Source organism: Protopterus annectens, chromosome 2.part0 (assembly GCF_019279795.1).
Source record: "Protopterus annectens isolate FY-2018-M chromosome 2.part0, PAN1.0, whole genome shotgun sequence".
Lineage (NCBI taxonomy): Eukaryota > Metazoa > Chordata > Ceratodontiformes > Protopteridae > Protopterus > Protopterus annectens.
Window position 1 is genome coordinate 282,320,802 of NC_056728.1, and position 72,089 is coordinate 282,392,890.

Here is a 72,089-nt window from a genome sequence, read left to right on the forward strand (position 1 = left end):
GCTTTCTACCTTTGGAAAAAAAAAGTTGAAATCTAATTGAGGTTTAAAAATAGCTATGCAAACACTTCCATTCCAAAGCAATACACCTTTTAGATGTTGTTGCATACTTGAGAATCATACAAATATCTTCCAATTGTTTCCTTGTATATTGCCTTTCCCTCTCCCAGTGTTTCTAACTTCTGATTTATTCTTATAGTTATCATGCATTATTTTAAGTGCCCTGGTAATTATCCCTTGTTTTACAGCAGCTTCTGTTCTATATTCAAACAAAAACATCATCTAGAGTTAGTCTTTCATTAAAATCTCCCCTACTCCTTTCTCAGAGCCTATACACTGTTATCAATCCCTGGTAGGGAAGGCAGTCTCCAAACCACTGTCTAAACTTCTGTTTGGCCTCATCTCATTCTACGACTTTGTCCTCCCGAGTTATTTGCTCTCAGTGCCTTGATTTATTTGCTAATTATTTTCAATAAATTCCATTTCCCTCTTCCCCATTTTCTGTGCCCCTATTTGTAGTCACCTCTATTGGTAAAACCGCCTTTCTTCATTCCCATATTGGCTTAGTTTTCAAAATATCTCTGCTGCTTTGTAAATATAATATTCTCTATAGCTACTAATATTGTCTTCTGTGCCATTATCCAAAACCCTACTCTGTCTATATTTTATGGTATAAGTGACTCTATCATCAGGCACACTGATGTCCCACTCACTAGGATAAACAAGGAGAAAGTTACTGTCAGCTGCTTATCAGGTGCCAGGATCCATCATATAACGCATGCACTCAGGTCACTCCACAAGTACAAATATGACTCTGTCATTGTCCATGTTGGTGTGAATGACCTGAGATGTACCTCCCTGGACTACATGAAAAGAGACATGGAGGAGCTCTCGGACCTTGTAGACAAGGCAGGTATGACCCTAGCCCTAAGTAACATCCTGCCATTGCCCAGAATGATACCACAGTACAAGGATAAAATGATTGACTTCAACAATTGGCTAAGCTTCTGGTGTCATTCTAAGGGAATCCAGTATCTGTCTGCCTTGGATGACATGGTTGACAGACCACGATGTGTTGCCAGAGATGGCCTGCACCTGTTGCCCCTGGGATTCCAGATACTGGCTAAGGCTCTTGCCATCTCTAGAGTGCTTTTTTACACAAGGTTCAAATGCTAAATTCACCACCATAACAGGTACAAGCAAGCAAACCCTGAGGGTAATGCTACTCAATGCTAGAAGTCTAAATCTCAAAATGCACTCACTCGAGGCACTCCTTAAAATGGAGAACATCAACATCTGTGCAGTGACAGAGACCTGGTTCAAGGCTCCAGAGAGCACCCCTGCATTACCGGGCTATAATTCATACCACACCTTTCAGCCACCTAACCTGGACCAAAACACTAAAGGTGGAGGCGTGTCCATATTCATTAAGGATATCCACACCTCCAGGCTAGTTGCTCAACATAATGCATCCGAAATTATCCAAGTGCAACTAACACTGGGTAAGACTGCAATCCAGGTTGTAGCTTGTTACAGATCCCCCACCATGCCCCAGGATTCCCACTCTTCATTTCTTAAGATACTGGAAAATATTAAGGTACAACCCAATACCTTAATTATGGGTGATTTCAACTACCCCACCATCAAATGGGAAAGCTACTCATGTACCAACTCTTGTGCTCAATGTTTTTTGGAATTCATAAATTCCAATGCATTGGATCAGCTTGTCCACACCCCCACCAGGGCAGCAATATCCTGGACCTGGTCATTACCAATATGGGTAATTGGTGTTCCATGTCAGAGTTCAACTCCTCGCTGGTCAGATCTGACCACAAGTTAATCCATATCCCACCCCACCCCCTATTAAGGAAACCATCATCAAAAACTACTCCAAAGCCAACTTCATGCTTCTTAAGACAGAAGAAGCAAACTTCATGACACCCATGCAGACAGAAAATAGAGGTACGACTGCTGAATCTTACACAAATGCACTGTATAAGCACATACACAAGTGCATGGATCGTGCCATCCTCAACAGAACCAAGACACTATCCTCCAAAAAAAGGAAGCCAATCTGGTGGTCCCCTGCCATAAACAAACTCTACAACAAAAGGAAGAAACTGTTGCAAAAAAAGAGTAAAATCCCAAGATGGGAAGAACTCCCTGGTCAGCCTCAGCAAGAAGCTGAGACCCCTCATAAAATCCTCCAAAGCCAGTTATGAAATTAAAATCACCACTGATTCCAAAGCCAACCACAAAGCATTCTACAGCTATGTCAAGAATCTCAATGGCAACACTCAGATCTGGTCTGAGATTCAGCACAATGGTACTAAATATACAGAACCAACTGATATTGCCAACATCCTGGCAGATAGGTTCAGTGCTAACTTTACCGCCCTCTCACCCTCCAAAGGGCCCATCTTAATACAGGAAGAATGCAAAGCCCCTGTAATCACAGATGAACAAGTAAAGACCCCACTCTCCAAAGCCAAGAACACAGCATCCATGGGACCAGACAACATCCCAGGCTGCGTACTGCATGAACTACAGAATGAACTGGCACCCCACCTAAGTACCATGTTGAATCATAGCCTCATCTCAGGCTATGTGCCTACTGAATGGTGCACAGCAACGGTTATTCCACTCCACAAAGCGGGTGCCACCACGGACCCCAGAAACTACCTCCCCATTAGCCTGTCAAACCTGGTCTGCAAGGCCATGGAACATTATCATCTTGGAGCTTATAAACAAAGACATAGGTAACCTCCAAACCCTGGACCCCAGTCAGTTTGGGTTTGTAAAAGGTAGATCATGTCTACTAAACCTGACTGACTTCTTTGAAGCAGTCACTAGAGCTGTAGACGAGGGCAAAGTAGTGCACACAGCCTATCTTGACCTCGCCAAGGCTATCGATACCATCCCCCACTCTGGAATTATAGATAAACTCAATAAACTGGGCATAAATCCCTCTGTCACAAGATGGGTGGCCAACTGCCTCACTGACAGAACCAACACTGTAAAAGTAGCTGACTCCAAGTCCGCCTTCAGACCAGTGATGAGTGGAGTACCACAGGGTTCAGTCCTGGGTCCTCTACTGATCTACATCTACTACTCTCAAGTGCAGGCCAACACAGAAGGTCTTTGGCTAACAAAGTTCGCAGATGACTGCAAACTGGGAGCCATAATAGAATCACCTAATGATGTAGACATTCTACAAAAGGGCCTCACAGAGACAGATGCTTGGTGTCAAAGTCATGGCCTCAAGCTCAATGCCAGGAAGTGCATTGTCATCCCCTTTGGCAAAAACTCGGTACCCATGAACTACCACATAGGTGGTAGCTCACTAAACACTGAAAGTGTGATAAGAGACCTCTGGACACAGGTGGACAGTAGTCACTCCTTTGATAACCACATCGCCACAGTAGTCAGGAAATCCTTCTATGTGGCACAGCTCATCACACAAGGGTTCTCCTCTAGAAAAAAGGAGGTCATTTTTCCTCTCTACTCATCCCTCATCAGATCCATTATAGAGTACAATGCCCCATTTGGCATGTATCTCACAAGACACCTACAACAATTGGAATGGCCACAGAAATACCTCACTAGGAGGATTACCGGCCTCAAACAGATGCCATACACAGACCGTCTCAAAAAACTCCAGCTCTACTCTGTCGCATATCGCCTACTCTGAGGTGATCTCTGCCTAACATACAAAGCTATGTTAAACCCAAAGCTGTTGGACATGCTCCACTTAAGGAAATCCCAATCTCTCTGAACTACATGTTCCAGGGACCAAAACCTTGTCACCACAATAAACAGAACATGCTAGAGGGATAGAGTCCTGTCCCAGAGACTTCCCATACTCTGGAACAAGCTACCCATTCATGTCAAGCAAAGCTCCTCATTGGCCCTTTTTAAGAAAAATCTTGACGACTGGATAGGAAATAGAAAATTCACCCCGGGGATCACGTTTGTGGCACTGCTTGACAGGGGCACAGGAAAATAATTTTCTTGGGTGGCAAAAGCCAGGAAACCTTTCTGGCTAGGCTTATATAGGCCTCAGGGCCGATAGCCTAGTACCTACCTATGAACCTATGAACCCCCCACCTCATTTCAACATTATTTTTCCACTTTGACTTGTAGTCTACTGATTGTGTTATGTATATAAGCCTGTACTCTGTAGTTCTAAAGTATCTCTTCAAATCTGGTAACCCTAAACTGTCTTGTTCTGTTAAAAAAATATTCCACTTAATCCATACTCTCTTTTCTTACCAAATAAATTCCTTCAATTCTTTATTAATTATGGTCCAGAGCTTCTCCTTGGGCTGGTAAAAATATGAATGATCCATATGCAATATTAAAGGGACTAGAAATATTTCACTGTTTATACCTCAGTACCCATATCCATAGCCAAGAGCATCCAAATCATGAGTGTTTGCATTATCTTCTGTTCAGTCTCTTCCCACATATCCTTAGCATAATCAATTCAAGCATTCAAATACTTCTTCTTATGATGTCCCCATAAATATGGATATTGCTGAACCAATTTACAGTATGTGTGGGAACATAGTTTACTGCTGTGTCCTTTGTTTTATCTTATTTATTTTATATCCTGAAAAACATTAAAACTGTCTCAGAATGTTCCACAACACTGAACTATCCTTTTCTGGATTTATCAAATACAAAATAATATCATCTGCAAATAAGGCTATTTTTTCTTGTGTATAATATCAGTCATGCCCTTGAATTTGTGAGTCCCTTGTCTTCTTTCCCAATGGTTCTAACTATAATGCAAATAACAATGAAGAAAGAGGACACACCTGCCTGGTTCCTCTGTTGAAATACTTTTTGTCAGAAGGGAACCATCCTCCCTTGAATTTTGCCAGAGACCCTTCATATATCTTCCTAATTAACTCCATTATTCTATAAGGAATTACAAATGCTGCAATAGCCCTGTTCATCAAATCTCAGTTAACTTTATTGAATGCCATCTCTACATCTAGACTCACCAACAATAATGGAGTCTTCTTGCATTCTGCTTCCTTTGAATGATTGTTCTCTAAATGTTGTTGAATGTTTGCCTCCTCTTCACAAAACAACATTGATCCTTATTTAGCAGTTTTGGCAAAACCCTGCTCTTGGCTAATATAAACATAAATGCTATATAATCATGGTTCAGATTGAAAATGGTCCTTATATAGTTAGATTTAAAAAGTCTTTGCCCTCTTTAAGTAGTATAGCAATCATAGCTTAATTCAAAGATACTGTTACTGTCTGTCTTTTTAAACAAACAAAACCCTCCAAATATGTATTACCCTCCACACCCCCAAATTCCAAACTTCACAGGATTAAAATCTGCTCCTGTAAACGTCCCTGTTGATTTATTAAATATCACTATTTTATCTCATCTCCTCTCATCTTAACTATTAATTATTGAGCCTCATCTTCCTGTAAACTTGGCATATTTAAGTATTCCATAAATATTTCCATTTGTGTCTTTTCTTGGTCCCCCATTTCTCTGCTCTATATAGATCTTTACAGAGTTTCTTAAATATTTCTAAAAATACTGTAAGGTATCTGGTTATTTTTTTCTAGTCATAGGCTCTCTAAGTCTGGTAACCCCCTTTCTATTTTCTGTTGCATAAATCATTGTGCTAGTAGTTTCGTAGTTTGTAGTTATCAAAAAATACTTGCTTAACAGCAACTTTTCTAAACTCATGTATGTTATCCAAATGTTCCCTTAGTTTCTCTTTAGCACTCAGCAGTTGCTCTTCCTCTTATTTTTAAGATCCCCCTCCATCTGCAATACTTCAACCTTTGATAATCCTCCAAATATTTCATAGCACTTCTTTCCCATATCACTTTTTCTTTTTCATTTCTACCATATATTTTTTTAATTCAAGTGTCATTTTATTTCACTCATCAGCTTTCCCTTCTGAAGAAAGTAGTATCTTCCCTAACAAATCTTGTTCTAGACGATTGTGACTGTTGATATGGGAAAAAGGGGTTGTGGATGGATGGATTTACTAATATTTGAAGAACTACTTCATGTAACTGTTTCTTTGTGTTTACTGTTGGATTGATGAATATGGCCAATACATCTTTAGCATTAGGAGCGATGACATCGTGTTGCATTGTTCATATTCTTGTCTTACCAGAATGACCACAAAATTATATACAACCTTTTCTGTTGAAGGTATTTCTTTTCACTGAGGCCACACCCATTCAAATATTTGGCATAACACTTATGTAAACAGACAGCGTGCATACAGAAACACACACACACACGCACGCACACGCACGCACACACACAAACACACACACACACACACACACACACACACACACACACACACACACACACACACACACACACACACACACACACACACGCACACACCACACAAACAGGGCACTGATTCACTTCCAAAGGAAAAAGATTTAAATGCTCTCTTTTCAGAAGTTATGCATTCATACCTCATAGACTACCAAAAATCTTTAGATATTTTCTAGGCATTTATTTATTGTATGCATTTAATCATATTTACAGAATTATAGGAATATTTCACCCAGTTCGTTCAACATATTCTATGCCTCATATTTTTTCCGCAGAGATTGCAAATGCACCCTCATGTAAAGCATGAACAATTATCTGTAAACCTGTTGTTCTTGTTGTTGTATTGCAGCAACACAAGTCTAAAACCACTCCTTGGTGACCTAGCACCAAAGGAAACAACAACGTGTCATCCTTCTAATCCAGTAAGAGGTGCAGACTAAAGACAGATGAACTCATAAAGGATTAAACAACAAAGAATGGGATACAATGCAGGCATTCACTGACTGGCCAAATTCAAGGAGAGCGAGAGAGAGACCATCTCCTATATTTACAGTTGTATCTGTGGGGCTTGCAAACTTAGGAAAAGAATTAAAGCCACCACCATGTGAAGAAGTACGTTAAGTATGCCAGTGTGCAGATAATATGAGGGACTGCAGAATTTAATGTCTGAGCCAGTAACATTTTTTTTAATACCGCAGTACAAGGTGTTATATGCTGATGTACATATTTTGCAGTTTTTGTCTGGTACATAGACATTGAAAAAATAGTTTTCTGTGATCTGCATACTTTGCTATTACTTAGACAAGAGTAACACTTTCTGATTTCATCTGTAGCATATGTTTCTGCATCTTCTTTTATAGAAGTCAGTTTTTAAAGACAAAATGAATTGTTACTCACGTGTTCATACACATTTGCCATGTGTGTATGCATGAGTCCATGTGCATGTGTTTTATTTTTCCAAACGAGGGTATTGATAATAACACTAAAATTTTATGTAAATAGGATTTTGAAGCAAAGACTAAGTTGTGGTATATAACATTCTTAGATAAGTGCTAGGATAGGTATCCTATGGGCTATTTTCAACCTAGCCAATTTTCTCAAAGGGAAGAATCAAACAATGCACCTTGTGTCTGGTAAGGTAAGCACCTTAACCATTATGCCAGCCCCTACTTAGGAGTACACAAAATAATTAAAAATTCTGCTTGCAATGTAGTAACCTAGCAGTAAGCTTAGGACATGTTTATCACTGTACATTTATTCATAGGCTTCAAGCTGAACATAAAAAAGGGGCAAATACATCTAAGCAATTGATTTGATTTTACCAGTGCTCATAATTCTGTTTTTAATTGTTTTGATAATGTTGATCTTAATAATGGCATACATGATTTGAAGCAACAAAGTATAGATGATCAATATTCTAGTATAGATCAGAAAAGAGGTAAAAAAGGCATTTCTTTCAACAAAGTTAAGGAAAAGTGGTGGACCTTGTAATCTTTGTGGTTGTGTACTTAAAACTTGTGCAAGAGGATTAAGTTCCGTATTTCATTATATCTTTAATAGATCATTACAGACATAGCAAGTACCTAAAGTGTGGAAAGATGCTGTAGTAATTCCAATTCCGAAATTGAAATGTCCCAAAAATCTTAATGATTTTAGATCTGTAGCTTTTACATCAGTAGTAATGAAAATTTTTGAAAGGTTGATGAAGTCAGAAATTTTAAAGAAAACAGAGCATGTGCTCAATCCTGTGCAATTTGCCTATAGGCCACATAGAAATGTAGAGGATGCAACAATTACCTTGCTTAACTTACTTGTTAAACATCTGGAAAATAACAGGTCACATGTCAGACTCTTATTTGTTGATTTTTCTTCTGTCTTTAATACGATTCAACCACATGTTTTGATTGGCAGATTGAAAAAACGATTTGAGCAATAACCTTGTGGGCTGAATTTTGGATTTTTTGACAAACAGAACAGAAAGATTTAGAGTAAATAAATCTTTGTTTGATCAAGTGTATTTTTCAACTGGAGCTGCACAAGGATGTGTACTTTCAGTCCTTTTGTTTATTCTTTATACAAATATGTGTAGGAGTATGCATGAAAATAGGACCATTTTCAAATATGCAGATGATGCTGTTGTCATTAGTCAGCGATTCAGGCTTGTGTTCTGGGCCTAGTTGTTGGTTAGTAGACGCTGTGTGTCTGAGCACATGTTCCAGGCCATCATAGCTTAGCCAGAGTCAGTATAGCATTTCAGTGAGAGTGAATTGTTTGTGTTCATTGGCTAACTGAGGTTGCCTGGACTACGGCTTGGAGTAAGCACCTCATTGGTTCTTTCAAGCTTTTTTTAAAGTTGTTTCAGGTTTCAACTTTGTTACTTAAGATGTAAACTTGTGAGTGTTTCTGCCATTTCACACTGAGCTAATTGGAGGAATCGGAGGAAGGGCTCTGAGCCAACTAATCTGTGACATATAACATTAAGTATCCTGTTTTTTGCTTATTTCTGAGTTATTTATAGCACTGGTTGGACGTCGAGCTGGCACTTCTTCATTCGTAAAAATCTACTGCCAATCATTAGTGGACCGGAGTTCCACTGTGGTGAATCCTAACCGGGAAAAGCCGAAAGACAAACAAACATTGTCTGCATATACTTTGATAGCTAGTTTCACTGTGTGTGAGGTATTATCTAGAAATTTTCTACAATTGTTAAGCATCTGGTTGGGTTTGTTTGTTCTGATTTTTGTTGGTGGCTTTGCAGTTGCCCGCCCCTACTGTAAATTTGATCTGGGACACTCCTCCCAGTCTAGTGTCATTACCTCATTCTACCTAATCCAGGGAGAACATTTGAGAAGGCCAACCCAGTTAGTTTCTGCTCCTCCTTTCCCCTTTCCACTTTACAAAAAAAAAATCTAAGCTTGTTTCCTGCTTTTCCTGTAAGTCGTTTATTCCAGATACAGATTTGCTGTATCCAGGACTGTTTGTCAGCTTCTGGGCTCCCAAGCCTTTCTGTGTTGGAGGGAAGCCTTCTAGCTTAATTTCGTTTCTTAGAACTAGCCAGATTTCTAGTTTCAGCACTCAACTCTGTTTCTTTGAGCTCAGCACTTCTTCAGAGCTCATTGTAAGCACTAAATAAGCTACAAATTACTACAGCACTCAACTTTCCTCACTTGTCTAGAGGAAAACAGTTTTTAGTACTTAATAAATAAGCACCTATCCAGGCATGTCTAAGAGTCAGCTCCTGGTGATTTTTCCTGTCTACCTGATGAATCTGGGCATCTTGGGGCAATGCAGCAATTGCCTTATGTACAAAGACAACCCTCTCCTCCTACCACCCAACACTACAACCTGTGAGAGATGCACTTATATAGCCAAACTGGAAACAAAGCTCTCTTCACCCAAGACTGGACTAGACAGTCAAGAGGAGAAGGTAAACACTTGCACCACACCACACTCATCACATAATCCCTCAAAACCTACACCACCAAAACACACACATAGAAACACAAAATACACACCTACATTCGTGGAGGGTCTCAAAAAAATCTACCCAGGCAACAGGGACCTCCAAAGCAGAAACACAAGCAACCTCCATCCCCCAACACAACCATAATGACACATAGCCCACAAACTCAGTGTGCCACTCAACCACAGCCCATAAGGCATAACAATATACCCGACACTCTAGTCATAGGTGACTCTATAGTCAGGCATACTGATGTTCAACTCACCAGGCTAAACAAGGAGAAAGTTACTGTCAGCTGCATGTCAGGTGCCAGGATCTGCCACATAACGCATGCACTCAGGTCACTCCACAACAAGTACAAATATGACTCTGTCATATTCCATGTTGGTGTGAATGACCTGAGACATACCTCCCTGGACTACATGAAAAGAGACATGGAGGAGCTGTCCAATCTTGTAGCCCAGGCAGGTATGACCCTAGCCCTGAGTAGCATCCTGCCATCACCCAGAATGATACCACAGTACAAGGACAAAATGATTAACTTGAACAATTGGCTAAGCATCTGGTGTCATTCTAAGGGGATCCAGTATCTGTCTGCCTGGGATGACATGATCGACAAATACAATTCTTTGCCAGAGATAGCCTGCACCTGTCGCCCTTGGGATTCTGGATACTGGCTAAGGCTCTTGCCACCCCTATAGTGCCTTTTTTAGACAAGATTCAAATGACAAATTCACCACAGTAACAGGTACAAGCAAGCAAAATCTGAGGGTAATGCTACCTAATGCTAGAAGTCTAAACCTCAAAATGTACTCATTCGAGGCACTCGTTAAAATGGAGAACATCGACATCTGTGCAGTGACAGAGAACTGGTTCAAGGCTCCAGAGAGCACCCCTGCATTACCAGGCTATAATTCATACCACACCTTTTGGCCACCTAACCTGGACCAAAGCACTAAAGGCAGAGGCATGTCCATATTCATTAAGGATATCCACATCTCCAGGCTAGTTGCTCAGCATAATGCGTCTGAAATTATCCAAGTGCAACTAACTCTGGGCAAGACTGCAATCCAAACTGTAGCTTGCTACAGATCCTCCACCATGCCCCAGGATTCCCATTCCTCATTTCTTGATACACTGGAAAATATTAAGGTAGAACCTAACACCCTAATAATGGGTGATTTCAACTACCCCACCATTAACTGGGAAATCTACTCATGTATCAACTCTTGTGCTCAACGTTTTCTGGAATTCATAAATTCCAATGCCTTGGATCAACTTATCCACACCCCCACCAGGGGCAGCAATATCCTAGACCTAGTCATTACCAACATGGGCAACCAGTGTTCAACCAGAGGTCAATTCCTTGTTGGTCAGATCCGACCACAAGCAAATCACCCTAGACATCCATCTCCCACCCCCACCCCCCATTAGGGAAACCACCGTAAAAAATTTCTCCAAAGCCAACTTCACACTTCTTAAGACAGAAGTGGCAAACTTCACAACACCCATGCTGATGGACAATAGAGGTATGACTGCAGAATCCTATACAATTGCACTTTATAAGCACTTACACGAGTGCATGGATCGTGCAATCCCTAACAGAACCAAGATGCTATCCCCCCAAAAAAAGAAGCCAATCTGGTGGTCCCCTGCCATAAACAAACTCTACAACAGAAGAAAGAAACAGTTGCAAAAAAGAGTAAAATCCCATGATTGGAGGAACTCCATGGTCATCCTCAGTAAGAAGCTGAGATCCCTCATAAAATCCTCCAAAGCTAGTTACAAAAACAAAATCGCCACTGATTCTAAAGACAACCACAAAGCATTCTATAGCTATGAAATCACTCCACTGGTCACCCACAAGTAAAAAATAAAGTCCGTTTTATTAAGCGCTTTTCGTCTCTCCTTATAGGGAGACTTCTTCAGATAACAGACATGTACAAATGCAAAGTTTAAATAAAAAAGTCATCAATCATGTGACACTTAATGCACACCTCCATTTAAAGAGACCCTTCCCTATGAGATCCACATATTATTAACTGTAACATTTATTTCAATATTTTACAAGTAATGCCTTAAATATACTCTTACTAAAATATTTAGCCTAAAATTCAAAATCAACATTATTTATTTCATGTATATTTTTATTGTCTTCATTATGATGAAAATTAAAATATTAAAATATTAAAATAATTTATTAAAATATTAAAATAATTTATCCTGACCTATTCTGTCCACATGACAGCACCTTACAACCAGAGGGTATAGACTCACTTACACCTTTCATGAGCCTACCTATCTAGATTTTTCAATTTAAGAATACACAGGATAGAATACACTTCATTCAATCCTGGAAAATGGCAGGTGTCTGTACAAAGCTGCCACCTCAATTCAAGTTTCTCCAATATTAATGAATCGGGACCACCTCATCCATTTGAATTCACACAGTCAATAGCCCTAAATTTGAATATATGATCTGGAAAATACTTCAACATGTCTAGCTAGTGCACTTTCTTTTTTCATTTTGGAAATATAATATAAACGCTCATATACTCTTTCCCTTAATTTGCCATCCGTTTTTCCAATATAGAAAGCCGGACAGTGTTGGCACTGAGCCATGTAAACTACTGCTCTACTCTTGACAGTTGAACTTATGTTTGGTCACATATTTCTGTCCCCTCAATGTAAAGCATTGGCCAACCTGCATGTGTTTGCAAAAGTTACACATATTACTTTACCAATACCTGTTAATGTGCTTACACCTTTTGCCTTGTATTGTAATATATTTTTCAGGTTTTGCCCTCATTGGAACACTATTCTTGGTGCTTCACAGAATTTATGCCTGAGAACATTGTCATTCATAATTAATGACCAATTTTTGTTAATAAAGGAGTATAAAGCTGGAGCATTGACACTATATCTAGTAATCATGGCTGTTGTACTGTATTCTCTTGTCCTTGGTACCATACTCATGTCCCCCACATTGTTACTTCCTATTGTACCCTTAATGCTCAAAATTGGTTTGTAAAAACCACTGGCCCTCTTATCCTGGACTTGTCTAATCAATTCATTGATTAGTTGTTCTGGATAACATCTTACCCCTAACTGACCAGTAGAGTGATTTCCTAGCTTTTTTATCCAGTTTGTGTTTTTTTTGGCTTTTCTTGTGTTTTACATTCTATAGCTATGTCATGAATCTCAATGGCAACACTCAGATCTGCTCTGAGTTACAGCACAATGGCACTAAATATACAGAACCAACTGATTTTGCCAGCATCTTGGCAGATAGGTTCAGTGCTAACTTTACCCCTGTCTTATCCCTTAAAGGGCCCATCTCTATACCGGAAGAATACAAAGTTCCTGTAATCATGGCTTAACAGGTAAAAAACACACTCTTCAAAGCCAAGAACACAGCATCCAAGGGACCTGACAACATCTCAGGCTGCGTTCTACATGAAGTACAGAACAAACTGGCATCCCACCTAAGTACCATGTTCAATCATAGCCTCACCTCTGGCTTTGTGCCCACTGAATGGTGAACAGCAACGGTTATCTCACTCCACAAAGGGGAAGCCACCATGGACCCCGGGAACTACTGCCCCATTAGCCTGACAGGCTTGGTCTGCAAGACTATGGAACGTATCATCATGGAACTTATAAACAATGACATTGGTAATATCCAAACTCTGGACCCTACTCAGTTCGGGTTTGTAAAAGGCAGATCATGTCTCCTAAACCTGATAGACTTCTTAGAAGTGGTCACCAAAGTCATAGATAAGGGTAAGGTGGTTCACACAGTCTATCTAGATCTCGCCAAGGCTTTCAACACCATCCCCCACTCTGGAATTATAGATAAACTCACTAAACTAGGTATAAATCCCTAAGTCACAGGATGGGTTTCCAACTGGCTCACTGACAGAACCCACACTGTGAAAGTAGCAGACTCTAAATCCAACCTCAGACCAGTGACAAGTGGAGTACCACAGGGTTCAGTCCTAGGTCCTCTCCTGTTTGGTATCTACTTCTCTGAAGTACAGGCTAACACAAAAGGTCTTTGGCTAACAAAGTTCACAGATAACTGCAAACTAGGAGCCATAATCAAAACTCCTAATGATGTGGACATCCTACAAAAGGGCCTCACTGAGACAGATGTCTGGTGTCAAAGCCATGACATCAAGCTCAATGCCAAAAGGTGCATTGTCATCCCTTTTGGTAAAAACTCTGCACCCAGGAACTACCACATAGGCGGTAGTCTACTTAACACCAAAAGTGTGATAAGAGACCTTGAGACACAGGTGGACAGTAGTCTCTCCTTCGATAATCACATCGCCACAGTAGTCAGAAAATCCTTCTATGTGGCACACCTCATCACAAAAGGCTTCTCGTCCAGGAAAAAAGAGGTCCTTGTTCCCTGCTACTCATCACTCATTAGACCCATTATAGAGTACAATGCCCCTTTTGGTATGTACCTCACAAGACATCTACAACAACTGGAAAGGCCACAGAAATACCTCACAAAGAGGATTACCAGCCTCAAACAGATGCCCTACACAGACCGTCTCAAAAAACTCTAGCTTTACCCTGTCACATATCACCTACTCAGAGGCGATCTCTGCCTAACATACAAAGCTATGTCAAACCCAGAGCTGTAGGACATGCTCCACTTAAAGAAATCCCAATCCCTCCAAGCTACACGCTCTAGGGACCTAAACCTTTTCACCACAATAAACAGAACATGCTGGAGGGATAGATTCCTATCCAAGAGACTTCCCATACTCTGGAACAAACTGCCTATTTATATCAAACAAAGCTCCTCATTAGCACTATTCAAGAAAAATCTTGATGATTGAATGGGAGATAGGAAATGCACCCCGGGGAACACTTCTGTGGCTCTGCTTGACAGGGGCACAGGAAAATAATTTTCTTGGGTGGCGAAAGCCAGGGTACTGTTTGGCTAGGCTTATATAGGCCCTAGGGCCAATAGCCTAGTACCTACCTATGAACCTCTGAATAGTAATGGTCAAGTCATTACTGATTTTGTTAAATGGTGTTCTGAGTCTTATCTTTAGTTGGCATAATGGTTAAAATTTTTGCCTCTCATGCACAAGTTACAAGATTCAACCTAGACCTCTGGCCAATGCCTGTTTGTAGTTTGCATGTACTTTCTGTGTCTCTGTGGGGTTCTTCACACCTCTGAAAAATATGCTGAGTTTTTCCATCTCAAAAAACTCACCAATGAATGGAGATGTGGGCAGCAGCACAGACTCAACACGGTGCCCTATAGGGGGAAAAGTTGTACAGACCAGCCTCTATGGGCATCTACTGTGGTGAGCAGTATCCTCAAGATAGGAGAAGATGGATCACAGACTGTGCAGCATGGGAGGGCAAGCCACTAGCTGGTGTAAAAATTTGGCTCTAGGTGATTCTGTCATATTGACTAATATCACCAAAATGGGCATGGGTAGTTACCCGTGATAAGAGGGTTGAGGACCCAGTCTACTCTGACCTATGCCAGGGAACCATGCTAATAGTGTTAGGGTGTATGTGCCCCTACTGACCTGTGTGTGCCTGCTGTAAAGCCTAGCAGTCCTGGATCAATAAACTACTGGCCAGCCAGTGTTTTGATGCCCATCATGAGTTACCTGGATAACTCTGTTGAGTAAAATCTGGACGTAAAACCGATCAACCTGCCAAATATAAACTGAGAATTGCTACACTTAATGTAAGTTCAGTGACAGGACACAGTTTGGAAGTGGATGACATTATGATACAGAGAGGCTGGACATTCTATGTATCCAAGAGACAAGATGGAAGGGCAGTGCAGCAAAGCCACTTGGCTTGGGATTCAGACTACTACTCAGGAGGGGGACAGGTTAGAAATGGTGTGGGAATTGTGGTGAGACAGAGGCTTCAGAAGTCAGTGAGGGATATCATCAGAATTAATGACAGACTCATGGCAATCAGACTCCAGTTTAATGATATGGCAGTATTCATAATCTCAGCCTATGCCTCACAGCAGGGTTGTGATAGTGAAGAAAAATGTGCATTCAGACATCAGTTGCAGGTCCTACTAGATGAAGCAGGACAAAATGAATTGGTATTGGTAATGAGTGACTTAAATGCACATATCGGGACCTATAGAACAGGATATGAGGACTGCCTGGGTCCACATGAGTAGGACAACAGGAATAGAGAAGGAGAAGCCACTCTAGACTTCTGTCTGGCAAATGGCTTGGTAGTAGCCAACACATGGTTCAGAAAGAGGGACAGTCACAAGATCACATACAAGAGTAGCGAACATGCAACTCAGGTAGACTTCCTCCTAGTAAGGAAAAGGCACTGGGGTAGAATTCATGATTGTAAAGTCATCCCCAGTGAAACAGTCAGCCTACAGCATAAACCACTGGTTGCCACAATCAGCTGCAAGCAGTGGTCAGAGAAGGTTCAACAGAGACCAGGCTGAAGACCTGGAAGTTGACTGGTGAGAAAATACAACAGTTCAAGGAATTACTCATGGCTCTAGCACCCCAAGAACAGGAGGAAATAGGTGAAGTTGAACAAGAATGGCAGTCCCTCAAAACAGCATGTGTTAGGACTAGACAACAGGTATGTGGCCAAGCCAGGTATGGAAATAAGGTACATAAGGAAAGCTGGTGGTGGGATGCAGAAATCCAGGAAGTCACAAAAAAGGAGTGCAGGAAGAAGTTGGAGATAGAAAAGAATGACCAGGCTAGGAAGGATGAAGAAAGAAGTTGCAAAAGTTGCAATAGGGCATCAGAGGAACTCTACCAACTTCTGGAACGTGACCCAGTAAGTGGCATAAAGAAGCTATGTCAGGTTGCAAGGCAAAGACAGAAAGATAAAGAAGATAGTCAGATTCTCTTCATAAGGGATGCCAGCAACAACCCGCTCACCATTCCACAGGACATCAAAGGCGGATGGAAGGGGTATATCCAGCAGTTTTTGAATGAAGAAAACCCCACTGAAGCTGTACTGCCCAGAAACAGCCTATGATGAGAGAAGAAGAGGATCCCACCCTAGAAAAAGTAAGAGTAGCACTAAGGAAAATTAAGTCAGTGAAAGCAGCAGAATCAGGTGAGGTCACAGCAGATGTGATAAAAGATGCTGGGTGAGATAGAGGAGAAATGGCTCCTGGGGGTACTCATAGCAGTGTGGAGAGAAAGGTGCATCCCAGATGACTGGAGAATAAGCACACATGTGCCAGTGTACAAGAAAAAAGGGGACATCCACAACTGTGGGCAGTACAGAGGCATCAAACTCCTATCGCAGTGCATGAAAGTTCTGGAGAGGGCAGTTGATAAATGGATATGCAGAACAGTAGAATGTAAGATGGGAGATGAGTAGTTTGGACTCAGATCAGGATGCAGCACAACTGACCTGATGTTTGCAGTGAAACAGATACTTGAGAATAAGCTAGAGATGAGGAAAGATTCCAACTGGGCATTCCTAGACTTGGAGAAAGCATATGACAAGGTCCCAAGAAAGCTGATCTGGGCAGTAATGCGGCAGTCCAAAGTCTCAGAAACATTAGTAGAATTAGTGCAGGCTATGTACAAAGACCCAATGACTCAAGTACAAACAGTGTTCAACCTCACAGAGGAGTTCCCAGTGGAGTGGGTGTACACCAGGGTTCGGCTCTGAGCCCACTGCTTTTCACACTAGTGATGAACTACATTAGCAAAGCAAACAGGTTGGAGGGGACAGATCAACAAAGTTACTGTATACAGATGATGTGGCATTACAGGCAGACTCTGAGCAAGAACTTCAGCAAAGGATAGGGGAATGCAGTGCAAAACTGAAGGCACATGGTATGAAACTAAGCACAGATAAGATAGTGGTAATGTCAGTAAATTGGGGAAATAAGAAGAAGCTGAGAATTGAGATAGAAGGGAAGATAGTGGGACAGGTAATTATCTTCAAGGGAAGATAGTGGGACAGGTAATTAACTTCAAGGGAAGATAGTGGAACAGGTACTGTAAATAGCTTCAAGTATCTGGTTGGGGTGGCTGAGGAGAAGGGAAGTCTGAATGAAGAGGTCAAAGCTAGAATCAGAGGGGTTGCAGCCAGCTGGCAATGCATCTCAGGTATTGTCTATGACAGAAGAATGCCAAAGAAGCTGAAAAGTAAGGTGTACATGACAATGGTGCAGCCAGTACTACTGTATGGTACAGAAACCTGGGCAGTAAAGACAGAGCAAATTAAGAAGCTAGAGGTGATGTAAATGAAGTGCCCGAGAAGGATGGCAGAATGCACACTCTGGGACAGATAAAGAAATGAGGACATAAGAGCAGAAGTCAAAGTAGCTCCAATTGCAGAAAAGATCAAAGAGAACAGATTACAGTGGTTCACCAAATGTGCAGAAAAGCAGCAAACAATCTGGTGAAGAAGATTTGGGACAGACAGGAAGAAGGTAAGAGGAAGCAAGGATGTCCAACAAAGAGGTGGATGGATTGTGTGAAAGAAGTTCTGCGACAGTCAGGCATGAGTGTTGAAGAAGGCAGCAGTGTGGCACTGAATTGAGATGGCAACAGTTAACACGATACCCCGACCCCATGTAGAAAATGGGAAAAGGGGGCTGATCATGATGATGATGATGAGTCTTATCTTCAGTTAAATGTATCTTAAACTAAAGATATGATAACTGATTTTAGAAAACATGCACATAGGTTCATAGGTTCATAGGTTCATAGGTTCATACTAGGCTATCTGCCCGAGGGCATTTATAAGCCTAGCCCATCGTTTTGTGGCTTACGCCACCCCTTTAGTATGGGGAACTATACCCATTATTTTGCTGTGCCTCTGTCGAGCAGTGACACTGAGGTAATTCCTGGGGTATATCTGTGATCTCCCATCCATTGGTCAAGATTTCTCTTGAACAAGGCCAGCGAGGTGCTCTGCCTCACATGTACCGGGATTTTGTTCCACAGCATAGGGAGTCTTTGGGTGATGAATCTATCCCTCCAGCACATCCTATTAATAGCCGTGTCGAGGTTTAAGTCTCCGCCTTGTGGCTCTGATGGATCTAGATTTTTGAGGTGAAGCATATTCATCAAATCTGGGTTTGACATGGCCTTGTATGTTAGGCAAAGGTCACCTCTGGGTAAGCGACTGAATAGAGCTGGAGTTCTTTCAGTCGGGCAGCATAGGACAGATTTTTGAGACCCTTTATCCTTTTGGTGAGGAACTTTTGTGGCCTCTCCAGCTGCTGCAAGTGTCGGGTCAGATACATTCCGAATGGGGCATTGTACTCAATCATTGGTCTGATGAGTGATGAGTAAAGGGAGACTATGACCTCCCTTGATCTAGATGAGAATCCCTTCATGATAAGGTGGGCAATGTAGAAGGACTTCCTAACTACTTTAGCTACATGGGTGTCGAATGACAGACTACTATCAACCTGGGTCCCCAGGTCCCTGATAACTTCTTCTGTGCTCAGTGGATTGCCACCTATTTGGTAGCTAGGGGTAACCTTGTTTTTCCCGAAGGGTATGACTATGCATTTTTTGGCATTTAACTTTAGGCCATGGCTCTGGCACCAGTTATCCATTTCTGTGAGACCCTTCTGAAGGATATCTGTGTCAGATGTGTTTTCTACTATGGCTTCCAGTTTGCAGTCATCTGCAAACTTTGTCAGCCATAACCCTCCTGTGTTTGCTTGTACTGGAAAAGTAGATGCCAAACAAGAGTGGGCCCAGGACTGAGCCCTGTGGGACACCACTTGTGACAGGCTTTGAGTCTGACATGGCGCCAGCAACTCTGACCCTGTGGGTTCTGTCACTCAGCCAGTTTGCAACCCATCTTGTGATGTATGGGTTAACATTTAAGCTGATGAGTTTTTCAATGATACCCGAGTGGGGTATTGTATCGAAGGCCTTAGCCAGATCGAGGTAGGCTGTATGGACTGCCTTTCCCTCATCAATGGCTTTGGTGACTGTTTCAAAAGTCAACCAAGTTTAAAAGGCATGATCTGCCTTTGACAAAGCCAAACTGGGTTGGATCCAAAGTCTGCAAATTCCCTATGTCTTTATTTATGAGGTCCATTATGATCCTCTCCATGGCTTTGCAGATAAGGCTTGTCAAGCTAATGGGCGGTAATTTCCAGGGTCTGTGGAGGCACCGCCTTTGTGAAGTGGGACCACAGTTGCAGTGCGCCACTCCTGGGTAATGTATCCAGAGGTAAGACTTTGATTAAACAGCTGTCGAGCTGTGGGTTTAATTCCTCATTGAGTTCGTGGAGCACACAGCCGGGACACCATCGGGTCCCATGGATGCTGTGTTTTTGCTTTGGAGAGAGCAGTTCTCACTTGGGCGTTGGAGATGTTTGGGGGCTGCACTCATTTGGTATAGATATCTCTCCTTTGGGGAGGGGAGAAGTTTGCACTGAACCTGTCAGCCAGTATGTTGGCAATGTCTGTAGGATCAGTAATCTTCACATCATTTTGAACTAGTTCTGAGCATATCTGGGAGTTTCCTCCTAGGTTTCTAACATAGCTAAAGAAGGCCTTATTATTGTCTTTTGAGTCTTTAGCTATTTTTCTCTCGAAATTTGCTTTGGATGATTTTATGAGAGCTCTTAGTTTACTTATAGTGATCAAGGGTGTCTTACCTTTTAAGGATTTTGCTCTATCTTGTAGTAGCTTCCTCCTTTGTTGTAGAGTTTGTTTATGGCTGGGGTCCACCAGACTGGACGCTTGCCTTTGGTACAAAGAGTCTTTGTTTTGCTTGGGATTGCCTTATCCATGCAGTCCTGCAGGTGCTGGTAGAAGGCGTTTGTAAGTGATTCAGCGGCTTGAGTATTGTTTTCCGCCGCTCGGGGCCTGAAAGGAGACCACACTAGTCTTTAGAAGTGGGAAGTCGGCTTTTGGGAAGTTCTTTACTGTGGTCTTTTTATTTTCAGTTGGGGTGGGATGAGGACCTCCAGCGAGATTAGTTTGTGATCTGATCTCACCAGTGAGGGGTATACTTCCGGTGTTGAACATTGTGCTCCCATGTTCGTGATGATGAGATCAAGTATGTTATCTCCTCTTGTGGGGATGGTGACTAGTTGTTCCATGGCATTTGAGTTTATGAATTCCAGGAACTTTTGGGCTAGGGTGTTTGGGCTTGAGTAGTGTTCCCAGTCTATATTAGGGTAATTGAAGTCACCTAGTATGATGGTGTTTGGTGATACATTTATCCCTCTAGTGTTTTCAGGAAGGCCATGTGAGTTTCCTGAGTTTGTGAGGGTGGCCTGTAACATGCTACAATTTGCAGAGCAGTCTTGCCTATGGTTAATTGCACCTGGATGGTCTCCGATGCATCGTGCGTTGCCACCAGTCTTGAGGTGTGGGTGTCCTTGATGAATATGGATACCCTCCTTTCTTGGTATTGTCCGGATTTTGGGGCCGGAACGCATGATATGAGGTAAAACCTGATAGCGCTGGGGTGCTCTCAGGAGCCTTGAACCAGGTTTCTGTCACAGCACAGACATCGATGTTCTCCATACTGAGAAGGGCCTCGAGTGCGTGCATTTTGAGATTTAGACTTCTGGCATTGAGCAGCATTACCCTTAGTTTTTTTTTTTTGTGTTCTAGGGTGGTAGGTTTAGAATTTGAGCCTTGCCTAAAAAGGCACTATGGGGTGGCAAGAGCCTTTGCCAATATCCTGAATCCCAGGGTGACAGGTGCAAGCCATCCTTGCGAAGCAGCGTGGCTTGTCCAGCATGTCATCCCAGGAAGACAGATACTGGATCCCCTTTGAATGACACCAGTGTTTAAGCCAGTTGTTAAAGCTGATCATCTTATCTCTGTATTGTGGCATCATTCTTGGTGAAGGTAGGATACTGCTCAAGGTCAGGGTCATACCTGCCTGGGCTACATAATCAGAGAGCTCCTCAATGTCTCTTTTCATGTAGTCCAAGGAGGTACATCTCAGGTCGTTTACACCAGCGTGGACAATGACTGAGTCATATTTGTACCTGCTGTTGAGAGACCTGAGTGCTTGTGTTATGTGGCGGATTCTAGCGCCCGACAGGCAGCTTACTGTGACCTTCTCCTTACTCAGTCTGGTGAGCGGGACATCAGTGTGTCTGACTATGGAGTCACCAATGACTAGTGTGTCTGGCATTGTGTTTGGCCTTAAGGGCTGTGACTGTTTGACACTCTGACTGTGAGGTCTATGTGTTGCGGGTGTTGTGTTCTGAGGTGGTGGTTGTTTGGGTGTCTGCTTTGGTGGCCTCTGCTGTTTTGGTAGATTTTGATCAGAGCCTCCGAGTATGTCTTTGTGTGTTTATGTGTATGATTTGAGGTTGTAATGGTACTATGTGAGACTGGGTCTATAGTGTGTGTGGTAACCTTCTCCTCCTGACTGGTCTTGCCAGTCCTATGTTGAGAGAGCTCAGCCTCCAGTTTGGCCGTATAGTTGCATCTCTCGCATGTATTTGTGTTTTGTGGGAGGAGGAGAGGGTTGTCTGTGTACATGAGGCAATTGAAACATTGCCTCAATATTCCCAGGTTCACCAGCTGAGCAGGAGAGGACACTAGCAACTGATCCCTCGACATGCTAGAAGGGTAGACGAAAAACTTTAAAAAAAGATTCCAGGGGACGTGGGTGACCGAGAAATGGGGGGTTGCCTTTTTGGGGTACTAACTATGACAAGAGTGCCGTATCAAGGTAATAAGTACTGTAGGAGCAAGTGCTAGGTTTAATAGATAGAGAATAGTCTACTTGGAGTCAAGTAGAGATGATCTTTTTAGTTATAGGATATGCTGATTTGATCAGTAGTATAGTTCGAGGAAGGTAGTTTTAAGGGAAAATTTGAAGAGTGGACTTTAGGTAGCCCGAATAGTTTAAACCTGCTTAACCGGCACTGCCCTAGTGTGCAACAGTGGCAGCTCCGCGCTAAATCGCTCTAAATTGCGCTAACGCGCGTTTTATACCAGGGGGCTGGAAAAAGCTAGAAACTGGCCCAAAACGACCAATAAACTACTAGTTACTGGCTGAAACCTCACAAAACTGGACAAAAGGCAGCTCAATGCTTCCCACTCCCACTGGTAAGCAAGGTAGCTTCCCTTCCCCCAAATAAGGCAAGGAAACAGTACACAGGAACTACAACCAAAGCCCAGGAATCAGCAACTCTGAAACTGGACTAAACTAGTAAAGCAGGAAAAACAAGAGATATTTTTTTCTTTTTTTTTTTCACAAAACAGGCAGAAACAGGTACAGCAAACACTTATAAATGCTATGAATCAGCTACTACAGCTTACACAGAAGAATTTGCTACAAATACAGTCAAATAGTAACAAACAAGGATTCCAAGTGCAATATTAAGTTAAATGCAGTAAAACAGCTTCAATGTAACAGAAAGGCAGGCAAATACAGTTGCTAGGTATTCAGATGTGGAAAGCAACAAAAATATACTTAGTATCAAGAAAAGTCGCTTATTCAGCTCTCTGCAGCCTGGATTACTCTGCTGGCCCACGTGGAGTCTGTGCTGAGTAGGTACAAGCTGAAAGTTTTATACCAGGGGCTGGAAAAAGCTAGAAACTGGCCCAAAACGACCAATAAACTACTAGTTACTGGCTGAAACCTCACAAAACTGGACAAAGGCAGCTCAATGCTTCCCACTCCCACTGGTAAGCAAGGTAGCTTCCCTTCCCCAAATAAGGCAAGGAAACAGTACACAGGAACTACAACCAAAGCCCAGGAATCAGCAACTCTGAAACTGGACTAAACTAGTAAAGCAGGAAAAACAAGAGATATTTTTTCTTTTTTTCTTTTTTTCACAAAACAGGCAGAAACAGGTACAGCAAACACTTATAAATGCTATGAATCAGCTACTACAGCTTACACAGAAGAATTTGCTACAAATACAGTCAAATAGTAACAAACAAGGATTCCAAGTGCAATATTAAGTTAAATGCAGTAAAAACAGCTTCAATGTAACAGAAAGGCAGGCAAAATACAGTTGCTAGGTATTCAGATGTGGAAAGCAACAAAAATATACTTAGTATCAAGAAAAGTCGCTTATTCAGCTCTCTGCAGCCTGGATTACTCTGCTGGCCCACGTGGAGTCTGTGCTGAGTAGGTACAAGCTGAAAGTTTTATACCAGGGGCTGGAAAAGCTAGAAACTGGCCCAAAACGACCAATAAACTACTAGTTACTGGCTGAAACCTCACAAAACTGGACAAAAGGCAGCTCAATGCTTCCCACTCCCACTGGTAAGCAAGGTAGCTTCCCTTCCCCTAAATAAGGCAAGGAAACAGTACACAGGAACTACAACCAAAGCCCAGGAATCAGCAACTCTGAAACTGGACTAAACTAGTAAAGCAGGAAAAACAAGAGATATTTTTTTTCTTTTTTTTTTTTTCACAAAACAGGCAGAAACAGGTACAGCAAACACTTATAAATGCTATGAATCAGCTACTACAGCTTACACAGAAGAATTTGCTACAAATACAGTCAAATAGTAACAAACAAGGATTCCAAGTGCAATATTAAGTTAAATGCATTAAAACAGCTTCAATGTAACAGAAAGGCAGGCAAAATACAGTTGCTAGGTATTCAGATGTGGAAAGCAACAAAAATATACTTAGTATCAAGAAAAGTCGCTTATTCAGCTCTCTGCAGCCTGGATTACTCTGCTGGCCCACGTGGAGTCTGTGCTGAGTAGGTACAAGCTGAAAGTTTTATACCAGGGGCTGGAAAAGCTAGAAACTGGCCCAAAACGACCAATAAACTACTAGTTACTGGCTGAAACCTCACAAAACTGGACAAAAGGCAGCTCAATGCTTCCCACTCCCACTGGTAAGCAAGGTAGCTTCCCTTCCCCAAATAAGGCAAGGAAACAGTACACAGGAACTACAACCAAAGCCCAGGAATCAGCAACTCTGAAACTGGACTAAACTAGTAAAGCAGGAAAAACAAGAGATATTTTTTCTTTTTTTTTTTTTTCACAAAACAGGCAGAAACAGGTACAGCAAACACTTATAAATGCTATGAATCAGCTACTACAGCTTACACAGAAGAATTTGCTACAAATACAGTCAAATAGTAACAAACAAGGATTCCAAGTGCAATATTAAGTTAAATGCAGTAAAAACAGCTTCAATGTAACAGAAAGGCAGGCAAAATACAGTTGCTAGGTATTCAGATGTGGAAAGCAACAAAAAATATACTTAGTATCAAGAAAAGTCGCTTATTCAGCTCTCTGCAGCCTGGATTACTCTGCTGGCCCACGTGGAGTCTGTGCTGAGTAGGTACAAGCTGAAAGTTTTATACCAGGGGGCTGGAAAAGCTAGAAACTGGCCCAAAACGACCAATAAACTACTAGTTACTGGCTGAAACCTCACAAAACTGGACAAAGGCAGCTCAATGCTTCCCACTCCCACTGGTAAGCAAGGTAGCTTCCTTCCCCAAATAAGGCAAGGAAACAGTACACAGGAACTACAACCAAAGCCCAGGAATCAGCAACTCTGAAACTGGACTAAACTAGTAAAGCAGGAAAAACAAGAGATATTTTTTTCTTTTTTCTTTTTTCACAAAACAGGCAGAAACAGGTACAGCAAACACTTATAAATGCTATGAATCAGCTACTACAGCTTACACAGAAGAATTTGCTACAAATACAGTCAAATAGTAACAAACAAGGATTCCAAGTGCAATATTAAGTTAAATGCAGTAAAAACAGCTTCAATGTAACAAAAAGGCAGGCAAAATACAGTTGCTAGGTATTCAGATGTGGAAAGCAACAAAAATATACTTAGTATCAAGAAAAGTCGCTTATTCAGCTCTCTGCAGCCTGGATTACTCTGCTGGCCCACGTGGAGTCTGTGCTGAGTAGGTACAAGCTGAAAGTTTTATACCAGGGGCTGGAAAAGCTAGAAACTGGCCCAAAACGACCAATAAACTACTAGTTACTGGCTGAAACCTCACAAAACTGGACAAAGGCAGCTCAATGCTTCCCACTCCCACTGGTAAGCAAGGTAGCTTCCTTCCCCAAATAAGGCAAGGAAACAGTACACAGGAACTACAACCAAAGCCCAGGAATCAGCAACTCTGAAACTGGACTAAACTAGTAAAGCAGGAAAAACAAGAGATATTTTTTCTTTTTTTTTTTTTTTCACAAAACAGGCAGAAACAGGTACAGCAAACACTTATAAATGCTATGAATCAGCTACTACAGCTTACACAGAAGAATTTGCTACAAATACAGTCAAATAGTAACAAACAAGGATTCCAAGTGCAATATTAAGTTAAATGCAGTATAAACAGCTTCAATGTAACAGAAAGGCAGGCAAAATACAGTTGCTAGGTATTCAGATGTGGAAAGCAACAAAAATGATACTTAGTATCAAGAAAAGTCGCTTATTCAGCTCTCTGCAGCCTGGATTACTCTGCTGGCCCACGTGGAGTCTGTGCTGAGTAGGTACAAGCTGAAAGTTTTATACCAGGGGCTGGAAAAAGCTAGAAACTGGCCCAAAACGACCAATAAACTACTAGTTACTGGCTGAAACCTCACAAAACTGGACAAAGGCAGCTCAATGCTTCCCACTCCCACTGGTAAGCAAGGTAGCTTCCCTTCCCCAAATAAGGCAAGGAAACAGTACACAGGAACTACAACCAAAGCCCAGGAATCAGCAACTCTGAAACTGGACTAAACTAGTAAAGCAGGAAAAACAAGAGATATTTTTTTTTTTTTTTTTTTTCACAAAACAGGCAGAAACAGGTACAGCAAACACTTATAAATGCTATGAATCAGCTACTACAGCTTACACAGAAGAATTTGCTACAAATACAGTCAAATAGTAACAAACAAGGATTCCAAGTGCAATATTAAGTTAAATGCAGTAAAACAGCTTCAATGTAACAGAAAGGCAGGCGAAATACAGTTGCTAGGTATTCAGATGTGGAAAGCAACAAAAATATACTTAGTATCAAGAAAAGTCGCTTATTCAGCTCTCTGCAGCCTGGATTACTCTGCTGGCCCACGTGGAGTCTGTGCTGAGTAGGTACAAGCTGAAAGTTTTATACCAGGGGCTGGAAAAGCTAGAAACTGGCCCAAAACGACCAATAAACTACTAGTTACTGGCTGAAACCTCACAAAACTGGACAAAGGCAGCTCAATGCTTCCCACTCCCACTGGTAAGCAAGGTAGCTTCCTTCCCCAAATAAGGCAAGGAAACAGTACACAGGAACTACAACCAAAGCCCAGGAATCAGCAACTCTGAAACTGGACTAAACTAGTAAAGCAGGAAAAACAAGAGATATTTTTTTCTTTTTTTCTTTTTTTCACAAAACAGGCAGAAACAGGTACAGCAAACACTTATAAATGCTATGAATCAGCTACTACAGCTTACACAGAAGAATTTGCTACAAATACAGTCAAATAGTAACAAACAAGGATTCCAAGTGCAATATTAAGTTAAATGCAGTAAAACAGCTTCAATGTAACAGAAAGGCAGGCGAAATACAGTTGCTAGGTATTCAGATGTGGAAAGCAACAAAAATATACTTAGTATCAAGAAAAGTCGCTTATTCAGCTCTCTGCAGCCTGGATTACTCTGCTGGCCCACGTGGAGTCTGTGCTGAGTAGGTACAAGCTGAAAGTTTTATACCAGGGGCTGGAAAAGCTAGAAACTGGCCCAAAACGACCAATAAACTACTAGTTACTGGCTGAAACCTCACAAAACTGGACAAAAGGCAGCTCAATGCTTCCCACTCCCACTGGTAAGCAAGGTAGCTTCCCTTCCCCCAAATAAGGCAAGGAAACAGTACACAGGACCTACAACCAAAGCCCAGGAATCAGCAACTCTGAAACTGGACTAAACTAGTAAAGCAGGAAAAACAAGAGATATTTTTTCTTTTTTTTTTTTTCACAAAACAGGCAGAAACAGGTACAGCAAACACTTATAAATGCTATGAATCAGCTACTACAGCTTACACAGAAGAATTTGCTACAAATACAGTCAAATAGTAACAAACAAGGATTCCAAGTGCAATATTAAGTTAAATGCAGTAAAAACAGCTTCAATGTAACAGAAAGGCAGGCAAAATACAGTTGCTAGGTATTCAGATGTGGAAAGCAACAAAAAATATACTTAGTATCAAGAAAAGTCGCTTATTCAGCTCTCTGCAGCCTGGATTACTCTGCTGGCCCACGTGGAGTCTGTGCTGAGTAGGTACAAGCTGAAAGTTTTATACCAGGGGGCTGGAAAAAGCTAGAAACTGGCCCAAAACGACCAATAAACTACTAGTTACTGGCTGAAACCTCACAAAACTGGACAAAAGGCAGCTCAATGCTTCCCACTCCCACTGGTAAGCAAGGTAGCTTCCCTTCCCCCAAATAAGGCAAGGAAACAGTACACAGGAACTACAACCAAAGCCCAGGAATCAGCAACTCTGAAACTGGACTAAACTAGTAAAGCAGGAAAAACAAGAGATATTTTTTTCTTTTTTTTCTTTTTTTTCACAAAACAGGCAGAAACAGGTACAGCAAACACTTATAAATGCTATGATAACAGTTATAAAGGATGAGTTGGTTGAATCTGTACAATCTTATAAACATCTTGGGACAATTATAGATTCAAAGTTGAATTTTGAGGAAAACTGTGAAGCTATGTGTAGAAAGGACTTCAAACAGTGTTTTGTTTTTGAAAATTGTTCCAATTACATATAGATAAAATAAAATGATGATCTTATTTTACTGTGCTTTCACTGAATCGATTATATCATTTTCTTTGGTAGCATGGTATGGATATTTGTTATAAAAATAAGAATTAATTGAATCAGATTTTGAAATGGCCTAGTAAGCTGGTTGGAGAACAGTAACTGAATCTTACATCTCTATATTCTAGGAGATTGGAAAAAATTATCTGTTCAATTTTGAAGGATGTTTTACATCCATTATACATTAAATTTCAGCTTCTTTCATTTGGAATAAGGTATTTATTCCCAGTGTATACAACAAAATGATATAATAACAGTTTTATTCCAGTAACTACTGCTCAAATCAATAACAAATGTGTTCAATTTACAGAATAATCTGCATTTGTAGCATGTTCGAATCCCAGCTTTTTGCCTGATTGAAAACATTTTTTTGAAATGCAAAATAGATAGGTATAATGATGGCACTTTGAATTAGTAAAGTTGTGCAACATAGGATGTGGAGCTGTCCAATATAGGATGTAAACTCCTTCCCCAGGATTTACTAATCTTCTGTGTAAGACTAGATTAGTCTTACACGGAAACGTCAGTCTAAGAGTATGATGGCAGTGAGCCATGCATATTAATGAGGGCGCACTGCCTCAACTCTAAAGTTTACACGGAGCATGGATGAGTGTAGGGGGCGTGTCGGACTGCCGAGCAGTCCAAAAATCCATGCCCCTACACTGACAAAACCCAAGAAATGTCGAGTTACATGAGCGAGTCCACTCATATGTGTACATTGTAACACTACACTCCCCCATATGTTAAACCTTGTACAAATTTAAAAATTAAAAGAAATTTTTTTTTGTTTTATTTCCGATATAGCTGCCCATATTTGCGTGTTTTTGCGCGGGATTGCCCATTGCATAGCTACAGTTAGCAGCTTAGACACCGAAGAGGATAATAAGAAAAAAATATGCATATTAAGCAAAATAGCAATAGCATAGTGGTTAGAGCCTTTGCACAAAAAGGCAACATTCCCGGTTCGAGTCCCACTACTGCACGTTCCATTTTGTGTTGGAAATCTGTATACAAAAATATTTCCTGACATTTATCATGTATAAGTTTTGTAAAAAGCATTCAAATGTTATATGTAGTAGTGAACTAATTATATATATATGAAGGTGAAATTGTTATGCATTCTGAGGCATGAGTAACTTATTTTAAGCAATATAAAGCACTGCTAAGCACATTTTAGCAGTATTTAGCATTTTTAAAACCAATTGCTCATAGCTGAGCACCACATTAACAAGCGCAATGTATTTGTGCATAGCCGTGCACCACGCTAATTAGCACAACATCAGGCAACATCGGGCAACATTGAGCAACGTTGGGCAACGTTGGGCAAAGTCGGGCAAAGTTGAGCAAAGGCGGCTAAACACGGCCACACCTCCTTTACTGTACCTTAACCATTCAGGTCAGGCCAGTAGGAAAATAAAAAGCAGTGACAGGGCTCGAACTCAGGATACTGTGAACTTTAGTCACAGTACATAACCACTAAGCCATGACAGCATTTCATAACCATGCACTTTCAACAGCCACATATCTGTCAAAGGAATATTAAACATTGCCAACATCAGCTAAGCAGGTGTGCCTACAGCTGAGTATTTTCAAAACTGGCCAGTCACAAATAGGTGTGGGAAATGAGGCAAATTTAAGCTCCACAGGCGGGAATACTTGCCATAACTGGTTGGAGCTCCCTTCTGCAGTCATCATGGCCGGTGTTGGAGAAGGCACTCGATTTCGAGCGCAATGCTGGGGCATTGAGGAGACCAAAGTAATGGTTTGGCTCCTTGTCAACAATCATGAGGAAAGACTCCTGTGGGGTCAGTACCAGGGCACCCAATATAAAATGGAGGCCTGGAACAGTCTAGCTCATGATCTCACCAGTGCCACTGGCATTCCTTGGACTGGTGAGCAGGTCAGGCACCATTATTCTGACCTGAAGCAATGTAAGGAGGATCAACTGGACCAGTGGATCCAGAAGTCCCATGCGATGCCTAATGCCCCAGTACTGAGTAAGTAGCCATTGTATTAAGTAGTTAAGAATTGCTATGCTTGTCTATACTATGGATAGGTATGCTCAGTATGACTGCATTTACTTCACAGCTGCAGGGGTCTGGGCTATGAATCAGCAAGCCCATGAAGATAGGTAGCAAAGGCTGCGTCATCAGGCAGGTTAGTAATTATTCTGCATGTACTGTTATATAAAATAAATGAGAGAGCCTTCAAAAAGTGTTTTAACCCAATAAATAAAGGTGTAATAATCCTTTAATAAATGTATAATTCCTGGAGTGCATCTGTGTCATTTTCTTTGATATGTTGTTGTACTGTTGCATTTTACAAATAGTATGTTGTATTAAGCAGTGTTAACCCACACTTGGGTAGGCCCATATAATGTGGATGAAGGGAGTGCCAGTAGCTTTTATGCATATTTACAGCCCTCAACAGTTGGTGCATGTCCAGCATGTACAGGTTAATCTGGCACATGAGTAGCTTGGTATTTTGTTCCCCAGAAATGTCAGTGTGCTGCCAGAAATGTAGGGAGCTGTTAACATATAACTGATACTTTCACCTGAACATATCTAGATAATTATATGAAAGTAGAGATGTCAGTGTACCATCTTAGCAGTAGTGTGTGTGAGCAGCTCTCAAAATATGCATCTTGGACAGTTTGTATGTAAGATACAGCTCATGTATATAATGATCTAGCAAAATCCAATTGCACAATATAAGGACATTGGGTAGTGTAATAATATATGTAAGGGACATATAACTGCAGTTAATAGGAATGTAGTGAAAACTAGAAGGATATATAAGTTGTTAATTGAGCTATCCTTTTCCACCCTACTCTATATGCATAAAAAATGCAATTCCACACCTCAATCTGTATGTCTAATCTCAAAACATTTGTTGGGACATATGTCCTATTGATTTATAAATATTTGCATTTATTTCTATGCAAGTGCCCTGTCAAAATACCACAATATTGGTGGCCTGTTGCCATCAATTCAACCTGCATGCTGTTGTAATGTCCACTATTGTTCTATATATGCATGTGTTATGCTTGCTTTTCAATTGTTGAAAATCTGGTGTGTTGGGTTAATGGGAATACTTCTGCATGCTGTTATAACTAATTGGGAATGCTGTTGACTGTTACTAACCCATATCTTTATTAAGCCCTCCAAAACATAGTTCATATGGGAAGGCCGGTCCCAGCGGACCCACCTGTCCCACCTCACCTGGCCATAGCACCTGGCACCAGCAGGTCCGGTGCCCAGCCTGGGTCCTCCTCCTCCACTGGCCCTGTGCCACCTTCGGGTGGAAGCACTGCAGGGGATTGGGCTCGGCCCCCCCATGCAAACATGGGCGAGGAGGGCAACCTATCACCCTTCGAATGGTCCGGGCTGTGGTGTGTAGAGAGACTGAACGTTCTGTTGCAGAACCTCTATGCCAGCTTGAGGCACGAGTGGTGCAACACCTGGGTCATCCTGCCCCTCCTACACAGACCCCAGCACAGCCACCCTCTGGGCTGTGAAGGTGCAGTAGTGACTGCCCATGGGTGGGGACCTCAGTCCCACTGTTTCCATCTGTGGGCTCATGGGATAGCGATTTCCAAACATCCTTCCCCGTCAAAGGTGTTCACCCACCACGTGTCATATACCGCCCCTGTATGTGTCTTGTTTGTCTTGTCCCCCCAAATATACCTACTTCCCCTACCCCACATTCCACTCTCACCTGAAAAAAAAGGGGCAATCTGCTCCCAAAAAAAAATTACACCCCATACATAGCTGCACATTTTGCACACATGTCCACTGGACACATAAAATGTAATTTAATTGACATTATAATGTACTTGATTGTCCTCACCCCTCTCTCAGGGGTTGAAGGTTTCATATCTATATCCAAATTTATTCCATATGCACAGATGTTGCTGTTAAAGAAATGGGCAGCTATGGACCTTCCCTACACCCATCCTGCACATCCCAAGCTACTTTCCATACTGTCTTTCCCTCTTTTTGCCCCTTTTTCACCACTTTCTTATCTCCCCATTTTTCTTTTCTTTCAAAGAAATGAGCGCGGGGGTTAGTGGGAGTAAGCATTATTAAGCAGTAGTTAGCGGGTTTGAGCAAGTGTGCGCTTGTCTGCGCTTAGCTAAACATTGCTAAGCATCGCACAAACCCGCACAAATCTGCTTACAACTGCTTAAAAGTGCCTTAGTCACTCTGTATGTGAGGGCCCTTATTCTGCTCCGGAGCAAAATAAAACACCTCTGTCAGTCTCAAACCCCAGATTTTGTACACACTACACAACATGAAGTACCACTAAGCCACAGTAGATATACAACAAGTTGGTGCTGAAATAAATATATCTTGCATCAGAATGAGTGAATGTAAAGGAAAAATAGGAATGCCATACCACACAACTTGTTCTGTGGATCTTTACCAACATTTGTTGTGGGATTATATTACATGACTGTGATAAGAGAAGCAGCCATTCTAGCAGGAAATAATGTTACACCATCACTTTACAACCCCACACAGTATCACAGCAGGACAAACACTGGCATATCTGTTTAGGGCAGAGGCCATACCTCCCAACTGTCCCTAATTTTCAGGGATGTCCCTGATTTTGACACAAATTTTAGCTCTGTCCCTCTGAATCCCTCCTAAAACTACTGATTTTGGCCAGAAAGGTGGTGAATTACACTTAATGAATAATGACAATAATTAAGAGTTAGACACTTCTTTTACTTCAGAAAAGGTGTATAAATTCATATGCTCTGATTCTCTCAATGTTTCAACTTAATGGCACTAACGTTTTAAAGGTGTCCCTGACTTTTTATTTACTTTTCCCTGAGTCTGTTCAAATATGTACCTCAGTGTTTGAGAGGTCTGGCAGAGGCAGAAACACAGAGGCATATCAGCCTTTCTGCTGTTGCACACTGTGCAAATAGCTTTGGAAGGAGTTTTGGAAGCATACCCTTATGTAGGAATACAACACTGAAATACAAATGGATGTAGCCATGTACTGGTAGCAGCCAATGGTAACAATGCCATTGCTCTATTGCTGAAAAGACCTGTGTGGTGCACAGACAAAAAATAGGCTATTCTCTGGCTACCATGTGGATAGGTCCACAGTTGTGAGTTACGCAGACTACTTGCCTTGATAAACTAACATGTACACAGCAACCCTATAAGTCCAGCAAGATAAAATCCACACAATAATACTTATGCTCTCTGTACTTTTGCACCCCTACCCAAATGTAGAATATACCTGTGTGTGCAGGGTCTACCAAGGATGTAGGTAAGCATACTCACAGTACTGAAATGTGTCCAGTTTTTCTGAGCAGCTTGTGCTAATGTCAACACTAAAAAAGCACAAACTGTTTAGAACTGAGTAAATGAATATTCACAGTATAGCAGTTCACAAAACAATTCTTGTGCCAAAGGAATACATCTCAATAACTAGCTTTGTATGGCAGTTAATTGTAAAAGTTAAAAAGAAAGTACATCTTTCCATGTATCTTGGGTTAGCATTTTGAGGGGTGAGTACATTTCTACACTGACAAATGTGGCTAAACTGTAGTGACCATTGGATAGGCACAGCTGATACTCAACATGCACATAACATACACATCTATGTCATACACAGACCATTTTAACATGCTACACATAAAGGATTCCCAAACCCTCTGTAAAGACACACTCTGGTATCCAAAATCTCTTCCACACATTACACATAATATACCTGAGGGGTAGAAGCCTATCATGGGGCATTTAAACACTCTGCAACACACTACACATTCATGTCAGGGAATGCTCCTTATTGGCTTCCTTACAAACTCATGTAACAACTGGCTGTGAAATGGTGAATGTAACCAAGGTAGTACAGTTCTGGTACAGCATGATTTGTGCTGGTTTGGGAAACATTTGTAGCCTTGAGTGACCACATGATACTTCATGATGATGGCCTATGGTACTATACCCCATCCAGTTATTGTAACCACAGTACTACACATAGCTTTCATTGCTATACACCTTGCTATACACCTTAATGTTGTGTGTGTGCACACATATGCACCTCTAAACAATATGCATACCAATCACTAGTTGCACAACTGACACATATATGTCTTGTGATGCTATTGAGTGGCTAGGTCATATGACAGACATTGGGTATGTGTAGTGTTTAAATATGCAGTTGTGTTTTAGCATGCCATGTCATGGATGACACTAGCATGTCCACAATATGATCTACACTCACCATAAGTATCATACATTGGGTATGTGGCAGAATGGTATTCCATCAATTATCCATGCACCACTGATGACGTTGTGTGAATACTCATCATGCATGTGCTAAAAATGCATCTACAATTATTTGCTAAAGACACAGAGGCTGTAATCAGCATTGGATACCTATCTGACACACAGATACGCACAGATACACATCCAGCCATGGTATGTACACCTGTTTGTTATGGTGCACAGTACATTACAGAGTTTTGAATACTTGCATAGCAATGTTGTGTCCATGTATGCATTGTGTTCCAGGGGGAGGCCCATCACCTAATAACAAAACACATGCATCAAAGCCATGTATACTGTTAGTAACAAGGACTGTCTACACTTGCACTGCATGCTGTTGAGCAACACATGTCCTGCATGCTGACATGTGTGATATGACTGTTTTGCTTGTGATACTGTACCCCACCATGACCTGCTATTGTGTATGTTCTGAGATTGCTGGTGTTGTGTGTGTCTGCTTTAGGGAGGAGTGTATTTTTGTGTGTGTGCATGTGTGCATGTGCGCATGTGCGCATGTGTGCATGTGCGCATGTGTGCATGTGTGCATGTGCATATGTGCGCATGTGTGCATGTGCACATGTGTGCATGTGTGCATGTGCATATGTGCACATGTGTGCATGTGTGCATGTATGCATGTGGTCTGACATAATGTTCAGGTCTTAAAGTGTGATTCCTGTTTTCCTCTCACAGGTGCCAAGGTGGGGCTGGTTCAGTACAGCAGGGAACCTGATGTCACTGAGACAGACAGTGATCATGAGGATAGGTGTGTTGAGGCACGGGCAGGTTTATCAGGGTCTGTTGTTGGGCCACCAATTGACAGTGCACAAGTCTCCACCCCATCCATGCACACAGTCATACTGCCTGTACATCCATCATCACCATTGCCCTTAACTGAGGGACAGTGTACTGTTGGCACTGGCCAGGACAGTGTGGTATTTATGGCACATGTATCAAGACACAGCAGCCATAATCAGATGTCTGGAACGGTACCACATAGGCAGATGCCCAGGGGTTCTCATCAGAGCACTGCTGGTCATCATGCCCCTGGCAGACGTGCAACACCTCTTTCAACCACACGCATGTTCCAGGCTGTCATGGAGGCACAAACACGAATGGAGCGGTACACCAGACAGGGAATAAGGGCACAGAGGGCTCATAACACCTCTGTAAATGACAGTATCCATGACCTAGCAGGTGCCATACATAATTACACTGAGGTCATTGATAGACGTTGGGGTGAGACATTGAATGTCCTCCACAATGTCATGTCCATGTGTCAGGGCAGTGCGGGATGGTTGAGACATCGACATGGAGGTATGCCAGCAACATCAGCAGCTGCAGGTTGCCGTGGATGTCCAGCAAATCACAGCTGCTCCCATAGTGCCATGTTGGGGGGGCTGTCCATAGACAATCCTAGAAGATCACATGCACGTGGCTGTGGCCAGTCCCGGCAGGGAACTGGATCCAGTGGACATATGTCAACCTCTTCGGATAGTACCCAGTCTGGATTAGTACCTGATACTGTCTGTAGCACCCCTGCCAGGCACAGGTTCCGTATCCATGGCCAGAGATGGTGATCTGTAAAGCCTGCCAGGTACATTCTGTAGCTGCCTCACAAATCCCTGTATATGGCAGCCACATGGTGGAACTGTGTGCATGCAGACGCACACACAAACCAGAAAACTAGGGCAAACACATACCCGCACACATTACATCAACATTGGCCCATAACAGTACTCATGGCCCTCACACACACACTCAAACACACATGTCGATTGTATGGCTCAGTGTAGGCCTCTGGCAAGCCAACAACACACCCTGTGCATATGATGAAACCTGTGCCACCTTCTGTCATCTGTAACATTGATGCAGGAACAGGCTAACATGGTGCTGATAACACAGGTCTGCAGGTGTACATTTGTGAACATGATGGAGGTGCACTGTCTGCATGTACGTGCATATTGGACACATGGGCAGTGTGACATGCCCTGTATTGGCCAGTGTTAACACTCCATACTTTCTATTGGTGGCCATTATGCATTGTACTACACACATTTTGGAACTTGAGTACACATGTGTGTGTATGACATAGGTTGACACAGTGCTGTGGGTGATGCTGTTATTGCTATCTGTCATTGGTTTGCATTACTAAGGTTAACACTGTCCCAGCTGCATAATCCTTTATTAATGCACACTGTTCACCTACAGGGTTGCATGGACCGTGCTATCACAAACACAAGAAATACTCATTTATACAGGAAAAGTGCATTAGTCTCATGGACCCCTGCCATAAACTAAATATATAATAGAAGGTGTGAATTTGTACAAAAAAAGAGTTGCATACCAAGAAGGGATAACCTCTCTGGTCAGTATCATTGGGAAAATACAATCCCTCAATAAACATACAAGGCAAGCTTCAAAATACAAAATGGCAAGGATTCCAAAGACAACACTAAAGCTTTCTTCAGTGTTGTTCATAATCTACAGGGGAAATCTCAGATCTGGTCACAGTTAATGTAAATGGTCACAAAGTACAGTTATCTGACTGACATTACCAGTTCCTTGTCAGACAGTTTGAATGCGGATTTCACCACCCTGTCATTACACAAGGTCCACATTTCCAGACCTGAAGAATGTAAAACCTGATGATTCACAGACACGCTAGTTAAAACATCTCTTTAACAAAGCACACACCACAGTGGCAATGGTACTGGACAGTGTCCCTGGCTGTGTCATACACAAGCTGACATATGAAGTCACCACTCACCTAAACACTCTGTCCATATGCAGCCTCTATACAGGTTACATACTTGTGGAATGACACACGGTAATGGTGTTCACAGTCCACAAGGATTGAGCTACAACGTCTTCTTCTTCTCCTTTCGAATGCTCCAATTATGGGTCACCACAGTACATCATTTCTTCTTGCCCTCTGCATCTTGCGCTATCACACCATCCACCTGCATGTCCTCTCTTACCACAGCCATAAACCTCATCTTAGGCATTCCTCTTTTCCTGTTAGATGGTGGCCTCATCCTTAGCATCTATTTCACAATATACTCTGCATCTCTCCTCAGCACAAGTTTACAAACCAGCTTAATCCTGCCTATCTGGCATGGTCTACTAACCTTCAAACCTGGCCTAACCCTCTAATATACTTATTCTTAAACCTGTCCACCCTCGCCACACCCAGTGCAAATGTTAACATAAATTGATTAAGGGTAGAACTACAACAGGTCCTGGAAACTCTCACCCTAAAAGCCAGACCAATGTTATCTGGAAGGCTATGGAGCACAGCATTATGGAACTCATTAACAGAGACATTATGAACCTGAAAACACTGCACCATACCCACTTAGGTTCTCTAAAGGCCAGATCATGGCTCTTACACCTAGTAGACTTCAAGCCAGTCAACAAGGCTATAGGTGAGGGAGGGGAGGTCAACAAAGCCAAGCTATAGCTCACCAGCAATTCACACCCATCCCACATACAGGTATTATACATAACCTCAACAGACTGACCATAAACAATTGTTAGATGATGGCTTGACAACTGACGCACAGATGTAGGACACACAGCAACATTTGCAGCCTCCATGTACTATTCTATGCCAGTAACAAGTGGTATTCACCTGCACTCAGTCCTGGGACCACTCCTGTTTGGCATGTAGCTTTCTTAGGTACAAGCAAACACAGTAGGGATATGTCTGCCCATGTTTGATGACAATGCATACTGTGGGCTATACTTTATTCTCCAGATGACACACACATCCTCCAAAAGGGTATCATACAGACAGATACCTGGTGTCAAACTCATGCTGTAAAGCTATAAACCAAAGAAAGCATAGTTATCCACTTTTAGAAAACAAAGTATCCCCAGAGTACCACATAGGTAGTAGCCCCCAAAATGTGGAACAGGTACTAATGTATACATGTGTTAAGTCATCTCTCCTTTGATAATCATATTACCAAAGGGTTTTGGAAATCCCTCTGTGGTTTGCATGCAGATCCACAGAGGTTGTTGCACACCTATAATGATTAGTCATCTTTGCCAGACTTTGCTTGCTTTGGAACAGGTTTCAAATATACCTCAAGCATAAACCCTCACTCACACTCTTCAATAGAAACTGTGATGAGTGGATGTGAAATGGAAGACGTAGCCCAGGGATCACTGCAGTGGCTAAGCTTGTCACAAGCATGCAGAAGTGACCTAAGGTCTAGAAAGTGCCAGCACGCTCTGGCAAAGAGAACAGATGTGTTCATGGAGAAAGCAGAGTACCCACCTATGAAATACTTGAGGTCACATTTATGTATATGGATTTGCCCCACAGCTACCTTACATGTGTAATGCACATACAGTTGTCATTGTGATATGTCATACACTAGAAAAATCAAAACCCACTCCACATTGGCCAGCGGTGTCACACACCTGGAGAACGCACACACAGTCAGCAAGTGTGAGATTCAAACTCTTTCCTAACTACATTATGATAATGCAGCAGTATGCATTTACACGATGTGCTATGCACATTACTGGGATTTCACCTTTCCACAGGTTTATTTGTAGGATGGTAACATCATCAGACTTGACAAAGATGAGTATACCACTTTTAAGGTGTGTGAGTAGTCTTCAACAAGGTTGTTCCTCCCCAGGGAGACACACACACTCACACACAGTTGGCAAGTGCAGGATTCAAACCCCTACCTAACTACATTATGATACTACAGCAGTATGCATTTACACAATGCACTATACACATTACTGGGATTTTATCTTTCCACAGGTATATTTGTAGGATGGTGACATCATGACACTTGACAAAGATGAGTATACCACTTTTAAGGGTTGTGAGTAGTCTCCAAAAAGGTTGCTCTCTCCCCAGGGAGAGAGACACACACACACCCACACACACACACACACACACACACACACACACACACACACACACACACAGCTGGCAAGTTCTTAATCCAAACTAAGTACATCTTTACACTTCAACAAGCAATATGGAGTTACAGGGTGCAATACAGACGTTACTTACTGACAGTCTGCACAAAGGTTTTTTTTACATTTGCTAACCTCAGCAGGCTTATCATACTAGGTGTATTGTGAGTGTATTGTATGCATAGGCCATGACCATATCATATATGGGTTGATGCACCACATGCTGGCACACACAGGGTCAAACCTTGAGTAGCATCTTACCTTCACCTGCATGATACTGCAATATAACAGAAAGATGATAAACCTCAACAATTGGCTGAGCTTCTGGTGTCATTCAAAGGGGATCCAGTCTCTGTCTGCCTGTGACGACATGATAGACAAGCCTTGTTGCTTCACTAGAGATGGTTTGCACCTGTCACCCCTATGCTTCTGAATACTGGCCAAAGCTCTTGCTGTCCCCATATTACCTTTTTAGGCAAGGCTCAAAGGTTGATAGGTTCATAGGTAGGTACTAGGCTATCGGCCCTGAGGTCTATACAAGCCCAGCCAAAAAAGTACCCTGGCTTTTGCCATCCAAGAAATTTATTTTCCAGTGCCACTGTCGAGCAGAGACACAGAAGTGATCCCCAGGGTGAATTTCCTATTTCCCATCCAATCATCAAGATTTTTCTTGAATAGTGCTACTGAAGAGCTTTGTTTGATATAGATAGGTAGTTTTTTTTCGGGAGTATGTGAAGTCTTTGGGACTGGAATCTATCCCTCTGGCATGTTCTGTTTATTGTGCTGACAAGGTTTTGGTCCCTACAGCGTGTAGGTTCATAGGTTCATAGGTAGGTACTAGGCTATTTGCCCAAGGGCATTTATAAGCCTAGCCAGAATGTGTTGGCTTTTGCCTCCCTTTTAAATTAGTTTCCTGGGCCTCTGTCTAGCAGGGCCACTGAAGTGATCCCAGGGGTAAATTTACAATTTCCCATCCACTCGTCAAGATTCCTCTTGAAGAGAGTCTGCGAGGGGCTCTGCCTAACATCAACTGGGATTCTATTCCAGAGTGAGGGAAGTCTCTGGGACAGGAATCTATCCCTCCAGCACATCCTGTTTATTGCTTTGCTGAGGTTTAATTCACTGGAGTGTGTGGCTCTAAGAGATTTGTTTTTCTTGAGGTGGAGCATGTCCATTAATTCTAGGTTGGACATGGCCTTATACATCAGGCATAGATCACCTCTGAGCAGGCAGTAAGCAACCAAGTAGAGCTGGAGTTTCTTTAGTCGTGCTGCATAGGGTATCTCTTTGAGGCCCATGATCCTCTTGGTGAGGTACGTCTGTGGTCTTACCAGCTTTTGCATGTGCCAATTAAGGTACATACCAAATGGGACATTGTACTCTATTATGGGCCTAATGAGTGATGAGCAGAGGGGCACAATGACCTCTCTTGATCTAGAGGTGAACCCTTTCATGATTAGGTGGGCTACATAGAAGGAATATCTAACCACTTTGGCAATGTGATTATCAAAGGAGAGGTTACTATCTACCTGGGTCCCCAGGTCCCTAATTACATTTTCCATACCTAGTGGATTACCACCTATGTGGTAATTCATGGGCACTTTGTTTTTTCCAAAGTGGATGACTATGTATTTTGTGGCATTCAGCTTGAGGCCATGGTTTTGACACCAGGTATCTGTCTCTGTAAGACTCTTCTGAAGGATGTCTGTGTCAGCCAGCAATTCGATTATGGCCCCCAGTTTGCAGTCATCTGCGATCTTGGTCAGCCATAGTCCTGCCGTGCTTGCCTGTACCTCAGAGAAGTATATACTGAACAGGAGGGGTCCTAGGACAGAGACCTGTGTGATGCCACTTGTGACTGGTTTAGAGTCAGACATGGCACCTGCAACTCTGACCATGTGTGTTCTATCCGTGAGCCAGTTGGCCACCCATCCCATGACATAGGGGTTAATGTTCAAGCTGGTAAGCTTGTCTATGATGCCAGAGTGGGGAATGGTGTCAAAGGCCTTAGTGAGGTGCAGGTAGGCTGTGTGGACTACCTTCCCTTCATCTATGGCCTTGGTAACTGTTTCAAAGAAGTCAACTAGGTTTAGGAGGCAGGATCTGCCTTTAACAAAGCCAAATTGGGTAGGGTCCAGTGTCTGGAGGTTCCCAATGTCTCTGTTTAGGAGTTCCATGATAATTCGCTCCATAGCTTTGCAGACCAGGCTGGTCAGGCTTATAGGGAGATAGTTCCCAGGTTCTGTTGTGGCACCACCTTTGTATGCCATTCTTTGGGTACATAGCCTGTGGTAAGGCTAAGTCTGAACAGTGAATTTAGGTGAGGGTTTAGTTCCTTTTGGAGCTCGTGTAAGACACAACCTGGGACACCATCCGGTCCCTTTGATGCTGTGTTCTTAGCTTTGGAGAGGGCTGTTTTTACCTGCATGTCCATGATGTCTGGGGCTCTGCATTCTTCTGGGATGGACACAGGCCCTTTTGGGGGTGGGGCGGTGAAGTTTGCAGTAAACTTGTCTGCCAGGATGTTGGCAATGTCAGTTGGTTCAGTGTATTTTTTGCCATTTTTGCAAAGCATATCTGAGAGTTGCCACCTAAATGTTTGATATAGCTAAAGAAGGCTTTGTAGTTATCTTTAGATTTCTTGGCAATTTTTCTTTAGAAACTGACCTTGGATGATTTTATGAGTGATCATAGTTTCTTGCTAATAATGATCAGTGATGCTTTTCCTTTTTGGAATGTTGCTCTATCATGTAGTAGTTTCCTCCTTCTGTTGTATAGCTTATTTATGGCCAGGGACCACCAGACTGGTTTCCTCTTTTTGGAGGAGAGAGTCTTGGTTTTACTCGGGATGGCTCGATCCATGCATCCCTGTAGATGCTCATATAATGCACTTGTAAAGGATTCTGCAGATTGGATAGCATTATTCTGTAGCAAGGGGGCTTTGAAACTTTCCACTTCGGTCTTGAGAAGTGTGAAATTTGCTTTTGAAAAGTTTTTCACAGTGGTTTCCTTGACTGGGGGTGGGGTTGGGATGTGGATGTCCAGTGTGATTACTTTATGATCTGATCTTACCAGCGAGGGGTTTACCTCTGGTGTGGAACACTGATCCCCCATGTTGGTGATGATCAGGTCCAGTATGTTGTCACCTCTAGTGGGCATGGTGACCGGCTGTTCCAGGGCATTTGAGTTTATAAACTCTAGGAAGCGTTGGGCAAAGGAGTTTGTACTTGAGTAATTCTCCCAGTCAATGTTTGGGTAGTTGAAATCTCCTAATATCATGGTGTTTGGTAGGACCTTTATATTTTCCAGTGTTTTCAGGAATGCTGAGTGAGGGTCCTGAGACAAGGTAGGTGATCTGTAGCAGGCTATGGTCTGATAAGCAGCTTTGCCCACTGTTAGTTGCACTTGGATGGTCTCCGAGGCCTCGTGCTGTGCCACTAACCTGGAGGTGTGGGTATCCATTATGAAAATGGATATACCCCCTCCTTTTGTATTTCGGTCCGGGTTTTGGGGCTGAAGCTTGGAGAGATTGGGATTTCTTTAAGTGGAGCATGTCCAACAGCTCTGTGTTTGACATAGCTTTGTATGTTAGGCAGAGATCACCTCTGAGTAGGCGATATGCGACAGAGTAAAGCTGGAGTGTTTTGAGATGGTCTGTGTAGGGCATGTATTTGAGGCCACTAATCCTCTTTGTGAGGTATTTCTGCGAGCTTTCCAGTTATTGTAGATGTCGTGTGAGGTACATACCAAAAGGGGCATTGTACTCTATAATGGATTTAATGAGTGATGAGTAGAGGGGAACAATGACCTATTTTTTTCTGCATGAGAAACCTGAGGTGTGCCACATAGAAGGATTTCCTGACTACTGTGGAGATGTGATTATCAAAGGAGAGTCTACTGACCGCCTGTGTCCCAAGGTCTCTTATCACACTTTCAGTGTTAAGTATACTACAGCCTGTGTTGTAGTTCATGGGTACAGAGTTTTTACCAAAGGGGATGACAATGCACTTTTTGGCATTGAGCTTGAGGCCATGGCTTTAACATCAGGTATCTGTCTCAGTGAGGCCCTTTTGTAGGATGTCCACATCATTAGTAGTTTCAATTATGGCTCCTAGTTTGCAGTCATCTGGGAACTTCATTAGCCAAAGACCTTCTGTGTTAGCCTGTACTTCAGGAAAGTAAATACCAAACAGGACAGGACACAGGACCGAACCCTGTAGTACTCCACTTGTCACTGGTCTGACGTCGGACTTGGAGTCTGCTACTTTCACAATGTGGGTTCCGTCAGTGAGCCAGTTGGCAACCCATCTTTTGACATAGGGATTTATAGCTAGTTTAGTGAGTTTATCTATATTTCCAGAGTGGGGGATGGTGTCGAAAGCCTTGGCAAGATCTAGATAGGCTGTGTAAACCACCTTACCCTTATCTACGGCTTTGGTGATTGCTTCGAAGAAGTCTATCAGGTTTAGGAGACATGATCTGCCTTTTACAAACCAGGAATGACTGTGGTCCAGAGTTTGGAGATTGCCAATGTCTTTGTTTATAAGTTCCATGATGATACGTTCCATGGCCTTGCAGACCAGGCTCATCAGGCTAATGGGGAGCTAGTTCCTGGGGTCTGTGGTGGCTCCTCCCTTGTGTAGTGGGATAACCATCTCTGTGCCATTCAGCAGGCACAAAGTCTGAGGTGAGGCTATGATTGAACATGGTACTTAGGTGTGGTGCCAGTTCATTCTGTAGTTCATGTAGAACGCAGCCTGGGATGTTATCTGGTCCCATGGATGCTGTGTTCCTGGCTTTGGAGAGTGGATTTTACCTGTGCAGCTGTGATGACAGCAACTTTGCATTCTTCTGGTATAGAGATGGGCTCTTTCATGGGTGAGAGGGGGGTAAAGTTAGCACTGATCCTATCTGCCAGGATGTTGACAATATCAGTTGGGCCTGTATATTTAGTGCCATTGTAACTCAGAGCAGATCTGAGTGTTGCCATTGTGATTCTTGACATAGCTATAGAATGCTTTGTGGTTGTCTTTAGAATCAGTGGTGATTTTGTTTTCATAACTAGCTTTCAAGGATTTTATCAGGGATCGCAGCTTCTTACTGAGGCTGATCAAGGATCTCCTCCACTCATGGGTTTTACCCTCTTTTGCAACAGTTTCTTCCTTCTGTTGTGCAGTTTGTTTATGGCAGGGGACCACCAGATTGGCTTCCTTTTCTTGGAGGATAGCGTCTTGGTTCTGTTTGGGATAGCATGATCCATGCACTCATGTAAGTGCTTATAAAGTGCAATTGTGTAGGATTCAGTAGTCGTAACTGTATTGTCTATCTGCATGGGTGCCCTGAAGTTCAACACTTCTGTCTTAAGAATCATGAAGTTGTCTTTGGAGATATTTTTTAACATGGTTTCCTTAATGGGGGTGGGGGCAGAATGTGGATATGTAGGGTAATTAGCTTATGGTCAGATCGGACCAATGAGGCGTTGACTTCAGGTGTGGAACACCAGTCACTCAGGACCCCGTAACCAACACAAATAACCACAAAGTGAGCTAAATGCTACTCATTGCCAGAAGACTCAGCCTCCAGATGCACACACTCGGGGCACTTCTCAGTATGGAGAATATTGATATCTGTGCAGTAATAGAAACCTAGCTCAAGGCTCCAGAGAGCACACCAGCACTACCAGGATACTACTCATTCCATACCTTCCAGCATCAGAACCTGAATCATAGCACATAGGGTGAGGATGTATCCATATTCATCAAGGATATCTACACCTCTCTCTACATCCTCTCTACAGGATATGTACCCATAGAATGTTGCACAGCAATGTTCTTTCCACTCCACAGGGGTGGGGCCACAAAAGACCCTTGGCATTCACGCTCTATGAACCTGATGAGTCTGATCTGCAAGGCAATGGAGCCAATCATAATGGAGTCAACAATAAAGACATTGGGAACCTTCACCTAGTTGAGCACACCCAGTTTGGCTTTGTCAAATGCAGACCACGCCTCCTGAAATGGGTGGATTTCTTCGAGACAGTTACCCAGGCTACAGATGATTAAAATGAGCTCCACACAGCCTACCTATACCTCGCTAAGGCCTTTGACACCATTCCTGTCAGGTATCACAGATGAACTCACCAACCTGGGCATGAATCCATACATCACAAGATGGATTGCAAACTGGCTCACAGATAGATCCCACAAATTAAGAGTTGCTGGCTATATGTCAGACTCTAAACCAGTAACAACTGGCGTCCCCCAGGGTTCAGTCCTGAGGTCCCTCCTGTTTGGTATAGACTTCTCAAAAGTACATGCCAACACAGGAAGGTTGTGGTTGACTAAGTTTGCTGGGAACTGTAAAGTGTTTGCCATAATAGATTCCCCGGATGACACAAATATTCTCCAGAAGGGACTCTATGAGATAGATGTGTGGTGTCAGAATCATGGCCTCAAGCTCAATGTGGAAGAATGCATAGTAATCCCCTTTGGTGAAAACAAATTACCCACAAACTACCACATAGGTGTTACCCCCTTAAAACTGACACGGTAATAAAGGATCTGGGGGCACAAGTAGATAGTCATCTTTTCTTTGACAACCATGTTGCCAAAGTGATTGGGAAATCCTATGCGGCCCACCTAATCAACAAAGGGTTTGCATCAGGATCAAAAGAGGTAGTGGTGGCCCTCTACTATTAAGTTATCAGACCCATCATTGAGTACAATGCACCATTTTGGATGTACTCAACTAAGCATATCCAGCAGCTGTAGAGACCACAGAGGTACCTCACCAAGAGGATTACTGGCCTCAGACAGTTGTGTTATGCAACACAGCTGGTAAAACTAAATCTGTTCTCCGTTGCATAACACCTACTCAGAGGCACACTCTGCCTAACATACAGAGCAATGTCCAACACATAAATGTTGAACATGCTCCATCTACGGATAACAAAATTGAGTCGCACTACACACTCCAGGGATATGAACCTCATCACAACAATGAATACAACATGCTGGTGGCATAGAGTACCATCCCAGACACTTGCCTTTCTGTGGAACAGAGTCCCAATGTACATCAGACAGAACCCCTTGCTGACACTCTTCAATAGGAACCTTGATGAGTGGATGGGAAACAGACAATTCATGCCAGGCATCACATCAGCAGCCCCACTAGAAAGGGGCTTAGGGTACTAACTATTAGAACTAGGGCTTGGGAGACCACCCAATGGGGTGGTGAAAGCTGCACAACTTGCCTAGGCTAATATATGCCTTTGTGAAGATAGTCTACTACATACCTATGAGCCTATGTGACAGGTACATGTCCACAGATAGTAGATGTGTACTTCATTGTACAGTCATGTTGTGCAGCAGGCACATGGACCACATACACTGTAATGCTTACAGACACTGGTGGCTGTTATGTACAGTGGGTGAGATGTGCACCTCATGTCTTTTGTGCCATTGGGATGTGTGCTGGGTGGGACAGTCCTGGATGGCTCCCTGTCATGGTCACCCTCTTACACACATCTCTGCCCATCCATCTTTGCCTTATTATACTGTGTTCCCCCTACATATATATATATATATATATATATATATATATATATATATATATTTCCCTAGGCCTCTGTGTAGTAGCGCTGATTAAGTGATCCATGGTGTGACAGTTCAGTTTCACATACACTAATCAAGGCTCCTCTGGAAGAGTGTCAGTTAGGGACTCAGCTTAATGTAGGTTGGGAGCCTGTTCCAAAGCAAGGGAAGTCTGTGAGTTAGTAATATATCCCTCCAACATGTTTTATGTATTGTTGTGATGATGATATCCCTAGAGCATATGGCACAGTGAGCTTGGGTTTACTTTAGATAGCGCATGTACATCAGTTCTGCATTGGACATGGACCTGTCTGTTGGGCAGAGATTGCCTGAGTAGACAGTATGCAACAGAGTACAGACTGAGTTAAATTCAACCTTGTTGCATGGGGCAACTGTTTGAGGCCAGTAATCCTCTTGTTGAAGTACATCAGTGGTCTTTCCAGCTGCTGAAGGTGTCTAGCCAGATTCATCGCAAGTGTGCCATGATACTCTCTGATGGGTCTGATGACTGATGAGTAGAGAGAACCTCCTTTGACCTAAATGCAAAGACCATGGCAATTTGTGGGAACACATAGCATGATTTTCTAACCATTTTGTGAATGTGTTTCTGGAAGTAGAGATGACTATCCACATGTGTCTTTAGATCCCTTATTATTACCTCCATATTTAGGGTGTTGGAACCTATGTGGTGTTTGTATGACTGTAGCTTGAGGCCATAATTTTGACACCATATCTGTCTGACTGAGACCCTTTTTAAGGATATCTCTGTTGTCCCAAACATTGATTATGACAACCTTTTTGCAGTCATCCACAAACTTTGCTAAACATAGCCCTCGTGTGTTTGACTGTATTTCTGAAAAGTATACACCACACAGGAAGGGTCCCAAGACTGAGCCATGGGTGACAGCAGTTGTTACCAGCTTAAACAGGAGACCATGACTCTTACCTTGTGGGATCTATCTGTGCCCCAGTTGGCAATCCATCAGATGACATACGTGTTTATGCACAGGTTGTTGATTTTGTGGATACGACATGTGTGTGGGATGTTGGAAAAGGGCTTTTCAAGGTCTATGTAGGCCGTGTGGAGCTCATTTCATTGATGTATGTTCTGGGTGACTGTCTTGAAAACTGTCTAGCAGGTTTAGGAACCATGATCTTCCCCTGACCAAACCAAAATGGGTAGGGTTGGGTGTTTGTAGGCTCCCAATAGCTTTATTTATGAGTTCCATAATGATGGACTCCATGGCCTTGCAGATCAGGCTTATTAGGCTTATAAGACTATAGTTCCCATGGTCTGTTGTGCACAGACACTTGTGGAGTGTGCCAAACGTTGCTGTAACCTAGTCAACAGTTTCATATCCTGTACAGAGAGTCAACAGACTGTTCAGGTGCAGGGTCTGTTTGTTTTGGAGTTCACATATGACACAGCCAGGGAAACCATGTCATCCCATAGACGCCATGTTTTTAGGTTTTGATAGAGCTGTTTAACCATTGTATATGTGATTTCTGGGTTTTCACATCTCCAGGTATGGTAATGGGCCCCTTTGTCAGTGAGAGGGGGGTAAATATGTATGAACCTGTCTGACAAGATGTTGGCAATGTCAGTCATGTACATGTATTCAATTACACCTTGCACTGACTCAGAACATATGAGTTTACATTGATATTTATGACATAGCGAAAGAAAGCTTCATGGTTCTCTATGGACTCTTTGGCAATATTTTTGCCAGAACATGGCTTGGATAATGTTAGGAGTGCTCATTGTTTCTTGATGATACTGATCGGAGATTTATTGATCTTCTTTGCATTTTCCCTTTCTTTGAACAACTTAAGTACATGTAGTACATAGTTTGATTATGACAGGGGTCCAATATATTATATGGGTCTGTTTTCATATCAATGTGTGTGCAAGGCAGGATAGGTGAATAGTGACACGTGTCTGGAGTAAGAACTGCAACTGCCAGATATGTGTGGCCCACTGCTGTACTCAGACATGGCCTAAGTGTGTGAGCATGCTCAGTATGACCTTTCAGTATGTTGTTGACTGAAATTTGCTAAATTTGTTTAAGTGTGTGAGCATGCCTACTATGGGCATATATACTATATGTGTGTGAAAAATCAAGTTGGATTTTACTTCAGGGCCCACCTTTGTGTTGTACATCGACAGGAAGCACGCTGTGCCTGCAGGGCTTCCATGAGCCAATTTGCATAGAATTATCAACATTTCTACATACAGGGGGGACAGCTATTATTTGTACATTTCTACTCAGGGGGGGCACACCTGATTGTTACTGTGGGTGTACATAGGATGAGGGGTACACCTGACACTTATACACATTTGCTAGGCCTGCACTGCTATGTCACGTACTCCATTTCAGTCTGTACTGCTGCCTATCGTACTGGCTTGAGGCATACCACTGTACTACAGACCTTAGCTTCCAATTACACGCATATTAGTTTGTGACTTCATAGCCTACCCAACCCACATCACACTGCCTGGCCTGCTGTTATCTGTCTGCATAGGCCTGGGGGGAGGTTACTCATATGCCTCTTCAGAGGGCATGATACATTTGTTTGTGTTTGTCTACAATTGTCCTGCTGGCTGTGGCTGTTAGGTATGTGACCCCCCCCCCCCAACTGGTATGTGTAAGTTGTGTCTGTGCCAGTGAAATGCTGTCATGGCTTAGTGGTTCAGTACTGTGATTATAGTGCACAGTATCCTGAGTTTGAGCCCTGTCACTGCTTTTTATTTTCCTGCTGGGCAGACCTGACTGGTTAAGGAACAATAAAGCAGGTGTGAGCGTGTTTACCCGACTTTGCTTGACTTTGCCCGACTTTGCCAACATTGCCCAACTTTGCCTGACATTGCCCGACGTTGTGCTGGTTAGTGCAGTGAGCAGCTATGTGCAATTGTATTTAAATATGTTCAATACTGGTAAAATTTGCTTAGCAGTGCTTTACATTGCTTAAAATAGGGACTCATGCCTCAGGTGGTGCTGCAGGACTGCCTATGTTGGATGCACACAGTACACTCCCTATACATGTTTGAAAACAGGTAGTGTCAAGTTAGGCATCCCTTTTACTCTATGTGCGAGTCAGAGAGAGGAGTCATTTCCAGGGTTCCTACTGAGTCAATGTATGTGCTAGGCATTGCCTCTTTGCCAAGGCCAGGGCATACTGAGCACACCTCTTTCTGCCTACTGGGGCAGGCTCAGGTTGTTCCTCCTCCGAGTCACTCTGTGCCTGTGCAGGCCTTGGCAATGGTGGGGTCTGTTTGGCCCTGCCTCGTGGTGTTCCTGCTGCAGCTGTTTCCACAGGATCATATTGTGTAGCATGGCACATACCATGACAATTTGGGTACATGTAGTTGGTGAGTACTGCAAGGCTCCACCAGATGTGTCCAGGCACCGGAACCGTGACTTGAGCATCCCAAATACATGCTCAATTATGTTTCTTGTTTGTGCGTGTGCCTCATTATGGAGTTCTTGTTCGGGTGTGTGTGCATTTCTGATGGGTGTCATCAGCCACGGCTCCAGTGCATATCCAGCATCCCCCACTAGGTGACCATCAGGGATGTCCCCATTGGCAAATCTCTAGTACAGCTGCATCAGATGCCAGATGTGGGAATCGTGATAACCTTCAGGGCAGCCAGCACACGCATTCATTATTATGCCCTGGGCATCGCACACAACCTGACAGTTGATGGAGGTGAAGCTCTTGCGGTTCATGTAGACCCTACCCTGCTCACCAGGTGGTGCTTTGATGTGTATGTGTGTGCAGTCTATTGCACCCACTACCTCAGGGTATTCTGCTATTTGGTGGAAAAGATGCATATTGCTGGCCAATGCCTCACGGTAATTGGGAAAATATACGTGCTCACCGACATGTGCTGACGTGGCATCCAGGAAATGGTGCAGTACCCTGGATGCTGATGCCTGTGAAATCCTCATCATATCACCAGTTGGTCTCTGGAAGGTACCTGTAGGTAGTATTCTTAGGCCAACACATACCTTGGTATCTACTGGGATGGGTTCCCCTCTGTTGGTTCTGTGTGTGAGGCGTGGCCGGCACAGCCCAACAATTTGCTGCAGGAGGTCTCTGTCCACCCTATAGCACTCCACTATCTCCAGCTCATGTAGCCCCTAGTAGGTTACCCTGAGTCTGTACACTCTTCTCCGTCTCCTCACTGTTGGTTGCTCAGCACCATTCACAACATCACCACCCTCAGCACCTTGCACATGTTGGTTTATGATAGCAAGAGCAGCCCCTAACATTTTGTCTGACTTTAAAGTTTTTAAGCTTTCCCTCTTTGTACACTGCAGTGTTGCAGAGTTCTTGGGAAAAAACAGGGAAGAATGCTGTTTGCAGAGTTTAAAGTGCTGGGCTGGGCTGGGCTAGTCTGCTACCTGTGTAATTGGCTGATTCTGATATATTTCACCTGGCAGCTCTGCTAGTTCTCCTTGGTTAACTTCCTACTACTTCTTTTCCTTCCTTTTCCCTTTCTGTTTCTGCCCAGGGCAGCGCCGCGCAAATGAGCGCAAACGAGCACACACACACACATATGCTGTCTGCACGTTTGCAAGAAATTTCAGATATATTCCCGGAATACACCTTTGGTTTCTGGTTTTCAAAAAGGACAACTGTAGACACGCCTCTTGCAATCCTGAGCAACTCAGGGCAAACACAAGACACTGTGCTCCAATAAGCTTACAGCCTTTCTGACACACCCCCTCATGATGTTACCTATATTCTACTCTACTACTCACTTACTCCTACACTTACACTCTTGGGACATGGCTCACATGCTGGGGAAAATTGGGATTCACTAACCTTATCCTCATTTCCATAGGATTGCCTACTAATGCATGGTTACATCTCTCACACTGAGCTCCCCCCCCTTAGCAACCACTACTCAGTGGCCATGTTGTTTTCAGCCTGCCATTCATCTGCATGGCATGATAAGCATTTAGCAAAAATGACTATTTTGGCTATTTTTAAATTATTTTCTGTTTTTTTAAAGCGCCGCACGTTTGCACGGTGCTGCGCTACACTTAAACATCGGAGATCGGGGGGAAAAAGTTAGATTTTAATAATTTTAAACATTTATAAATGCCAATGGCCTTACATTTGGCCATTGGCATGCTTCCTCAACTGTATGCATCCTTTATTTGGAGCTGACATTACTCCATTTAGCTATTTGCAGAACGGTACTCCGTTACCAACGGAGTACATTTCTGCAGATAACACTAATCTTCCACGGACAGGTTAGTGTTTCCTGGATTGCAAATTTACCTCATTTGCATAGCTTTCAGCAGCAAATGAGGTAATTTGCATACCATGACGCTGTCTGTGCCAGAGTAGCTTTAGCAGCTCTTGTGCACATCCCTGCTGGCCGTACCTGGATTGCACGGCAGACATATTGCCTCCGTGAGCTCCTACACTCTTCTTGCACTCTGTGCAAGCTTTTGTGAATCTGGCCCCTTGACTTTAAAAGTGTTATCTTTAAAATTATTTAATGTTTTTTGTTATGTAAATGTATGTTATATATTTAAATGTATGTTTTGTGACCAACTCTAACTCTGTGACTGTAAACTAAATTTACCTAAGGGTACAAATAAAGGAACTAAACTGAACTAAGAACAATGAGGAAATAATGCAAGCCTATTTTTTCTCTAAAGGTTTGCACAAAAAGTGATGTTTTTTTCCTTAATCAAGACATAAAGAAGTTATAAGTAATAATCAAGTATTCTATTATTTCAAAGAAATTAAATAATTTAGTAAGTGGTGGAGAGGTTGTGCAAGATCACGAAAGCCTAATTTGGTGTCTCTTTTTAGGGGTTGTTTGTGATAAGAAAACAACTGAGCTGAACAGTCAGGCACAAAATGTTTGTAATAAATAACTGAAGTTGTGAAACATGAGGAAGTGAAACATAAACTCAGCAGTCTAAATAAAGGCCTGGATCTAGAGGGGGAGTAGAGATTTTGCTTGAGACTACCAATTTCCAGAGACTACATGGTGTCAGTTTCTGACTACAATATAGTGAAAGAAATTTCACAAATCAGAGCTTTGATAACAGCATTTGCTATGCAATTTACAGAGTTCATCTCAGTGTTAAATGACTGTAAAGTGATGTTTATCTAACCAGGGGGTCATAGCAGGATGTCAAACACATCTCTGAATGCCGTGACAGACTTTTAGAAAATTTCTGCAATTCCCCAGTACAATTTTAATAAGGTGAAAACTGGCTTTTGATGTTCTAGCATCATATGGTGCATACTTCTTACAATAAGTCAAAAGAAAACAAATTCAAATACATTCAGAGGAAGTCTGTGACCTGTTGCCTTCTTTCCTTTTAACATTACATAGCTGAAAGTCAAACCACTTGAGAAACAGCAGACTAAAATGCTCTTTTTGTAACTGCTGTGACAAACAGTGGAGCACATGATTACAGCAAACATGTTTCTGCTGCAATCAGCACCTGTGGCAATGCTGTAGCCACTTTGTGAAAGATCCAATTACCTCTGCAGCCAAAAGCTCCTAACAGCAGAGTGGATTATCACAAGATTTCATTTAGTTTGTAAGAATGTGGAATTTAATCCTACAGTATACAAAAACAGGTCATAAGTTCTCAAATGCTTGAAATACCATCTCTCGTTATTCCATAAACATTGTGGTGCTTAAGTAAATCTGACTTGTTTTAATCTGCCATGAATGGCATCTGTCTGCTGTTAGAACAGCTTATTGGAATGAGTTTTTGTAGCGTCTATGTCAGCACATTACCCTCAGCATTTTAAAATCTGCAAAAATGATACATATGAAGCAAATATGGCTATAAGTATTATGACAGCTAAATTTGCAAAGTTTGATCTGTAGTGCATGATGGCTTTTAAACCCTACTGTTTCCTGGAATTGAGCTGAAAATTGCATTTTTGCCTTAATCTGATTTGCTGCATTGCCAGATGTAAACATATTGATGTCTGCTGTCTGATGACATACTGTAAGTGTTAAATAAATGAATTACCATGGGAAAGCAAGGATAGTCAGTTGAGATTACAGTTCTGTTTGAAAGGATATTTAAAATGAATTAAAGGGGTCTTGATGCATTTTTCTGCTTGGACGTATGGTTTCTTTGTGAACAATGAATACCAGAGCATATAAAACATATACCTACAAAATACACAATACATATGTAATAGATATAACAGTAATAGGAGTGCTGCATGCTTCAGTTACAATATGAATTTGAATTCTAGCTGACTTGTTTTATATTTCATCACATAAGTAATACTACAAGGCTACAAATGGAAATCACATACCACATAAGGTGAGAATCATTGCTGACTGCCAGGTGGCTTTGATGTACTGCTTCTAGTGAAATGTGCATCACAACCACATAAAAACAAAAAAGGGCACTCCGACTTACAACTGCTTTCCTTCAGAATCATGGACAAATCCAGAAATAACCAAAGACAATCAGGGACCCTTTTTAAAATCTTAGTATTGATAACTTGATAAGTTGACAGAATAAAAGAACGTGAATTCACATACATTTTTTGAAGTAAAAGAAGTCTGTAGCTGTAATTATTGTTATTTTTTATTAATAGTAATCCACCACCTTTTCCTCTAAAATTGTCAGGTTTTGTGAGGGATTACAAGGGACAGAGTGAAATTCTGAAGTGCAAAGAAGATAGCAAAGGCACAATAAAGGTTTTTTTTATAAATATATGAACAGCAGGTTATTTCCCTGATCTGAGTGTATAGGCGGAATTATTAGTGGCATGAGAACTCAGACTGATCTGAGTTTTCTAACAACTAAGTGAACATAGAGTATGGTATAAATGTGAAAAGCTCCAAATTTTGTAAGTTTCATGTCTCTTTTGCTAGATCAGGTAGGCCAAGCAATCTCAGTCATTTTGAATATTAAGTATAATACTCTAATGGCTGGCATTATTGACTGATGTTCAAAAATGATATGAGGGATTGGACAAGCATTTGAAGCAAACTCAGGGACATTCTGCAAAAATAGGAACAGTAGAGATTTACGAGTAGCACTCAACAGGTAATGTCTGGTCACAATAACCCATCCCAGGCATTATTTCTTGGACGTGCAGGATTTTAAATGATGCAGTCATGATTTTCTGATAGTTATTGTAACTATCTATGAAATATTCTCCGAAGAAGACTTAAACAATTTGTAGTTTTAATGAATAAGAATTAAAACTACATATGTTTCATATTTAAGCTGTTTTACTTTTTTCAGTTTAGTGTTTTTTGACATCACCAGAATGTTCAAAGCACCAAAAGCAAAAAATGAAAGAAGCTGCAGACATAGTAAACATTCCACCTTAAAAATATGGAACACTATACTACCTCTCATAAGGTCGAACAAATGGGCAAAACATCGAACGTTTAATAACAACTCTAGAGGGAACTCACAGAGACTCTCAGGTGAAACAACTCAACTTGCAAAAGTCTAAAGACACAGATAGGCAAGCTAAGCAACTTCCCCCACAAAAAGTCAATGCAGACAACATCAGGAAATCAAGCAATACAGGTAAGAGTAGGCTTGCAGCATCATGCAATAGAATTAAAGAAACTACAGCCATAGTTGCCTTCTAACCTCAAAATATGGAATATTACACTATCTTGGACAATGAGGAACAGATGGACAAAATGTAAAACATTTACTAACTGCTACGTTTGGTGTAATAGTTAAGGTCTTCACCTCATAGACAAAAAGAACATTGTTTGATTTGGGGTGCTGGCTAAATTTAAAAAATGGCCTTTCAGGGCAGTTAGTCTAGTATTCACCTAGGAAGAAAACTCACTCCATAGATAAACTGTGAATATTATACTTAAAAAAGTTATTTGATGTCCCAAGTATCTCTTTCATTGCCAAAAAGAGTTACTTTGTTACAATGTAAAATGCCCCTTTTTCCATTGTTTAAAAGACAAAATCTGAAACTCACATGTCTGCCATTATTTAGAGACAATATTATGCAACAATTTGTCTGAAAGACACAGATTTTATTAAAGGAACAGAGCAAATTAGTTCCAAATTTCTTTGCTCAAGAATTCTGGACAAATCAAAAATAATTGGGGGAAGGGGGAACCCAAAAAGGGACAAAGTTTAAATAAGTCACTTAAAAGAGACAATTCTAATTCACTTAAAAGGTTAACAAAATAGCAGGTATGGCATGAAAATATATTTTCTGACTAATGAGAACTATGAAATTTCGTCAGTGATTTAGCAAAAAAATGTACCTACTGTGTGACTCTCAGTAAGTCACTTAACCAGATAACAATGGAAGTAGAACAGTTCAGGGAATAGTCATGTGATTCCAATGGCTAGGGCACTTTTCGACACACAGCTTCATGGGGGACACATGCCCCTCTGTGATTCCCTAGTACCACCACTGACTACAGAAAACTGTCATTAGGTCTGTGTCAGAAAACTATGAAATGACCACAGCTATCTTATTTTGTTTTCATAATTATTTATTTAAATTTACTTTTTATTTATTGTGTTGGTCTTATTAGCTCTATATCTTGTCTTTAAGGGAGACCTAAGGCTATATTTACAAAGGTTAATGGAACTTTGGCTGTGATACTGCGAACATTTTCCTGTTCTTGGTTTAATTTCTCCAAGTCTTTTGAGTTTCTAATATCCAAATTCTCTTGTTCTTCATGAGAGAGATTTTTTTCCATGAGCCTTGAGGACATGATGACATATGAAGGCAATGCTATTGACATTTCTGTGTTGCAGGAGCAAAGACTGGTGGAGGCATTAACAGAACATAACAAAGGTTAAACATGACATTTACTTCTAGTTTGTTGGGCAGATGCAGCAGGAAAAGATTCCATGTATGTTAATGGGCAACATATGGACAATCTTATTCTGCTGACCCTGTTTTATCAACAGGAGATATGATAAGTGAAGGAACTATAAACTAGACAGGTCAAAAAAAACAGCTGGATGATCACCAGACAAAGTCACTGAGCAGACAAGCTGGGCTATGCAACTGGATTCTTCACGATCCTCTGGCATGTATGAGAAGGGTTCAGTCCTCGCATTAGTAAAACACTTAGTGAAAGATGGGGCGTCTTCAGGTATAATAAAAAGATCTGTGCCAGCTGCTATCACCAATGCACTAATGTCAAAACAAGAAAAGTCCCACTGGAAGATCAAATTTATTATTCAACACTTCCTCAATCTCTGTATCAACTGTTACATATAAAACATTTAAGGTAAACCTTTACAATTCAATGAGCACCTGCAAAATTATCCCAGGCTTGAATTGTTTTGTTGGGGTGGGTATTGGTAAGGTGGATATGGTCCATGGACTGACTCTATATTGTAAACTATGTAAGCTTATGAATGTATGAAAAAAAAGTTAATCAGTAGAAAATGTGATACCAGTATTCTCTAAAGGAGATGCTAAAATTTACCAAATTTAAACTTTGTCGGTAAAAGCATAATAAAGAGTCCCTCTCAATTCATTCTTTGAAAACTTGTTAATCCAGTTCATGGTTGTGGGGATTTGGAGTCTATCCCAGCACTTAGTTGATGCAAGGCAGGGAAAGTTAACCAAAATCCTAGCCTATTGCATTATACATTCATACACACACACACACACACACACACACACACACACACACACACACACACACACACACACACACACACACGCGTGCACACATTCACATACTGCATTGCACACCTGTGGGTGATTTGGAGGATTCTCAGCTTGCCTACAACACATCTGTGTGATGTAGGAGGAGACAAGAATACCTGGCAAGCACTCACATGGACACAGATGGGATATCCTGATTCCACACAGAAGGCACCCCAGTGAGAGCCAAACAGGGGAACCAAGTACTAAGAGGCAGCAATACTAACTGCTGCATCACTGTGCCACCCCATAAAATAGAATTGCATGGATTTTATACATTCAGATGTCAATGCACTGTTTCCAGTAGACAGAGACATGATTCTAGATTTAGTGTGCTGGAAGGATGAAGGCTCCAGGAAAATTCAGGCAATTTTTGGGAAAAAATGAATCCAATATTTAATGAACTTTTTCATTATTATTCTTTTTTTATTCCCCACCAGATCTGCTTGTTTGCTCCACTACCTCCAGCTAATTGGTATAGTCATTCTGTCATGGGGTAAGAGCCAGGCATACCTAGGCTAGGTAAGATCATATTGACCCCTTCATTCAACCCAGGGTACCTTATTAACCCATTAATTCCTCCCCTCTGTTGAGAGACAGAGAAATGAAATAGGGAGAGGGGCAGCTTTCTGCTCCCACAGGACAGCCTACCCTCCACTGCTAGAGCAGCTACCTTGTGGCATCTCACTTATCTCCACGTCTCTGCTCCCAGATTCATGAAGTTTGCCTCCACATGCTCTTTTGGCTTACATGCATGCATGCAGGTGGTGCACGCTCATATACTTATACTCCATAGGTGCAAGACCTGTGCTCCCACTAGGTCTAACCCAAGCATACCTCTCAACTGTCCAGATTTTTGCCTTATATTTTTGGATTGCTCCTCATGAAATGTGTGGCTTTGCGGTAAACCATTGAGAACTCAAGTCACTAAATAATGACAGACAATTAAGATTCAGATTTCATACCCTTTAGAAAATTCATACTAATGCAAATCCTGTTATTCTATGAACTTTCAAGTTTATAAGGGCAGTATTTAAAAATTGTCTCTATTTTGGGGCCTTTGTCTCTCCATTGCTTTGGGCTTTGTCCAGATTTCTTGCACTTAACAGGTTGAGAGGTATGCACCTGAGTAGTAAGCCAGATTGGCTTCTGTCCTCCAGTGATGGGTGAGCCAATAGCAGACTCTCTCTTTCTCTCTGTCTTCCTTACCTGCTCCCCTCCTACAGACACCGGAGTAGCTAGCTGAACTTAGGTTGCCTGCATTGTATACTACAGAGCAGGTATCAGTATTTAATGACTTTGATGTTTACACATTACAAGATTAAGATATTCCTCATCATATCATTTTTCTAATCAGAGCTTATGATGAACAAATATATGATAGTGAAAAAGCTATTGTACCATATTAGAAGATTTGATACCAACATTTGGTGAAAAAGGATTTTGGAGTAAGAGTTGAAATGGAAAGTTTCCTTAGAGAATATAAGTGGTTTATTGCAACATTTACCAAGTACAGCATTTGCAAGCAGAAATAGAGGTCACTATTTTACACAGCGAAACAAAAGATTTGTTTTAGGTTTTCATATGTCAGTATGTGGGCTGCAGTGGAGATGGCCATATCACCAAGTATTAGAAGGCACAAGTATTTATTTTTTTATAAGTGCTTTATAAATAGGAAGTCATACAACTTTTCTAATGGTGGGAAATGTAATATATATCAAGCACATATATAATAAATTCTGATGCAAAACTAATAATCATACATATTTTGTCAATGCAAGTATAATCTTCTATCACTTTAAATGTGGAAGAATAAAAGATGAAAACACATGGAATGACCTACACAAGGCCCTCATATAAGTGCTGAAATCCTTACCTTTGAAACAATACTTCAAATGCAGTGCGTGTACCAGAGTGCCCATGTATCATTTAAGTATCCATTTATTTATTGACATTTGATAAAGGTAAAAGCCGACTGGGTAGGAACCCATTTTCAGCGGAGGCCCAGGGATAAAAGCTCCAAAGTATTACAAAACATTTTAAGAACAATAATTTTATAATCTTTAAAAATAATACAAGAAACAACAACAGTTTGAATAATTATACCAAATTATACATAATATGAAAACAATTTTTAAGAATAGATACATGACAATGATTTAATATTTAGAGAAATGTTAGTCCATTTATAGAGAAATTAAAGGTAAGTTAGTATAATACAAACAGGACTTGCAATATGAAGTGATAGTTGTCCTGAAAACATTAGCATAAAATAAAGAATCCAAAACTGTTTTGAGACATATGTGTATTAACCAAATGCATGACTTAAGAGGCATTACAGTAAGGCAGTCTTCAAAACTTAATATTTAGTTTATATAAAAGAACTGTATATGTTTTTCAGGATCAGAAATGTAACAAACATCTAGGAAATATCTGGGTTGATATGGTATAAAATCAGAAGTAAAAATAGTTTATTGCAATCAATAAAATGAATATTTTACATCCCTGTAAATTTGCCACACAAAATTCCAGTAAAGATATGTAAAAAATGGACTACACTTTGGCTTACGGTTGATCCTAAGGCCTTAAATCTGGAGTCAAAATCTATGCACTGCATTTCTCCAAATGCCAGCTATAATTCCCTGTAAATATTAATAAGAAATGTCAGTGACTGAGATGCTGCTTTAGATATGTATGTACCATATGAAGGCCTGCAGAGGCATTATGTTGTGGCAACACAGATCTGTAATATTCATAAAAGGAAGGATATGACTTCTTTTCATGGTAAGAAATATACTATATATATCCATAACAGTATTTTGTTATAAAATAGGTATCAACTTAATTCTTCCACGAGAGTAATATTTTTCAGGTGATAAAAATGTTCAATCAGCATATTACGTTTTAGTATGTCTGAAAAGGAAAATGCATATTTAGCTACTTAGCATACTTGGAGATGACTGGATTATGTTGCTTCATGTATTTCTTTGTACAGACTTTATTCTCAGGAGCAGGATATATATTTTACTCCTATGTCTAAAAGTTTTATGATTCCTAATTAGATGCTATGTAAATCTTGCAGAAAAATAGTTAAAAAAAAACATATGGCCTGCTAACCTTTGGCCCTTAGCCATAAATCAGGTCTCAATTAAGAAAGGTATATTTTACTCATAGCTAAGCATCATTTCTTGAAAGATAAAATCAAGTTTAGCTACATCTGTAAATAAATAAGCTGATCTAGCAAATAGTTTCCTGGTTGCTCAATAAAGAATCAGTTTTTATAGTTTTTATAAAAGAGCAGAGTAATGCTTTAGTTGCAAAGTGCTCTGGAAGTTCAGGAGATAGTTGAAATGTACCAGAAACCTCAAAATGGCTCATCTGGACCCAAAAGAAATCCCTCCATGACTACACTTCAGTGAAGGAAATGTCTACATTAATATAGTTGAACTCAGGTAAACTGTACATTGCTGTTGTGTTTTCTATTTTTACCAGTTTAAGGTAATATTTGATGTAGGAAATTGTATCTTTAAAGCAGTACATTTGGCACTGGACCTTCTGTGATGTCATAGAAGAGAAATGGATTCACATGTAATATCTGTACTTTTTTCTTTCTTTTCCTGGTTCAGACTGTAGGACCATTGTAAGCTATAATTACTTTTTATAAGATCTACAACAGAAAATATAATGCAAAAGTACCTTTATAAGACATTTTAACAGTAACAAGATAATTGCATTTGCTCTGTTATATAATTCTATTCTGCTGGAAGAAAATGCAACAATTGTGTGATGAAGTACAGATACGTTTCTGACTCAGGAAATAATTAATTGCTTATATGAACTGCAGGAAAGTCATAAAATAGAACAGTCAGGAAAATCTGAATTAAGGGTATAAAGAATCAAACAGTGCAGGTGACAATAAGATGAGAAATCTTCCATCTTCCATCTGCCAGCAGTTTCTTCTGCATGTGAGAAAGAAGATGGAAACATCTGAGTAAGCTGCTGTTTTTCAGTCTGCTAGTAAAATTTTCTGGTAACTCAGCTTACCTAAGTTCAGTTTTCCTTCAAATAGAGTAAGTCAAAATTTTAGGTAGTAGTAGAGGTTTACATACTCTAGCTATGCAGTTAATTATGTTCTATTCTTATGTGCGTAAATAAATACATCTGCATATTTAACTTGTATCAGTATTGTCTAACTTCTTTATTTTCTAAGTAAAGTTTTTTTTTATTTCTTCACTTTTAAGTTCTTTATACTAATATTTATGTAGGATTGATTATTTGAAAGGAAGGTATTATTTAGCACTATAAGTTGTCAAACTGCTGGTATCCACCTTTAAATGGACAGACTGCTTAGTAATTGGCTATTGATCAAAAGTGGCATGCTAGCTGGTGGGTTCCTAGTTCAATCTGAGGTAGTGGCAGATCTATCTTGCCTTGAAAGCCATGTAGAATTGGAGAATTCTGCCAGCCTTCACACTAAAAATTTTACAAGCCTTCCTTTGGGACTGTTTGAATATGTTTGTGATTTTGTTTGAGTATGAAAGTAATTTGTTTGAAAGGCAGTTATAAAAGGTCCTGAAGGCATTCAGATTCACAGTGGGATTGGTGATGAATGTGATTGGTGTGCTAAATCAAATATTCAGCTTGGTAAGTAGACAGCTTGGATTTAGATGTTGATACACAATAGACAGGGCAGCAGTGCATATGCATTGTATGCTCCTGAAGCCAAGTTGTATTTGATGAATAGTCTAGTGAATCAAATTTGTGTGCATGTTTTTTACCATAACAGAGTGGATGCCAGTGGTGTGATTTAAGGGACCATCTCTTTGGTGGCCTTTAGATCTATTCATGGGCAGTGGAGCAGATTCAAGGACTGTAACTCCTCTCTGTCACATATCCAGCATTACATTGGTTTACAGTGATGGGATCCAAACCCCAGCTGTCTGTCAACCCTGACTGTCACCATGACATTTTTTTAAAGGCTTTACTCTAATATTTTAGGAAATTGGGATACCTGATTCATTTGATTTGAAAATCTATTTGCTTGTATTACTCCCGGGTTATGTCATATATTATGTTTACATTGAAAACTGGTAATTTCTGCATTTGATTTCACAGAGTCAGTAATAGTGGGAATTAAACACTAATTAATTGGACCAACATCCATGGAAAACAGAAACAGTTTTTAATCTAGAACAGCCAGTTAAATGAACCTAATTCAATGAATAGGTTTGTATATCTACATTTTAACTTACTTTGTGGCTCTTCAATCTCAGAACAGGTGATAATAGTTAAGGGGGGCAGAGGGGTGGCCCTGCATAGGGGTATGGAGGATTCTCACTTCACCCATGATTGTTGGCTTGACTGTACTTGGTGTAATATGTTCTTAAGTGCAGGTGTACTTAAATGGGTGTATATTAATTCATTTAGTTATTTAACATTTGTACATGACACTTCCCAGCCACTACTCAAGCCCTAAGGTGCCACAGTGTAGCACGTCTGTTTATGACTGGAAATGCATTATTTATCCAGAAGGTATATAACTCGCATCATAATTTAGTTATGTATAAGCTAACATCAGGTACATGTAGTTATATATAAGCTAACATCAGGTACATGTAGTTATATATAAGCTAACATCAGGTACATGTAGTTATGTACAAGCTAACATCAGGTACATGTAGTTATGTATAAGCTAACATCAGGTACATGTAGTTATATATAAGCTAACATCAGGTACCTGTAGTTATATATAAGCTAACATCAGGTACATGTAGTTATATATAAGCTAACATCAGGTACCTGTAGTTATATATAAGCTAACATCAGGTACATGTAGTTATATATAAGCTAACATCAGGCACATGTAGTTATGTATAAGCTAACATCAGGTACATGTCTAAATTTTAAAGAAGCATGTTCATTAACACTTGGTTGAACAAGGCATGATTTGACATTGATGAGCAGCTGCCAAGTGGACCTTCTTTGATTTATAGTGTAATATATTAAATGACTATGTGACTGACTTGGAAAGATAATGCTGTGCATCTCCAAAAGTTGTTATTATCTTTTTATCCTTTTCTAAATCACTGAGTCAGAAAATCCCCATACTATTCATTTTTTTTCCTTTCAGATATGTGATCATAGAATTATTTAAACACAAATATTCAATCAGCTCAAAAATATATGGTCTTCTTGGCCCAGGAGAAAACACATTTGTTAAGAATGTAAAACCATATTTTTTCACAGCAGTTTTCCATGCTATCTTCATTTTTTTTCTTGCGAATGCAGCAGGTTTACTTGTGCCCTTTATGGCAGCAGGCACATATTAACATGGGTAATAACCTCTTCTTCTTTTTCAGTTTATAAAAATCCTTCACTAATGGCATGCAAGTCTTGATTACAAAAAATAATGAATAGGCTATGTATCAAAATGAAGTTTAAAGGTCAGAATCAAGTGAACCTGATTGGGGCTTGTGTTGCGCTAAGTTAAGTATTGATCCTGATTAGTGGATATTTTGTGTCCAGAAGCCAGACTAGATTGACTTGAAACATCTGCACACTTTTTTACCACTTTCAGTTTCCAACATTACAACATAAAAATAGGAGGGTACAAATGTATAGGAATGTGAAGAAGTTTATGACAACATTTCTCATACTGCATAGATGGCAAGATGGATGGCTCCCCTGTTGTAGAAGGAATAGTCACTCACAAAAAAACAAACAAACAAAAACTGACAGGTCCAAACAAAGAGCCATAAAGATGATAAGAGTCAACTATTGAGGATAAGGAAGATATTACCTATTGTTGTTATTATGCAAGAAGCCTAGAATTTCAGGATACAATATATTCAAAAAGATTAAGAGAGAAATCAGAGGATAGAAAAATACTTGCACAAGAAAAAACTGTCAAAAGGGTTCAAATGAAAAATTTGTCATCCATGAAAAACATTATATAGAGCAAGAAACCCTGGGCTGTTTAGAAAAAGAAGTGAAAAAATATAAAGAACAAAACATAGAGATTTTTCAAAGGTATAAAAAAGAATCATGGGCACGGGAAAAAAAGAGTGATCTGATATGGTGCGATATTTATTCAAAGGAGAAAGCCAAACTAATTAATACAAAAAAGCAGCTCCAAAGATATTTGAAGAGAAATACAGGCAAAGGCACACAAATATGGAAAATTTCACAATACATAAAATAAGATCACAAAGGGGGAATGTAGAACAGAAGATTAGTGAAGTAGAAGTTAAACAAATATAAACTGAAATTATGGAATACCTGCAAAGTGAAGGATTTGATGAAGAAAGTCTAACACAGGTTATGTCACAGCATGATAGAACAGAAAGTCCCCAAAGTAATGAGAAACGGGTAGAGTGGAAGGCATCTGAAGAAAAAACAGGGCCTTGGAAAAGAAAAAGAGATTTAATATGTTGCAATATTTATGCAAAAGAGAAAGTAAAACTAATCAATACAAAAAAAGCAGCACCAAATATATTTGATGATAAATACAGGGAAAGACACCCAGATATGGAAAATTTCGCAATACAAAAAAATAAGAAAACAAAGGGGGAAACTAGAAAAGAGTATTAGTAATGGAGAAGTTAAAGAAATGAAAACTGAAGTCATGGAGTACCTGTGAAGTAAAGGATTTAGTGTAGAAAATCTAACTCTAGTAATGTCACAGTGTGATGGAACAGTAAGTCCCCAAATTAAGGAGAAATAGGTGGAACAGGAAGCATCTGATCACTTGTCACATGATGATACTCTGGAGCCTTCAGCAGGAAACCAGTACAAAATTTTAGTTGGAGTTGTACACCAAGGGAAGGCGCCAGAAACTATGGCACTGACGTAATTAATGTCGTGGAGTGATAGACCAATGAGTTCCCATATGAAAGAGCAACACTAGCTGTAGGATGCAGCTGAAGAAAATATGTAACAATAAGATGTTCTGTAACCTTCTGTAGAATGTCTGCAGGTAACAGATAGCAAAGAATGTGCCCTCAGTTTAGAATAACATGATCTAAGGGAAGAGTTATTTGATTTAATAGAAATGGATAGATATACTAAGACTGATGAAAGAAATACATTACAGAAAGTCAATAAGACCCACAATGTTAGAAGTCCGATAAAACAAGCACAGCAATCAAGACTATTAACAGAAATGTATGTCGTATAACAGAAGTAACAGAAGTAAATAGGATATATTACTGTGCAACTAAATTAATAACAGATAAAGTCTTACTACAAAAAGAAAAAGGGAAAGGAAGGGAAAAAAATCAAATGCCGTCATGGAAGCATCAAATACAGAATACTATAAAACAATTAAGGCAAGAAGTGTCGCTGTTAGAAGAGTATAGAAGAGGGAACAGATCAGCAAAAATACCTTTTTCACTTGAAAAAGTCCTGCATTGTGGCAGGACAAAAGCGCTTGTGTTTTAAGTCAATAAAAACAATTTTTTTCATGCAGCCTGATCCAGTGTGCCCTAACCGCGTTACTTTTTATTAACAAAAATACTTAGAAAGATAGATGTGATAAAAGCAATGTGCTATCAGAACAGATCAAGATCTATCACACACTAGTGCAAATAATAAACTGAAGATATCAGCACAGACAGGAAAAACTTAGAAGATATGCAGATAAATATAAAGGATAAATACAAAATAAGTAGTTCATTTATTATCCAAAAAGTTTTATAGAGAACTGGGAAATAAAGTAATAGAAACACCACCAAGAAAAGAAGAAATAGCCACATTTTTGAGAAATATATATGAAGATCCTGTGGAACATAACAAAGATGCTAAATGGATAGAAGAAGTAAAAGAAACAGTAAGAAGTTCAAATGTACAGGATATGAAATGGGATGAAGTAACAGTCAAGAGAAATTGAAACAAAATTAAGAAAATCTCCTAAATGGAAAACCCCAGGTTCATATGCAGTACAGTAGAGAGTCGATTATCTGAAAATCAATTATCCGAAAAGTGAATTATCTGAACCAGCCTTTCCAAAGTTTCCGGGTAGGAAAAATCATAAAGTCTGAATATGTAAACATTATATGTATTTGCTTGAGCATGTCTTTTGAGCTTGTAGCCAGCTCGTGTGTGAAAAATATTCTGTATTGTCCATTGGAATCACTGAATGGTTGAAAAGTGTATTCTTGCGTGCAGAATAAAACAAGATTTTAGAAGTTTTTTATTTGGTTCAGTTGTATGTTTGATTATCCGAACAGTTTGATTATCTGAACTACCCTAGGTCCCAATTAGTTCAGATAATCGACTGTCTACTGTACCTAACTTCTGGTTAAAAGTATTAACATTTTTACACAAAGATTTAGCCCTGAGTAAGAACTGCTTGTATGCTTACCCCAAACAGGCACCAACCTGGTTAAAAATAGGAAAATTATACTTTTCCTTAAGAGTGAACCTGCAAGGTATCCTAAAAACTACAGGCCAATAACCTGCCTTCTGATGATGTATGAACTATATGCTGGAATTAATGCTGACAGAGTTTATAGTGATTTAGAAGAAAATTCAGTCATGGCAACAGAACAAAAGGGTAACAAAAGAAAGTCATATGGAACGAAGGATCATTTGTTCTTAAATAAAGTCATAATGGAGAATTGTTAAAAGGGGAAGAATCTAAGCATGGCATAACTAGATTACAAAAAAGCCTTTAACAGCATCTCACATTCATGGCTAAAGGAGTGTTTACAGATGTATGAGATACACCCTACATTGATCAATTACATTCCAGTGACCATGAAACAGTGGCAAACCACTTTGCAGCCAAGCCTTGATAAAGGGAAATTATGATTCCAGGGATAAAAATTCAAAGGAAGATATTCCAAGGTGACTCTGTCACTGCTGCTCCTTTCTCTTGCCTTAACCCATTAGGCTGTTTACTTAACCGATTAGGTCATGGTTACAGTTTGGCTCCCAGAAAATAACACAGTGTAAAGATTTCTCATTTTCTTTTTTGTGGGTGATTTACAACTGTATAGTTCATCAAATGAGGACCTGAAAGCACAGCTGCAAGTGGTCAAATCTTTCTCAGATGATATATGAATGTCATTTGGTCTTGCTAAAGGTGCAAAAGCAACATTAAAAGCAGCAAAGCTGCAGCACCAAGAAAATATCAGTCTGGAACAGGAATGTGATATAAACAAACTTAATCATTTTCAGGAGAGCATGTATAAATATTTTGGTAATGATGAAGGATTGACAGTAAAACATTAACAGATTTTATTTTATTTATTTTATTTTACATTTGTTAACTGGGGGTGTCTGACTGAGCCGAAAAGGTTCTTTTTCAGCAGAGGCTCAGGGAGAAAAGCTAACCTTGATTTTGTGCACTGGAGCGACAGTGTCCAGGTGTTGTAGAAATGTTTTGTTGAAATAGGCTATAGCCTGGTCAAGTGGGAGGGTTTTTAGGGGGCTCCAGTCACAGTTACAGAGTAAAGTATTGAGCACCTCAGAGCCCACCAAGAGCCCATCAAAACAAGAGAAATGGGCAGCAAAACGTAAGTGTTACTTTACATAGTTGACTTTAACAAATTCTTGAGGTCTAATGGCTTACCAACAAGCAGAATTCAATTGTTGAAGAGCACCTGTGCCCTGGTGGGAGACTAGTACTTTAAAGATGGCTCCATGCTCAGCAGGATTCTAATATAGACTTAGTATTGGGGGAGGGGATAGCACAAGAGGTGCAAAAAGAAACCAGCCAAACCACAGAGGCAATCAGTGAAAATCTATCAGTGAAGGCATTAGAGGGGGTAAGTAATAATTCAAACTCTACCTGTAAAGTGAAGGAGAGAAGAGACAGCAAAGTTTATTAAGGTTGGGAATATGTCTTCACACTGACTTGCTTATTAGTAGTCAGTTTGTGCACAGATTAGAGTAGGGAGATACATTAGCAATGAAGGGGAATGTATAGAGATGTAAATAAACAGGTGGGGCTCAAGTGATACAAACTAAGGTAGAAAGCACTGAGAGGACTGCTTAATAGTTAATTTAATCACAGAGATCTGAATTAAATGTATACTGTCTATTGGACAGTTAGGATTACTGCAGTAGCACAAATGTGAATAAAACTCAGTAAGGGATATTTTAGAAGACTAAAATTAATACTGAAAATAGCCCTGACATGTTGGAATAAAGTCCAGGCTATAAACCAATTTGTTCTTTGTTTTCTAACTTATAGTTTTGGGGTGACAGACTGGCCCCAAAAGGTATTGGATCAACTGGCCAGGAAAACAAATAAAAATCAGAGTATACCAAGATTATATACTCCTCGTTCTGAAGGAGACATGGGCCTCCATGAAACTGATTACATGTATAGATCTGCAATCATAAGATTGCATACATATCTGCTGACTTCACCAGATCCAAATATAGTGAAAGTTTTAAACATGAGGAGAACAAATCTAAAAACTGTAGATAAACCCAACTCCGGCACAATGAAGGTTGTCCAATGTAGGCAAGTAGTTAGATGGCAGCCAAGTTGATAAAAATAAAGATTTATTGGACAAACGAAAACAACTTAAACGAACATCCACTAGTCCTCAGTATTCCATTAAACAAGAAATTGAGCGCTTTCGTCTCCACATCAGGAGACTTCTTCAGAATAATACTTAATGAATAAATGTTGTCTTTTATACATGCTGCACTCCCTTGTAACCTTAATTAATTGTTAAATTGGTAATCAATTACATAATCTAACCTGCATTTCAAACAATTACAGCAAAATAAATAAACTAAGCAATGTCTTCCTTAGTTGATAAACAAAAATGCCCACAATGAGCTACAATTGCTTTAAATAGCATTTCATTGATTAACATTTGAATTAATGAAATACTAAAATACTAAAAACAGGACAAAAACATAATATACAATGAAAATAGCCATTTTCCTTTTATATTCATTAAATGCAAGCCTTAAACTGTGATTGTTTTTTAAAACCAACACATTCTGTTCATAAAGTGAATGCATGGCATTTATTTAGAAAACTGCAAAAAATGATATATTGTTGCTTCTAAAGCATTATTAATTTTCAATTTTGGAATCAAATTCTCAGGTACCCTAGGCTTATACTAATACACTAAATATTGTAGTGGGTAATTGCTAAACATCCATCTACCTCTTCCCTATTCTTACCCTGAAGTAAATGCCCTACGTGAAGTCTCAAGTAAACACTTATACTTTGAGTAATGTGTTGTTAAAGATGATAGGCTTCAAACCCTCAGTGGACCCTAGGTAATTCCCCTTTCTTTTATCAGCCTAGGGTACCTGAGAATTTGATTCCAAAATTGAAAATTAATAATGCTTTATGTTTTTGTCCTGGTTTTAGTATTTTAGTATTTCATTAATTCAAATGTTAATCAATTAAATGATATTTAAAGCAATTGTAGCTCATTATGGGCATTTTTGTTTATCAACTAAGGAAGACATTGCTTAGTTTATTTATTTTGCTGTAATTGTTTGAAATGCAGGTTAGATTATTTAATTGATTACCAATTTAACAATTAATTAAGGTTACAAGGGAGTGCAGCATGTATAAAAGACAAAATTTATTCATTAAGTATTATTCTGAAGAAGTCTCCTGATGTGGAGACGAAAGCGCTCAATTTCTTGTTTAATGGAATACTGAGGACTAGTGGATGTTCGTTTAAGTTGTTTTCGTTTGTCCAATAAATCTTTATTTTTATCAACTTGGCTGCCATCTAACTACTTGCCTACATTGGACAACCTTCATTGTGCCGGAGTTGGGTTTATCTACAGTTTTTGTGTTTTTTGAATTAGACTGGTTACTGGTTGAGAACAAATCTAAGATGACTTCTGTGCTTAGTTTAGCAGAAGCATATTGGTGTCAAGCAGGAATGGAAATCAAACCAGAAGTAGATAAAAATCAGGCAGCAACTGAATATGCCAAAAAAAACAAAACAAAAGAAAGAATATAAGGAGAAGGATTACATGAGAAGGCAAGAAATGTGAAAAGGCATAAATATAGTTACAAGTACAGAAAACTTCTGAAACAACCACATGGCGATCAGGATCTGAGGAATCATTAAGGCGAGGTTAATTTAAACCAGAAAATGAAAGGTTAACATTGGCGGCCCAGGACAGTGGACTATGTATATATTGGATTAAAAAGTCCATTGAACATGTGGAAGAAATAGACATATGTAGGTTCAGCAAAACAGAAATGGAAACAGTTGGACATCTTGTTGCTTGGTATGGTACACTAATGGCAAAGGGCCTGTATAATGAAAGGCATATTAATTTGGCAAGACTGTTGTATTGGGGATAGTGCAAATATTACAATATTGAAGTAGCTGAGAAGCACTGGAAACATGAACCACAAAGCATTATAGAGAATGATGAAGTTTATATCACATGGGATCATCCATTACCAACAGTTCAAAGAATAGATGTAAGAAAACTAGATATATCAGTCCATGAAAAGAAGACAAAAGTAGCATTGGTCATCGAAATTACTGCACCCAGTGATTACAGTGTCTTATGTACAGAAAGACACAAAGTCATAAATACCAGGATTTGCAGGCAGAAATGAGGGTAATGTGGAAGAAGAATAGCCAGACAGTTCCAATAATAGCATGAGCAACGGGTCTTATAAAAAAGAATTTACAGTCGTATTTAGACATGCTACCGATACATGTAACTCTGTATGTATTGCAAAAAGAGCCAGTACTGGGCACAGTGTGGGTGCTGTGATGAGCACATTTGGCTAACATAAAAGACTGAAATAATAACTTTAATCATACTTTAGCTTAGGAATGGGGTCCATACTCATCATAGTATTAGAAACCCAAAAGACTTTGAGCTATTAAAATGGCAAGACTGTGAAGTTAATGGTGTAACCTGTCCTGGATTTATTTAATTAAATGCAGCCATATCTGTACAGAGAAATGGCTAAATATTTTGGAAGGAGAAGTTTGATGATTGTGAATTCTGGCTGGTGTACGTCTACCTATTATCTAGCTGATCATGTACAGGAATACTGTGATATTTTTAAAGTTATAATTCCCTTTTATTGTGTGTTCTTCTC